At 37.2% G+C, this 61,864-nt stretch overlaps 1 protein-coding gene across 1 annotated transcript; it reads left to right on the forward strand.

The window, feature by feature from the left end:
• The first annotated feature begins 8,822 nt into the window (after positions 1-8,822).
• LOC127499807 (rho guanine nucleotide exchange factor 17-like) lies at positions 8,823-56,880 on the forward strand. Its single transcript, XM_051870411.1, has 20 exons — positions 8,823-9,055; positions 24,951-25,028; positions 28,496-28,678; positions 34,233-34,349; positions 35,178-35,270; positions 35,810-35,986; positions 36,760-36,810; positions 36,902-37,011; positions 39,606-39,691; positions 39,998-40,116; positions 40,303-40,510; positions 41,884-42,145; positions 43,490-43,731; positions 44,182-44,422; positions 47,308-47,394; positions 47,480-47,547; positions 47,631-47,779; positions 51,354-51,528; positions 51,881-52,153; positions 54,262-56,880. The coding sequence occupies exons 1-20, from the start codon at positions 8,867-8,869 to the stop codon at positions 54,471-54,473; spliced, it is 3,120 nt and encodes a 1,039-aa protein (XP_051726371.1). The 5' UTR covers positions 8,823-8,866; the 3' UTR covers positions 54,474-56,880.
• The last annotated feature ends 4,984 nt before the right edge of the window (positions 56,881-61,864 follow it).

Consider the following 61,864-nt stretch of genomic DNA (forward strand, 5'->3'; position numbering starts at 1 on the left):
ATTTGTTTCAAGTGTCCAGAGAGATTATATGAACCTCCCTAAAACATGTAATCCATGTTTTTTTTTAAATCAACCTTTGCTTTTAAAATCTAATTTGGATGTTGTAAGAACACTACTGATGATCATTATTTCAGTACATGAATTTCAGTGTCATGTATTGCGACTGATACTATTTTTTGTACTGTAGATGATTATACCATGGTACTTTGATGTTAACCACTGACATTTTTGATGTTTTTTGAAATATTCTCATGCTTATGCTCACCAAGCCTGCATTTATTTGATCAAACGTACAGTAAAAACAGTAATATTATTACAATTTAAAATAAACTGTTGTCTATTTGAATATATTTTAAAATGTAATTTATTCCTGTGATGGCAAAGCTGAATAAAAGTATTAATTTCATTCAAAAGACAATCTTACTTACCCCAGACTTAATTTGTATACTCTCATATTTATTTTTCAAAGATACCATAGTATTTTGTTCATAAAACATAGTTTTACAATGGTAAGAGAACATTTACAAAAAGTACTGTGGTATTCCATGGATTTTTAGACTGTACTGCTGTGGTATTTTGGACATGTAGCATGGCAGTACCATGGTATTCTTGGAAGTGATTTTCAGTAACCTGGTATAGTACCACAGTAATACCATCTGATACCATCACTATAACATCTTACCACCACACCCTGTTCTACATGGCCATTAAGTGATGATATCAGACTGAAATACGATAGTACTTTTTTAAAACACCATAGTACTAAATAATTACCACATTCATGGTACTAAGTACTTCAAATAATATCAGTGTATTATGATGGTGTCTAAAAACCATGATAGTCCCACGGTACCATGTCCAAAATACTATACTAAACTCTTTATCAGCTTCTACTATGAAAACATGAACACGTTATCCGTCCATGACCCAAAAATATCAAGTAGCATGAAGTTGTTTCCCATGATATCATGTGGCTCATCTCTGTGATTCCTCAACACACATTTCCCCAGCAGTGTCTGACCTGCCACGCTGCTTTTCTCCCTCACAGACACAAACAATAGCTCCTTTCAGCCGCGTGATACAGTAACTCTCACAGTTTCTCTGCCTGCGTCCAGATTCGTGTTTAGAAATGGAGTTACAGAGCTGGTCACTTCTCACTGCAAACAGTTGTCATCCAGATGTTGTTAGAATGGATCTTTTGCTGGCATGATCTTTTATTATGTTGGTTTCAATGGGCATCAAAGCACAACTGTTTGCACTTGAGCTCACTGGCACCCCCTGCTGGTGGGATAGTCTGTTATTCAATGCTCTATAGCCTTTCATTGCCTGAATTACACTCTTTCTTTATTGCCTATAGTAATGTTGTAGTAAAATACAGTGATTTAAAAAAAAACAAAAACAGATGCTTTTTCATGCAACAAATTACTTTCAAATTTAAGATCTACATGGTTTTGTCATATAATGGTCCCACTTAGACCACAATACCCCCCAATTTTTTATTTTATTTTTTTTAATGGTGTCACTATTACCATTGCTCATACTTATTATTAAACTAAATTCTCATCTGGTGTTCATTCTTGTGTCTTGTTATGGTGAGGTTTTCTTCAAAACATGTAAAAGTCTTGTCTATTCCTGCAGTCATCACTCATTTGTAATCTGCTACAGGTTATGTGCGATACATCTTCAGGTGTGTCTCTTAGCCACCATTTTCTGTGTGTGTGTGTGTGTGTGTGTGTGTGTGTGTGTTGATGGACGTTCTGAAAAACAGCAGGTGGGCCGGCAAAGTGCAGTTAATAGCTGTTATGCTTGAGTGTGTCTTCATTATGAGCGTGTTGTGTGTCATTGTGCACTCACCCACATTATACCCATCTCTCTCTCTTACACACACACACACACACACACACACACACACTTACACTTGTATATGTGGTTTATGGGGACTCTCCACTGGCGTAATGGTTTTATACTGTACAAATTGTATGTTCTATCCCCTTACAGTAACTCTACCCCTAAACCTACCCATCACAGAAAACTTAAATTTTCAAATTTAAAAAAATAAAAAAGAAAAGTTTAGTATGTTTTTATACCGTTTGGTTTACGAGGACACAGGAAGTGTTTACGTTGTAATACCCATGTCATTATAAACATTTGTGTCCTCATAAACCATATATAGAAGACACATGTAGAGTTTTCATGTTCTATGGGGACATTTCATAGACATAATGATATTTATACTGTACAAACTGTGTATTCTACCCCCCTACACTAACCTTACCCCAATACCCTTCACAGAAAACATTCATAATTTTCAAAAAATGTTATTCTGAATGATTTTTAAGTGACATTTTGTTTCCATAACGTAGGGTATATCTGAAACACACACACACACACACACACACTCTCAAGTTGTCCTTTGGTCTGCCCTTATCTGTCATCTGGTCATATATTATTTTCTTTCCCTTCAGTAGGCTGCAAAGTTTTCAAAAAATCCAATCAGAACTCTCTTTAGGAGTCTGTAATATTAACATTTAGTTTTGCTGCAAGTTTGATTTATTTAATCAAAAACATTGTATCAAAACTCTTCTTAGGAGTCTGTAATCAGTTGTAGTCTGAAGGATCATGTGACACTGAAGACTAGTGTAATGATGATAAATTCAGCTTTAACATCACTAGAATAAATTACAATTTTAAAATATATTAAAATAGAAAATTATTGAAATTGTAATATTTTACAATATTATTTTAATATAATAAATATTAAAATATAAAATATTTAACAAATTATTTTTATATCAGTTTTTTTTTTTAATCAAATAAATGCAGCCTTGGTGAATATGAGACTTTTTTCAAAAACATAAAAAAAATCTTAATTTTCACTTTAAAGATGTTGTACATTTAATTTTATTATTTTATTTGTTTAGTTTTTTTTTTTTGTTTTACCAAGCATCAACTGAACAGGAAAATTGCCAATTTTGTAACAACAAACACTGCCTCAAATATTGTTATAGTATAAACCATATTACCATGATTTGTGCCATCAACAAAAAACATGGAAAGTGTTTTCCCCCCTCATGTATAAAAGCTAATAAACCTAGAAACTCATTTTATGTCTTCAGGATTTCTGACATTGTTTACTGATTTGTAATTTTCACAATAAGGGTGCTTTATTTTATTTTATTTTTTTTTATTTTTTTGGAGGGCAGGTTTTGGAGACAACAGTTCCAGCAGAATGATGTGTCTAAAATAGAACAAGTTAGTGTCTAAAACAGTTCGCAGCACTTTTTAAGAGTATCTTGCTGTTCTCATGTGCTGTAGTCCTACACTTGCCCTGTTTGAGTTTGTCTTTTGAAAGTGTTGCTGCTGTAAAGCTCCACACAGCACAGGAAAAACTATCTGAGAGCACAGTTATAGTGATTTATTTGAGTTTTTGTTTAGTTTAATAGGTGAGAATGAGACTTAAATGCAGTCAGGGAATTTTATTGCTGTATTATTTTTGGTTTAAGAGCACAAAATGTAGGTCACAGCTGGCCGAGCTGATTGCTAACAGCATTTCTCTATTGCGTTTGAATTTATTGCCTGCTATTTAGTAAAGCTAATCTGTCCTTACTGTCTTCTTTCATTAATACATGCATTTTCTTGTCCACGGTGCATGTGGAAAAGCAATGAACAGCTTCCGAAAGGATTTTATAAAGCGGCCTCATTCAGAGATGACTGCAGGAAATGAGTAATTAATTAAATCAATGGGTTATATTGATGAAAGTGAGCGATTAATAAATGAGGTGTGTGCGTCAAATTGATATCTGGGTCAGGGATTGTCAGACGCAAATTCAAGATACCTTACTGGTTTAGATCGAGATCCCGAGTGCTGCCAGGCAACCCTGTCAGGAAGAAGCTTTTACAAAAAGTGCATCATGTTTCAGAACAGTGGCAGCTTGGTTTCCATGGAGATGTGTGTTTTATATAAGGCATTGATTAGAGTGATGCTAAAATTGTCAATGAATGTGTAAGACTAGGGTAATAGTATACACTACAGATCAAAATTTTAGGGTTAAAGGTGCAATGTGTACATTTTAGGAGGATCTGTTGACAGAAATGCAATATAATATACATAACTATATTTTCAGTGGTGTATAAAGACTTACGTAATGAACGGTTATGTTTTTATTACCTTGAATGAGCCATCTCTATCTACATACATAGTGGGTCCCCTTACATGGAAGTCGCCATTTTGCGCCGCCATGTTTCTACAGTAGCCCTAAATGGACAAACTGCTCTACAGAGGGCGTTTGCTTGACTGGCTACTCTCTGCTGTCTCAGATGACTGTCTTTGTCCTGTGACGGCCACCGTAGCTTCTCTATATTGCAATTCGCAACCTCACCGCTAGATACCGCTGAAATTTACACACTGCACCTTTAAGAAATGAATACTTTTATTCTGAAAAATTTCATTCTCTAGATGTGCAAAGATAGTAGAGACATACCCCAAAAGACTTGCAGATGTAATTGTAAAGGTGGTTCTACAAAGTATTCGCTCAGGGGGCTGAATACAAATACACGCCACACTTTTCAGATATTTATTTGTAAAAAAATGTGGACACTATTTATCATTTTCCTTCCATTTCACAATTATGTGCCACTTTATGTTGGTCTATCACATAAAATCCCAATAAAATACATTTTTGTTTGTGGTTGTAACCTGTCAAAATGTGGAAATGTTCAATGGGTATGAATACTTTTGCAAGGCACTGTAGATATAGTATACTGTTGCTAGGGTGTTCCTACTGGTTTCTAAGGGTTTTTCATGTCCATCGTACAAACTGTTAAAGATAAGTTAAAAGTCAAACATAATACTTTAGGGTTAGATGTTTGTTCAAATCACTGTGTATGAGAATAGTGATGCTTGGACAAACACTACTAATAAATCTAAACAGCTCGATCACACAAACACACACATTCATCATTGTACCTCTCTTGGCCTTATGAGGTTTGATGGCATTCATCCCAGCATTTATGTTTTAAGTTCTATTTTTATTCTAGCACTGAATGTTTTCCAACAGAATTACGGGCTGGATGTGGGTACGCTCGTCCGTTTGAGGAGAGTTCTCTAACTGAGCAGTTCAACTCAAGAAAATGTTTTTCATCTGCCTCAAGGTAGATATGCAGGTTTCATGCTTTTTCCAGAGCGACAGCCTTAGAATTGCATTTTTCTTTCTTTTGATGTTGTGGTTTATGGTCAAAATGGCTCTTCCTTTGTTCATTTCATTTTGTTTTATTCCCTCTTTCTGACTCATGTTTCACTCTCTCTAACATTTCAGTTGTCTGACTGCTTTGCATTCTCTGAAGTACTTTTTCCAGGTTGTGATCTGTCTGATTTACTGTCCCCGGCAGACTCCGAGCGCAGCACATTGTTTCATTCTGGTGAGAGAGATAGAAAGAGAAAAACGGAAGGATAAATATCTGTCATGCTTCTAGATGTACCATGAAAATCAGTACAGTCATGAATTGTGCTCATATGTCAGACAGGTCAAAGAGTTCATTACTAACGAGGAACCACAATAGGTTAAAGGTGCAATTTGTAAGAATTTTGCAGTAAAATATTCAAAAACCTCTAGACCAGTGTTATATATTTCAGAGAACACCATTTTGTGAAGCAGCTTTATTTTTAGTAATAGTAATACAGAATTTTCTCTGTCATACAATACGTTTTAAAATTAATTGCATGCCATTTATCAACAAAGCCATCCTGCATTTAATATGATATTCTAAAATCGATCTTACTGCAGTGTGCAGCAAGTGTCTCACATCAGCCACCAAGCGAACGCTAGTAACTTTATAACATAATTTTCAACACATTCAAATTTATCTAATATGATAAACAGAGCTGTGTTACCTCATACGCTTGACCAGAAAAGCGGAAGCGGCGCCGGCGACTGTGGCATAGTAAAATTTCCGCTGCTCGTGAGGCGCGTGTTGCGCAATCACTCCAGCGGCCTCGTTCAGCTCCCACAACATTTGGTCGTGCTCTGCTTCATACTACAGTAACATTAATAATCGCATCCATGAACATGATTTCTTCCCGTGTCCTATCCCAATTGTTTTCCACCGGCTGTGAGGTGAAGAACACATGTCCCAAGATTCCGCGCTCAAACTTGTCGACATCAAGTTACGCCTTTGTTTTGAATAGACCTCTAGCGACCTCTAGCGGACAGAACATATTACATATTGCACCTTTAAGTTTTATTTAACCATAATAACACTGTTTTTCAGGTTTGGTCTTAAAGGGATAGTTCACGCAAAATGATAATGGCGCTTTTTCACTTCCTGGTACGGTTCAGTATGGCTTGGTATGGCTCACTTTTTGCCGCTTTTCCACTGCATGGGACGGCTCGGTACGGAACGGTACAGCTCGCTTAAATAGTACCACCTCGGTGGAGGTTCCAAGCACGCCGTACCGATACTAAATGCGACGTGTAAACACTGCAGATCACTGATTGGTCAGAGAGAATCGTCACTACCAGCGTCACTGGATTTGAAACACAAGACACCAAACCCCCTAGATTAAAATAGTCAGTAAAAAAAAAACAGCCACCGCTGTATCATTTGTTTGCGCAACTTTTTATACAACTTGCTTTAAACACCCGTCGCACGCAACTTGTAAAAAGAAATGGCTGTATCGTGGTCAGTAGACGAGGTGCATCGTTGGTAGCCGAGGAGAGTTTGTAGTAGAGTTGGCGCAACTATTTGATCAGTCTATAATCCCACCCAATTTGAAGCGGTACTAAACTGCAGTGGAAAAGCAAACCGAAAGTAAAGCGAGACGAGCCGAGCCAAGCCGAGTCCTACCACACAGTGGAAAAGTGCCATAAGACAATCAGGTCCAACTGTACACCAGATCAGAAAATATCAACCTGTTCCTCAATAGATATGCCCTGTTACAACGGCAGCATTCAGGAGAGGCTCAGACATGTTGTCTGTGAAGGGCGTCTGGACCAGACAGAAATATCTACAAACTAAAGTAACAGATACAAACACGCAGATTGACCTTCTGATTGGAATAAAATGAAAACAAGCATTCCAGTGCCAGTAAGACTTGTTAAATGCAAATTAGCAGGCACTTCAGCCAATAGAGAAATGTGTTAGCGCCTTTTAGCGTTTGGGTGGGTGACACACAACAGATTGTCTTGTTTTTCATTCAAGTCTCAGTTTCATTATATCTCACACAGTCTGTAGTGACACAGCCTGTCAAGTCGAGGACCTTTCATATATAAGGATTTAAAACCAAGAAAGCTGACTGCCCAAACTGTATTGTTTGAGTATCATAGATACATTCTAAATAATAAATGCTGTCTAGGCAGGCAGCTTAATAGCTTTTGAAACACATCCTGTGTGATAATCCTTAAAAAGTACTGTGGAGTTACAGCGGTTCAGTGAATTTAGATGGTAATACAGAGGTACTGAATGGATACCATGTTCATGTACAATTTTTACATGGTGATGGAAAAATATACCATGGTAGATATAGTTTCGTTATATGAAAATGCCTCATAAAAGATGATATTGCACTATGTAGATCTCTTTCGGTTGATGGAGCATCAGTCAGCGACTAGTTTGTAACATCCCTGTAAATGTCCGTTGAAAGAAACAGCTTACAGAGAACTTGCATAATTCTTAGGTAATTGGTCGAGCATGGGCGTATGTGCACCACAAAAGCTTCGGCTCTTTCACAGTGAAGATGTGGAGGTGTTTCAGGTGAACGCTGTTGTTGCTCTGATGAAAGCGTCTCTCTCCACGTCAATAATGCATCGGCACAAATGTACTTGCTGCTAATGGCTTCCACCATCCCAAAACTGTGCTGAAAAACCTCTCAGCTAAAAATAACCCTGCAGGGATAAAGCACAGATTTAAATGTGAAGAACTGAGGAAGAAAGAGGTAGAGAGAAAGTGAGAATCTGGTATTGATTAGAAAGAGAAATGTTGTGTATGTTTGGGAAATGTTGTTTTCTAAAAGTTGTAGAAAGTATATCTTGTTCAGTTGTTGTTTGTTCAGTTGTTCATTAATCTTCACTAAAATGCTGTAGTAATTGTGTAATACATGGTTTTTTTGGATATTTACCATGGTAATATCATGTTTTTTGGACCTTTACCATGGTAATACCATGTTTTTTAGACATTAACCATAGTAATACCATGTCTTTCAGACAATCATCATGGTAATACCATGTTTTTTGGATATTTACCATGGTAAAATGATTAATTTGCATTTTTGCCATCATATTAATATATATTTCAGTCGTCTTTGAGTGTAATCATAGTGCTGTAAGCTGATTGGAGAGTCTGTCTGTCAGTCACTGAAGTCCCCGCCTCCTTGTTGCCGTGGAGACACAGCCACACCTCTGTGTTTCCATCTTTACCAGGCTGAGCCAATCCAATTATCCAGTGTGAGATCGGTCATGGATTGGCCAGGTCTGTGAGCAGTGCTCTGAGATCAGCTGCTCAGTGCTGTTGGTGAGCTGCGTTCAGCTGGTGCCCGTCTGCTGCCTCTCATTACACACTGATCTCTTTCTGCAGTCTCTCTGTTTACTGTCTCTCTCTGTCATCAGCTATACCTGCCTCAGAAAGCGAACAAACAACACTGCGCAAGGTTTTAAATGGGGATGAAACGCATTCCCCCTCCAGCTTTGGATTTTTACAGTTTTGGATTTAAACTTGAGTTGTTTTTTTGCAAATTATTCCTCATGGGAGGGTTCTGACTTTCTACCGCCTGTTGCTGCATACCTCCTGGTGGGGGTGATTGAGCTGTTGGGTGGGGGGGCTTGGGGTGGGGGTGTCGATCGCAGTCACCTGCGGGGCGAGGGACGGTTGTCGCATGCTGCAGATGGTACGGACCCTCGCCCAGTTCACCATCGCCTTGGAGGAGATGCAGGAGAGTGGAGAGAGCCCCAGTGATGATGGAGGAGGAGGAGGGGTGGGTGAAGAGGTGGACAGGTCTGTCGCTGTCGAGCCCAATGGAAACAGGGTTGCGAGAGGCGTGGGCGCTCCTCAGACCAATACAGAGGTACGACTCTTATAGAAGAGAACACTGATCATTGTTGTAGTCTGAACCTGTCATCGTGTTTGTTTGGGTTTGTTGTTTTCGATGTGAGAGAGCATCTACATTTCTGACACTTCATCGTCAAGGTCTTTTAATCCTTTAGACCCCCTGTTTACTCATCTTTTCCTTCTCTTTTATTGCCTTTTTCAGTTTGTTGTGTTTTTCTTAAGACTGTCAGTATATAGATGGATGGATGGATGGATGGACAGGTCACTGATGGATGGATGGATGGATGGATGGATGGATAGGTCGGTGGATGGACGGGATAGGTCGATGGATGGACAGGTCATAGAAGGATGGAAGGATGGATGGATGGATGGATGGATGATGGATAGGTCGGTGGATGGATGGATGGATAGGTCGATGGATAGACAGGTCATAGAAGGATGGATGGATGGATGGATGGATGGATAGGTTGATGGATGGACGGACAGGTCTGGATGGATGATGGATGGATGGTTGGATGGATGGGTCGGTGGATGGATGGGATAGGTCGATGGATGGATGGATGGGTCGATGGATGGATGGATGGATGGACGGACGGGTCGATGGATGGATGGATGGATGGACGGATAGGTCGGTGGATGGATGGATGGATGGATGGATAGGTCGGTGGATGGATGGATGGATGGATGGATAGGTTGATGGATGGATGGATGGACGGACAGGTCTGGATGGATGATGGATGGATGGTTGGACGGATGGGTCGGTGGATGGATGGGTCGATGGATGGATGGATGGACAGACGGACGGGTCGATGGATGGCTGGATGGATGGATAGACAGACATGATGGATGGATGGATGGACGGACAGACATGTGGATGGATGGATGGATGGACGGTGTATGGATGGACAGACAGGTCAGTGAGTAGATAGATCTATCTATCTATCTAAGGACCTAGGGCGATAGACAGTTTCAGTTTTTTTCTTCCACTCTAATGTGCTCAGTGTTGTGTCAACTGTAGGTTCATGTCTCTCTCTGTCTTTCTCTGTCTCTCTCTCTTTTTCTCTCTGTCCTGCATCAGGTTGTTCTCCTCTCACCCTTAATAGAATTAGAGCGACTAAAAAGGCTGGTTGTATCATGAGATTAGGCAGTGCCATTGCCTTCAGAGAGACCACCATCTTTTTCTGCTCTGTACCTGCTTGCATGTATGTGTGTTAAACCCTCCTCCCTCCCTCACTCCATTGACTCAACAGAGCTGAGAGGAGCATCTTTGGATTATGTCCAGACACTGAGGGGATTTATCTGTCTGCAGTGACCCTGTGGGCGTCTGTCTTAAGACTGTCTTACACCTCAAAAATAGCACATGTAAACAGGTTCATCGCTGACCGGTGTGTTTGCGAGATGATTGATTCATTTTTGATTCCACTGCAGCCAGTAACATTTATTTTTCCAGACTTGTGGCACTCTGCAATTACAAACAACCCCATGTTCTTGTATATTAATGCTGTTTTTACTTTCCGTCTCCTCTTCTTTTCTTTTTGCTCATTTTTGGCTTTGTTTTAGTCTGCAATGCTCTTTCTTACTGTGTTTATTGCTCGTGAATGTTCTACTCCAGGCAGAAATAGCCAACTGGCTGTGATCCCATGACCTGTTTTTGTAAAGGCCAGGCAGAGCTGGCATTGAGCGTGTGGTACCGACTGAAGTACAAACGGTGCATGAGTTTTTCATTCAGACAACATTTTGAATGTGAGCTTCACTTTTACACTGCATCCATATTCTTTTTAATAAGATATCCTAATATAGAGACATTTAAGAAGATATCTGTGCAAAATTATGACAAATAGAAATATAAGAAAATGGGGGGTGTGCTTGTCACAATGCTTGTGCATGACTATGTGATTGCTAGGTGGTTATTAGTATGTTGCTAGATGATTTCTATCTGCTTGCTAGGGTGTTCTTGATGGTCAGATGTAAGTTTAGGGGAATTTTTTTCACCCAGTTATCTTTTGCCAGATGAAAAGCAAACGTCTTAAATGCAGTGACACAATTATTTGTGTCTGTTTGCAGAGACACTGTGTGAATCATTGGGCTTTGTTGCATGTATTGCTTGAGATTTGCCCCACTCTGTCTTATGAGTACAGATACAATATTGTGAAATTTTCTTTGTTTTGGTCTCTTGAAAAAAGCCATGGCCTGAGGAAATGCAGACAAAGCCCAGCAATCTAAAATGAGATACAAGGAACTATTTATTCATTCAGTCAGTCAGTCACTCAGTCATTCAGTCACTCACTCACCCACTCACTCACTCACTCATTCAGTCACTCACTCACTCACTCAGTCACTCACTCATTCAGTCACTCACTCACTCACTCAGTCATTTAGTCACTCACTCATTCAATCAGTCACTCACTCAGTCATTCAGTCACTCACTCAGTCATTCAGTCACTCACTCACTCAGTCATTCAGTCACTCATTCAATCAGTCACTCAGTCATTCAGTCACTTGCTCACTCAGTCACTCACTCAGTCATTCAGTCAGTCACTCACTCAGTCATTCACTCACTCAGTCATTCAGTCACTCACTCAGTCATTCGGTCACTCATTCAGTCACTCACTCATTCAGTCACTCACTCACTCAGTCATTCACTCAGTCACTCACTCAGTCATTCAGTCACTTATTCAATCAGTCACTCAGTCATTCAGTCACTCAGTCATTCAGTCACTCAGTCATTCAGTCACTCACTCAGTCATTCGGTCACTCATTCAGTCACTCACTCACTCAGTCATTCACTCAGTAACTCACTCAGTCTTTCAGTCACTCACTCACTCAGTCATTCACTCAGTCACTCACTCATTCAGTCAGTCAGTCACTCAGTCATTAAGTCACTCACTCATTCAGTCAGTCAGTCACTCACTCACTCACTCAGTCATTCAGTCACTCACTCGGTCACTCACTTGCTCGCTCACTCATTCTCTCACTCACTCAGTCATTCAGTCACTCAGTCACTCAGTCACTCAGTCATTCAGTCAGTCACTCAGTCATTCAGTCACTCATTCAGTCACTCACAGTCACTCACTCAGTCATTCAGTCGCTCACTCAGTCATTCAGTCAGTCAGTCACTCAGTCATTCAGTCACTCATTCACTCAGTCATTTAGTCACTCAGTCATTCAGTCAGTCACTCACTCAGTCATTCAGTCACTCATTCAGTCACTTACTCAGTCACTCACTCAGTAATTCAGTCGCTCACTCAGTCATTCAGTCAGTCACTCACTCAGTTAGTCATTCAGTCAGTCACTCACTCTGTCATTCAGTCACTCAGTCATTTAGTCACTCATTCACTCAGTCACTCAGTCATTAATTTTTCAGTGGGATCTGATTCTCTTATTTCATTTGTTAGTTTATTTAATTCATGTACTGTAGTACTCTCTTAGATGTTTTTCCTTTTTTGCTGGTTTAGACAAATGGGTCTTGTTTTGATCAATATTGCAAATGGACAGTGACCAGACTACGTCATCCTGACAGACACATGCACTGCTCCATGTGCTTTTGCTGGAATCATTGTCATAGTTGCATAACCTTGTTGAAGAAGCTCTGCAGGACAGCATTTTTTTTTTTCCTGAAGGCCAGTCGATGAAGACCTTTTGCTGGGGAAGAACTAAAGAAGAACTGGGGGAAGGATCGAGAGGAGAGAGGGAAGAGCTGGCTTTATAAAAGTGTTGAAAGGCTGTGTGATTTCAGCTCTTGTGATCTAGTTAAGGACACTCATCGCGGGGAATGACGACAGTAGAGATCATCTGTGGTGTGGAGGGGGAACTGATGTCTGGTGCTAGGCAACTAGCTTTGCACATTTTCAAAGCATTCTGTTTGCTCTCTCTCCTGCATTTCTGCTAGGGATGTGCAAGACTGCATATATTTTTAAAAATTGTTGGACAAGTTGGTGGATTTTCTGAATGACTAGTTGAGATGCATATGTACAGTCAAACCAAAAATTATTCAGACAGTAGATGTAATTTTTTTTTATTTTTTTTTACTAGTGGGTGCAGGACACTATAGTTCATTTATGTGAGTGAGGATAGTAAAATAAAGTAAACTGTGACATATTATACCCAAAAATTCTTCATACAGTGGACTACCAGTAAAATTGATAACAATTTGGAACCAAAAATTATTCAGACACTTTGACCTGACCATGTTTTGCTTAAGTGTTATCTGACATAATTAAGATTATTTTTTCTGACACAGTTTAACTCTGAGATCTTGTCATATTTTATTACCATTTTTTTTTAAATTATAGTGAATAAACTGTATTAATGATTGAAATGTTCAAGGTATCTGAATAAATTTTGGTTTGACTGTATATACATGCATATATATAAAAAAATATATATATTATTATAAATTATATATATAAATTACTTATTATATAATTAAAATACCATTTATTTTTACACAACATTTTATATCTTTACCTTTTTTTAAGTAAAATATATAATTTTAGGGGGATATTAATTTAGGTATTTATTATAACTTTGTTTTATATCAATTTCATTTATTTGCCATCTTATTTTTTTCTGCTGTGGTACATTCAGGGATTGCAAGAAAACTAGTATATCAACATATTTCTGCTTTGATTCTAATATACGTGCAAATAAGTAGTTATTGAACAGATGCTTTAACCCCATCCTAAAGTGCACAATGATTATAGCTCATGTACCAATTAAACCAGCAAGCCTTGATTACTAGCTAAATCCTTTAACCAGTACGCCACACCACCTGTACCTGTAGCGAGCTGACCATAACACCTACACCACCTGTTTGAACTGCATCCAGCAGACAAATTCCCATGTAACGCTTGAACGTTCTCCGCCCTTCTTTCATGATTGACCGTGCAGAATTTTCTCGTTGTGATTAGCGACCGGTGCGCGTTTTTGATCAGATCAAAGGGAGGTTGATTTGATTGGCGACGGCGGATCAAATTGCGGATTCCACCTGCTCTACTCGGTATGCTGTAAAAGTGCTCTGGCGTGTGCGTTTTATCGAAGCCGCAGTGGTTGGCAGAAATAGCACGTTTGGCTAAAGTGCATGGTGTACATCAGGCCTCTAGCAGAGCGTGCTTTAGAAGGAAATGAGATCTTCTCATAACTTAAACTCACTCTTACTTCACTCTGCTAATAAAAACCAATCAAACGCCACAGCCAGAACCTCAAACAGCGGTTTGCCTCTGCACAATGACCTCATTACCTGATAAATGTAAATCAAGGTCACACACAGGTATTTAGACAAAATATGAATGTTTTCAGATCTGTAGAGCATTTTTGGAAGGTTTAAAGTGCATACTGAAGCAGTAGCCTAATGTTTAGCACGGTTATTCCAGCACAGCTGTGGTGCTCGTGGGCAAAGCATGTTTGAATATCTCGCACTGCCTTGCTTTTTTAATTCATGTTAAATTAAATACTCTGTCAAATCTGACTGCTGTCCGTGAATAAATTATGAAAAAAATGCCCTAAATCGATTCTGGTGTACTAGATTACCATTCTACTTGGAACTCAAGTTTAAGGTTTTTGTGTGGTTTAGGTTACTTCCATAAACATATTTGCTGTAGCGAGCTATCATACAGTAAACAGGAAATTCTTATTTTGATTAGATGTGTGTGTTTGTAGGTGCGTGTGCAAGTGTTTTAGTTTTAGTTTAGTTTAGGTTGTGTTTTATTTGTATGTAGAGTCAAAATCTGCTAAGGGGTAAATAAATATAATAAATCATGTAAAAGATTATGAAAAAAGAACAGGCAAGAAAAGAAAATTATTGAAAATATTCAAATCATAAACGTCAGAATCAGAAAATGAGTTTGTGTGTAAAAAAATGTCCGTCAAAACCAACACTTGCTGAACGATTTTCACTAACCTGGTGAAGTTTTTAAGTTGGATTGGCGTTTATTCTCTTTACCATGCAGTGTGAAGTATTTCAATCAGTTCCCTAATCATTCCATTTCAATTTCAGTGTATGAAGAACAAATTTATACTCTTTATATTTATACCTGCATTGTGTATTTTGCATGTTATCGTCTCTGACAGACAGTATGTTGAAGCTGCTCAGGCCGCCATTTAAAACATCCGCTAGTATGGATTCTCCAGGAAATGCGTGACCTCTGCTTCTCTTAATGGGTTAGATCACCCAAAAATGAAAATAATGTCATTTATTACTCACCCTCATGTCGTTCTACACCCGTAAGACCTTCCTTCATCTTCCGAACACAAATTAAGATATTGTTGATGAAATCCGATGGCTCGGTGAGGTCTCTATTGCCAGCAATGCCACCGAACTTCTCAAGATCCAGAAAGGTACTCAAAACATATTTTAAACAGTTCATGTGAGTACAGTGGTTCAACCTTAATATTATAAAGCAACGAGAATACTTTTTGTGTGCCAAAAAAACAAAATAACGACTTTTCAACAATATCTAGTGATGGTCGATTTCAAAACACTGTTTCTTTTTTCGAATCAGTGATTTAGATCGCGTATCAAACTGCCATACTGCTGAAATCGCTCCGAACAACTGATTTGAATCAAATGATTCGTAAAGCTTCGAAGCAGTGTTTTGAAATCGCCCATCACTAGATATTGTTGAAAAATCGTTATTTTGTTTTTTTTGGCGCACAAAAAGTATTCTCGTCGCTTTATAATATTAAGGTTGAACCACTGTACTCACATGAACTGTTTTAAATATGTTTTGAGTACCTTTCTGGATCTTGAGAAGTTTGGTGACATTGCTGGCTATGCAGGCCTCACTGAGCCATCAGATTTCATCAAAAATATCTTAATTTGTGTTCTGAAGATGAACGAAGGTCTTATGGGTGTAGAACGGCATGAGGGTGAGTAATAAATTACATTATTTTTATTTTTGGGTGATCTAACCCTTTAAAATACTTCAGTGTTTTGTGCACGTTATTTTTTTTGACAGACATTGATGTTGTGATATTCAAATTATGTGGATTTGAAAACCGATGGATCGTAAAGTAATAATTATTTATTTCTTAGCCGGCAAGTATTCAGTAAAGTGATTGATGCCCATATTATGTTGATGTTATTTTTTTGACAGACGTGATAACGTGCATAAGGGATGTTTAATTTTTGGGTAATTATAAAACAAACTAGACCCATCTGAAACTCTTTATGTAGTTCATTATACTTATTTTTACAAATGAAGTTTTGAAGCTTTTTTTTTTTATGAAGTTTATTTCGTGGCTTACATGTTACTGAGAGACTGACATGTTTGGCTTGTCAAAAATTTTACATTCAGCTGTTGCAAATTTGTTGACTTTTGAAAATCATGTTTTTTACCAGGAAATGAGTGGTTTTGATGCACAAAGTTGTTTTTATTTTTTGTTTTTATTGTTTTAAATTTTTTTTTTATTTAAACCTATGAAAATGCAGGTGCTGTTGTAAATAAAACTGAAAAATTACTTTTGAAAAACACAGTTAAAACTTTAAAAAAAATTACTTTTTTTTCTCGCATTAATCTAGACTCCATACACCATAATGACAAAGCAAAAAACAGATTTGTGATAACTTTGCAAATTTATTAAAAATAAAACACTGAAATAATAAAATTGCATAAGTATTCACACCCTTTCCTAGGACGCTTGAAATTTAGCTCAAGGGCATTCCAATTTCGCTTGTACATGTTACTACACTTCGAGTGGAGTTAACCTGTGGCAAATTCAATTGAATGGGTATGATGTGGAAAGGCACACACCTCTCAATAAAAGGTCTAACAGCTGAAAATGCATATCAGAACAAAAAATAAGCCAAGGGGTCAAAGGAACTGCCTGTAGAGCTCAGAGACAGGATTGTATCAAGACAGATCTGGGGAAGATTACCAAAAAATTCTGCTGTATTGAAGGTTCACAGAAACATGTAGCCTCCATAATCCTTAATGGAAGACGTTTGGAACAACCAGGACTCTACCTAGAGCTAGTCTTCTGGCCAAACTGAGCAATTGATGGAGAAGGGCTTTGGTTAGAGTGGTGGCCAAGAAGCTGATTGTCACTCTAGTTAAGCTCAATGTTCATATATTGAGAGGGGAAAAATTTACAGAAAGACAAACATCAACACATACAACACTACACTGATCTGGGCTTTATGGCAGAGTGGCCAGACTCAAGCCTCTCCTCAGTGAAGACACATGAATACCCACTTAGAATTCACAAAAAAGCACCTAAAGGACCCTGAGAAACAATATTCTCTGGTCTGATGAACCTCAGTATCAGGGTAAAAGGAAAGTTCACGCAGCAAAATATAGAGATAAGGCCCATTCACACCAAGAACAATAACTATAAAGATAACGATAAAGATAACAATAAAGATATAGTTCTAAAAATCATTCTAAAATATAAAAGAATAGCAGTGTCCACACCACAGCTGTAATGACTTTAAAGAAAATGGATATATGGAAAACAATCAGTCAAACTCTCTGAATAAATGGTGAGAAGTAATAACGAGTAATGTCAGGCTAGCAAACAGTGCAAAATAAAATTACCTCAGGTATCCAGCGCTAGTTTCGACAACATTGTCTAACGTTAGCTTCCTTTGAAGTTGCAGTGAAAAGACAAGGCGTTGTTTTTATTCCACTATATTGACTTTGTCATCTAAATTCACTGTAGATTGATTACACTAGCTATTCACTCGAAACATAGCATGCTGAGGACATTTGCTGGTTAAAGCCTTATAAATGCAACAAGAACAGCAAAATCATATTGTACACACTTTAAAACCGCAGCGCGTGAGCTTAGAATAAACAGACCATTATCGTCCATTGGTGTAGATGCAAATATAGTTATCGTTATAGTTATATTTATAGTTATCCTTCTTGGTGTGAACGGGCCTTTAGCCTTAATGAAAACCTAGTCCAGAGCATTCAGTACCTTGGACTGGGCAGAAGATTCACCTTCTATCAGGACAATGACCCTAAGCACACAGCTAAGACAATGCAAGAGTGGCTTATGGACAACTCTGTGAATGTCCTTGAGTGGCCCAGTCAGAGCCTGTGCTTGAACCTAATCCAACATCTCTGGAGAAACCTGACAATGTCTGTCCACGATGGTCCCAATCCAATCTGACAGAGCTTGAGAGGACCTGAGGAGAAGATTGGCAGAAAATCGCCAAATGCAGATGTGCAGAACTTGTCACATCTTACCAAAAAAGACTTGAGGCTGTAAAGGTGCTTGTCACAGATCTGTTTTTTTTTTTCCTCATTAGGGTGTATGGGGTGAAGATTGATGTGAAAAGAAAGATATTTCATGGTTATGCTGAAATTACAAACTTTACATTTTAAGTTTAGTTTGTATAGTTTGTAAACAGTAGAGCATGTCGTTTGCAACTTCAAGGTCATGAGTTCGATTCCCTGGGAATGCATTCGTTTGTAAAATGTAAGACTCTAAAAAATGCTGTGTTAAAAACAGCAAAATTTGTGTTAAATATGGACAAATCCAGCGTTTGGGTTGTTTTGACCCAGCGGTTGGGTTAAATGTTTGACCAACGTGCTGGGCAGTTTTATTTAACTCAACTATTGTTTAAAAATTACTATATGGCTGGCTTAAAATGAACACAAAATAGGTTTTTTGTCCATTTTTAACCCAACTTGGATTATTTTTAACCCAGCATTTTTAGAGTGTATATCATGAATGCAGAGTAAGTTGCTTTTGTCAGTTTTATTTCCATAATGTCTCAAATTTTGAATTGTGAGGGCATTCTATAATGGAAAGTTATCTCTCATTGGGGATTTGATTTCTGATCTTTTCACTCTTTGTTTAGATTAGAAAAGATGAACATTTTTGTAATGATTTGATGGTTTATCAATGCATAAATGCATATGAATAGTAGCAAAACAAAAAACAAAAACAAAAAATGAAGCCGTAGTAAAGTTTCACTAAGTTTCAATAATGTGAATGTGACCTTCATATAATTAAATAATCTTGAAATCTGTTCATTTTGATCAAAATAAACCCCTGGGATATAAACGTGTCTGTAGTTTAAGAAACACCTCTCTTTTTTCTTGGCTTTAGAAATGTGGTCATTGCTTTTGTGTTTTCTTAGTCTATCTCATGTTTATGCAGCCCAACATGTCCAACGCATGAGCTGCCATAAACATTTGCTTATTAAAGAAAAATATTTGCCCCAGTCCGCTTCATGTTCTCCTGCTCTCTATGACCTCGTCTTTCCAAGAAATGCATTTGGAGGTTCCTGCATTCATTATATGATTTTATTATAATAATGCTGCCCCATAATGCATCAGGAGAACAGCTATGGGACGGGTGCACAAGGCACCTTTTGACATTATGTAAGCCAAATGGCAAGAATGTTTATGGCCTTTGTTGATGTTTAAATGAATTAGATTCATGCCGTTATAAGGCTGTGCTTTGACTTTGAGATCTGAACCGTGTGTGTGTGACTGTTGTGACCAATGTAATCACATTAGGATTTTTTGAGGCATAAATAAAAAATTGTTTAATAGTCTTTGTGTGTTCATGAGATTATACTGCTGACATGCATGTAGTTCTACTGAAGGAAGATTTCATAAAATTTCAAACTCTGATTTGCCAAAACTTTCACTAAAACTTCACTGCTTTTTATTTCTATCTTGTTTTGTATTTTGGTTTTCAATTTTGGGTCATGGGTTCGATTGTAAATGTTTTCATTCATATTTTAGTGCTCATTTATAGTGTCTGTTTAGCTCTGCTAGTTTTTTTTTTTTTCTTTTTTCTCAATAATAGTTTTAATAGAGTAACCTTTCCAAATCCACTGCACATTCCTGTGACTGAATGTCATGCCGTGTCTGTCTCCTCAGGGCATTTTAGAAATACTCTTTTGGGATGTTTTTTACGGCTGCCACACATGCTGTTGGAGCTGCTGGGCACATTTCTGGCCCCCTGATGAGACTCCAGAGAACGTTTTGGTCGAAATGCATTTTTATTACCAATTTATATTAAGGACCAAGTTCAGGCAAAGGCTCAATAATATCTTAAAATGCCTTGCAGCATATGCAGATCTGCCCGTCCCTGTGCTCGTCCTGCGTGTGGCAGTTTGATTTGTCTTGGGTGGGGAGTAACAAGATTTTGTGGCGGCCTGCTTGGAAACCACTTGAAACCGTTTCAGAATGAGTCGGTTTAGAGCAACTCAGCAGCAGGTCAGCAGGTTTGTTTAGCGCAGTTAAGAGCCGGACATGTTGGCCAAGACAGCATGCTGGTTAGTACAGTCTGTCAAACCGCCTGCTCTTTATGGGAGAAAAATGAACTGGATGGCATAAGCATAAATCTGTGATACAACCTTATGTATTAAATTGCAAGGTTACATGAGTCAGAAACAACAAAAACAATAATTTTTACTTATTTTAGAAAAATGTGAGATTCTATCTATCTATCTGTCTGTCTGTCTGTCTGTATATGTATGATCAAAAACACATCATAAAACGGTTAGTTACTGTCCTTGATTCTGACTGGACAATAGCTGTGTTTTATTCATGATAAAACACGGCTATGACCACTTCACCCAACGGCTCTGTGCATCACTACACAACACCCTTAGCAACCACTCTTAGCAACGTAAACTGTATGTTCTCAATTGATATTGTTCATTCAAGCTTACTGTATTATGTAGAAGAGTATTGTGAGAAAAAGATAGAGTGAGCGAGTTTATTACCTGCATTCAGATTTAGCATTTTCCTTCAGGTCAGTCCTATGTTCATAATAAAAAATCTGTTTAAATGTCCGATGTATTATCTTGTCCTTTTAACAGTTAAGGGGTTTTCCCATGACTGACAGCGCTAGTCAAAGCATTTGTCAGTTGTGTCTTGTTCCATGTTCACAACAATTCAGTCTTTTCAATGTAAAAGTCTTCGCTACTGACTGACACACTCATAAAGACAGTCTTTGCCGCCATCTAATGGCGTAATAATGTAACTTCTGTTGCTGTTCACGGTCAGGGACTATTTTTTCCGGTGGAAGCTTTATTAAAAGCGTACTTCATGAAAGTTGTATTGATACAAATATTAAATTAAAAAATATGTATTGTGTGGTAACTAATGTAGACTAATGTATAAAATTTCCTGCACATTCTTTGGTTTTTCAGCATTTTCTGCATGTTTGAACCCTTTCCAGCAGTGACTGTATGATTTTGAGATCCATCTTTTTGCACTAAATTATTTTGTCTTGTGGACTATATGTAGACATCTATTATGTGAAACGGCTTATTCAGGACACTTATTCTCTTGCATGTTATTTCATTCAGACTGAACAAGATGACCTCTATGAACTGATTTTTGGAATTGATTTTGTAATAATCTTTGTGTGGGATGTTACTGGCATTCTTTCAGAAATAAACTCTTCTGAACCCGTACAAGTGTTTCTGTAAACAGATGGAGTCTCTGCTCCCAGGAAGCAGTTTTAAACATGAAGTTTGGAGGAATCCTAAAATATTCACTCTCCCTCAGCCCGGTTCATGGCATACGTGACTTTGGGTGGCATTCACTGGACGTGACTTCCTTTTCCAATTACATCCATGTCACACTGCATGTTTGAGTTAGGCATATCAGAGGAGAGCTGTAACACAGGACTCCGGATGCTGGCTAACAAACTTAACCATGAAAGAACACCACATATCCTGTTCATTATCAGTTTTTCTCTTTAAACTTCTCTCTCTCACTCAGATGTGTTTGTTGTGTGGTGTTCAGGGCTGATTCACAGCGGTTAGTGAAGGTTATCTTCTCTTAGACAGAAACATACACATATTTGGTTCAGTGGCTGACACAGACTAGTAAACAGGAAACTCTTATTTTGATTAGTGCTTCATTATAAATTGTGTGTTTCCTTTACAAAAACTTACTATAGCAACCAAAATACCATAATGCCATTCTTGACTGCTGTGAAATCATAATGAGTATTAGATTTTTATGTTCCTTAAGAAAGTGTGAGCAAATACTGACTAAAACCACCATTGTAGTGCTGTGATTGGTTGCCAGGGTGTTTCTAAGAGGTTGCTAAAGTGTTCTGAGTGTCTTTTTTTTTTGTTTGTTTGTTTGTTTTTTACCATATTGCTATGTGGTTGCTAGGTGGTTTTGCTCTACCCCAAGTGAAAAGAGTATTTTGTTCTCTATAGCTATGTTCACACTGTCAGTCCAAATACAATTATTTGTGTATCCGATTGGAATCTAATCTAAATCCACATTGTGTATCACAACTATTCAGATCTGATTTGTGTGTCCTGTGGTGCTCTTATGTTTTCCAGCCAGTCTCAAAATTCAACATATCTCCATTATATTGTAAATTTCTGCTCAACCAATTTGCAACAACACAGCCTTGTTTCTGCAGCGACTTTCAGCATGTTTCTTATAACAACGTCTAACATATTTACATTTTACGTGGCGTGAGAAAGTTACATAAACCAGGCGAAATCCTGTCGTCAGACTGAAACAGATTTCCAGAATTGCGAAATGAATAGGATTTCAAACCACATATGAACGTAGCTCGAAACGGATTTGTAAAAATAGCATTTCATGTGATTTATTTATTTTTTTTGCTAAATCTGATCAGATTTCAATCTGATATGCACAAAAATCGGATTTGGACTGACAGTCTGAATGAGGCTTAAAGGATTATTTCTGAATGAAAATTTCCTGATAATTTACTCACCCCCATGTCATCCAAGATGTTCATGTCTTTCTTTCTTCAGTCAAAAAAAAAATTACATTTTTTGAGGAAAACATTCCAGGATTCTTCTCCATATAGTGGACTTCAGTGGGGTTCACCAGGTGGAAGGTCCAAATTGCAGTTTCAGTGCAGCTTCAAAGGGCTCTACACGATCCCAGATGAGGAAAAATGGTCTTGTCTAGCGAAACGATAGGTCATTTTTAAAAAAACAAATAAAATAAAATAAAAGTGTTTATACTTTTTAACCACAAATGCTCGACTTGCGCTGCTCTGTGATGCGCCACGCATTACGTTGAAAGGTCACGTGTGACGTAGGCGGAAGTACTGCAGTAGGGCGAATAACTCAATCTAATTTCTTGTGACCTTTGTAACGTGATTACGTTATGCGTGCGGATCGCAGAGTTAATGCAAGACAAATATTTGTGGTTAAAAAGTGTGTACATTTTTATTTTTTTTTAGAAAAGACTATCGTTTCCCTGGATAAGACCCTTATTCCTCATCTGGGATTGTGTAGAGCCTTTCGAAGCTGCACTGAAACGGCAATTTGGACTTTACACCCAGTGAACCCCACTGAAGTCCACTATATGGAGAAGAATCCTGGAATGTTTTTTTCTCAAAAACACTTAATTTCTTTTTGACTGATAAAATAAAGATATGAACATCTTTGATGACATGGGGGTGAGTAGATTATCAGGAAATTTTCATTCAGAAGTGAACTAATCCTTTAAGTAGCTCAGAAAGCTTCTTCAGTGTGTGTCTGTGGAATTTTTTTTCAACTTATTTATGGTCCAGCAGGTGAAAATGATCACTAGAGCAGCCTCGTTCAGACTGTCAGTCCAAATATGATTTTTGTGCATATCCGATTGAAATCTGATCAGATTTAGCAAGTGCGAACGGCAAAAAATCACATGAAATGCATTTTTTACAAATCCAGTTCGAGCTACATTCATAAGTGGTTTGAAATATCATATTTCTGAAAACACATTTTTGGAAATCCGTTTCAGTCTGACCGCTTTGATCGGATTTCTCCTGGTTTAAGTGACTTTCTAACGCCACGTAAAATGTAAACTTGTCAGATGTTGTTATAGGAAACATGCTGAAAGTCGCTGCAGAAACAAGGTTGTGTTGTTGCAAAGTGCTGAATGAGCAGAATAAAGCCGCTCATACCAGCCTCCTACGTTTCTGCAGCTGCCTCAGAAGACTCAGCGGCTACACATTGTCATGTTGTAAATAAGACAACATCTGTATTGTAAACCCTTTCCATGTTGCTGTGGTTTTTGATATATACCTACCAATGCAATGTCATTGCATTAAAACCAATGCAGATATTCAGGAAAACGAAAGAGCGGCACAGGACACACAAATCAGATCCGAACAGTTGCGACACACAATGTGGACAGTCAATAATTTTAGATCAGATTCCAGTCAGATACACAAATAATCAGATTTGGACTGACAGTGTGAATGTAGGCTTAGTAGAGTAACAGCAGATCTCTCCTTAACAAGACACATGATTTAAGGAATTGTTCATGCAACGCAAAGTTTTTGATAGGCTACTTTTAGAGGTTTTAAAAAAAAGTAACTTTGAAAAGTGGCAAGCACATCTAATATCTGTACTAACTATTGTATTTTGGTCAAAACTGTGGTTGCTATTGTTAATGATTGTAAGGGTGTTGAAGTTTTGTGTATATTGAGTCTCCAGGATTGTCTACATGTATTTGTCATAGATATTAAACATTTTAAACATATCTTAAAGCTGCTGTCCGTAACTTTTTTTGTGTTCAAAATGTACTAAATTTATATACTGAGTACATCATGAATCCATTTTCCAAACCGTGTTTTTGTCTTATCCTGAATCACTACGGTACATGTATAATAAGTGCTTATATTCGGACTATTTTAGACCGCTTGGGTCAGCACCGCTGCGGAGTAGCACAGTACCTGCGTGACTCGTCATAGACATAAACAGAGAGAAGTAGCTCCGGCTACAATATTCTTCCGCAAGACGCATGCAGTTCTGTTTATTAACCGCTAGAGCACCAAAAGTTACGGACTGCAGCTTTAATTTTTTTTTTTTTTTTCAGCTTTGATGTTTATTTTATTTGTTTGTTTATAGTTATTTGATTTTAAATTTGATTTAATTATTTTTTTTGTAAAATGTATATGTTTTATATGATGTGCAGTATGTTTAATTGACATATTTCTCTCTACAGGACATGAGAAGACATGTGATGATGACTTTACTGGACACTGAACAATCTTACGTTGATGCTCTGCGCACGCTCGTTCAGGTATGAAACGCACATATAATCATGTAGCTATCTATATAAACACCATATTCTCCTATTTGTTTTATTTAAGGCTAATAATAATGACTACAGGCTGATTTTTTGTTGGACCATAAATGCACATACTCAAACTTGCAAACAATTCTGTAATATCGACGATCACATCAAACATAATGTCCAAACAAAGTATGTTGCATAACATTTATCATTAAAATGAAAAAAAAAAAACACTTCATGTATGATAAAGTGTTTGTCATTTTGTGTGTTTTTTTTTTTAATATTATTCTTAATACCATAAATCATTTGCTGATCTTGAATAAATCTTATGGTTTAGCATTAATAGAGAACGGAACATGATGTTACTGTAAGAGCGAGAGCGGAAGCTGCACACGGAGTTTAATAAGCAAAAGAGAGAAACAAATCATCATCTTTTCCAATCTCTCCTGACTCATAACAACCTATTCCAGCAGCTGCATCCGTTGCCCTGGCAACAAGGTGAGCGAGCAGCGGGCAGCGCACCTCCAAAATGGCCCCCATTACCGAGCAATTCTCACCAGTGTTTATACTCTCATTCTGTGTTAAAGGAAGCGGTTATCTTTGGGGGTAAATGATTGCGTTCTAGTCAACATCATTACTTGTAAATGGCGTGCAGAGGGCAAACCGAGGTTGGCTGAGCCAACAATGAGAGAGACGCACAGGTTTATCACCTTAAAGGTGTCAATGGAGAGATCTAGAGAAGGGTGTGGAGAGGTGCATGATGGACGAATGACAGACGAGAGCGGTTTATCACGGCAGCAGCGTGGCTCCAGGCACGTTTTAGGGCTGTAGAGGTGCTGGAAGCGCATTGGCCAGATGTGCGCTAGTCAAAACATGTGACCTGAGACAAACACACTATTTTTTTTGGATGTGCTATGGTATTAACATGCTTTTTTTGGCATATGTTGGTAATTCCAAGGTATTTTTGAAGTATGATGTGAATTCCATAGTATATGTTACCATCTTATACATCACTTTACCATGGTAACACAACAGTATTTTATTTGTATGTTTATGTAAGGGATGTTTTGTATGTTGGTAAGTAGGGTTGGGTATTGTTCGAATTTTAGTGATTCTTATCGATTCCCAGTTTCAATTCCAGTAAGGTAAAAAAACATGTAGTCAAACATTTATATCAAACATATTTATTTTGTGCCTTTTGGCAAAATGTTTTGTTGCAGCTGATTTCCATGAACAAAAATCAGCAGCCTTCAAAAAATCAGCAGCCTAAAGAACATTAACATTTTCCTATGGTTTTAACAAAAACAACTGGACAAACTTATATAAATTTTATCTTTAATAACATTATTAAAGATAAATATACAGTAATAAAATAAGAACAAATAAACAAATCAGCAATAGCACAAATAAATACAACTGAAAAAATTTCAGGTATAGAAATTGTAATCAAAAATAGCACTGCATAGTTTTCTTTTTATAAATAAAGTATAGATTAATCCTTATTAAAGTCACAAAAGTTATACAGTCAAGATCAGTGAGTGATTTTCTTTTTCTTTTGTTCTTTGATTAACGTTAATTACACTGCTGTCACTTTAAGAGCTCATGCAGGATCCAGTATACACATGCGTTTTCTTTCTCAACTGTTTACGTTCACTTAAGACAAAACCGACTGTTTAACATAATTGTGTGTGTATGTGCTTTAAAGCCCAAGAAAACTCATACAAGGACTCAATTCAGTGTTACGCACTATATGAAAGGCGGCTCTCTGTGCGCACTATGGGTGTGTGCACAAAGAAAAAGTGCCGACCTGAGTTCTCTTTTGTGTTTTTGTGCTTGAAAATGGTTTGAAATCACATTAAAATGCACACACAGGAATCAATAAGCAGAATCAAAATTTTAATTTTATTAGAAGTATCCGACTCCTGACCTTAAATGTGCAGTGTGTAAATTTTAGTGCCATCTAGCGGTGAGGTTGCGAATTGCAACCGACGGCGCTCACCCCTTTCTTTCGAAGCACATAGAGAAGCTACGGTGGACGTCTGGCCGACACAAGACAGATGTCGTCGTCTGAGACAGCAGAGAGTAGCCAGTCAAGCAATGAGGTTTCTTCTTACTTCTGACAAAGAACGGTCTCTGCTTCTAATAAACCAGACGACTACTACTACTACTACTACTTCTTCTTCTTCATGCGTATTCAACGTAGTGACTGAGCTGCTTCTGAAAACACAAACAATTTAGAAGAAGAACAACACAGTGATGAAACGCACTTTGTAGAGTGTTTGTCCGTTTAGGGCTGCTGTAGAAACAGGCCGGTGCAAAATGGCGACTTGACGTAAGGGGACTAAGCGGTGTATGTAGATATAAATGGCTCATTCTAAGTTAATAAAAACATTACGGTTCATTATGTAAGGTCTTTGTACACCACTGAAAACATAGTTATGTATATTATATTGCATTTCTGTCAATAGATCCTCACAAATTTTACACATTGCACCTTTAATTGCACCTCCGTATAATTTTCTATCCCCAACCCTCAAATTGGACCCTATTCAAACATTTCTGGTATTATTTCATTTTCATTTAGGTTATAGTTATGTAATGTCTTTCTAGTCTGCAATTTAAATTTTTTTTATTTATGATTTATATTTTTTATGATAAATATAGCATAAGAAAACAAAAACAATAAATAATAAAAAAAACAAATAGCAATTCAGACAAAGCGGGGCAATGATGTAAATAAACAAATGATACATGAAGATTAGGTGCACTAGTTATGACCAAATCTATACATATTTCTATCTTGTTTAATGTTCTGTTACCCATTAATAGATTGTTTTATGGAAGTAATATGGGCTGCAAATGACATTTGATGTTGACTTTAATTTAATGAGCTTGAATTTTAAAAAAAACGAGATACAATTTTGGTTTTAAAAACACATTTTGTGACAGTAAAGACAGAGGAGCAGAATAATTATCTGCATTTGATGTGACACTGTTTATGTCCCAAGGTAAGAGTCAAGCATTTCTTTTAATCAAAGTCTGTCCCAGACCACCACATTCAAACACAAAAACATGCAAACATTCTGTCATTTATTAATGCATATTCATTATATTTTATATTCCTTTATCATTTTTGATGCATACTCATTATTGTTGCATATTCCTTTATATGTATTAATACATATTATTATTGAATATTCTTTTATATTTTAAATGCATTATTATTGCATATTCAGTTCATGGTCCATGTATGTCAAGCACACTCAAATGGTAAAGGTTTCTGACAAACTTACAGTCTAGTGGTTTTACCCTGACATCAGGGTAAAACTGATTTTTTAATTTCAGCAATTAATGCCATAATGCACTGTGATGGAAATGTTGATTATAATTTATTCAGTACTAAAAAAAAAAAATTGTTCCATGTAGATAAAACTGTACATTACCTCTGTCTCTCTGTGTTGTTCTGCTCTCAGGGTTACATGAAGCCCCTCAAGCACCCGGAGAACTCCCCTCTCTGTGACCCGTCCCTGGTAGACGAGATGTTTTACCAGATCCCTGAGATTCTAGAACATCACGAGCAGTTCCTGGAGCAGGTGCTGGACTGTGTCAACCAGTGGCATGACAAACAGACTATCGGACACGTGCTCATTCAGTCGGTGAGATCCTAATCCCAGTTTGAATACTATTTGCAACGTATTGCGAGAATAGCATCCCAAATCAAAGGAGATTATGTTAAAAATACTATACCAGAAATTCTTTGATGGTAAACATTTTCAGGTGGATTTTTGTAGTATGGATCTGGATAAGGAAAACTAATGCTGTGTCCTCATTTTCTTACTATCTGTTGTATGCAATATTAGAATGAGTGTTGCCTGAATGAAATATTGATAAAGGAATGCTAATATAGGGCCCTATGGTATCTGCGATGAATTCGGCAAAATTTGGATGAAAAATAAATAATAATAAATCAAACGGCGAGATGGCCTATTGTCTGTGAATATTAAAGTGCAAAAAGACTGCTATTGAAATGCTATTGCTATTGACCAGTCAAACACCCAGTGAAATACATACTTTAAAGGATTAGTTCACATTAAAATGAAAGCTTTACTCACCCTCAAGCCAGGTGTATATGACTTTCTTCTTTCTGATGAACACAATCGGAGTTATATTAATAAATATCCTGACGCATCCAAGCTTTATAATGGCAGTGAACGGGAAACAACGAGTATGAAGCTCAAGAAAGTGCATCCATCCATCATAAACGTACTCCACACGGCCAAAGACTATAGAATAACACAAGACGCGTCACGTTTTGAATGGGACAAAGTGGAACACGCAATATGGCGGAATAAGTCCCTCCTTCAAAAATAAGAGCCAATCGCAGATTGGTAAAGTCATCGCGTCACTGCAGCGGCCGTTAGAAGCTCCGGTTCCTATAGAAACAGTCAGACGCACGCCTCCGAAATGATACACAAGAGACGCCATTTAGGACTGCGCATTCACATTAGCTTGATCCATCCTGAAAAATACAGTTCTTTGTCATGATTCGAGCATTTAAAAACAAAATTTATGAGACAGTTGTTGTCAGATTTCATTGGTGATTACAAATATGAAATTGAATCGAAAGCTTGGCAAACAGCTTTGGAGAATTTGATGTTTCCCTATTCAAAGAGATAGGAGCTGCACTTGAATGCCAGAAAGGCGTTTCAAAGATGGCCGGCGAGTGAAATGACTTGTCTTAAAGGGACTTTGACATGGCTCTGGGGGGTTAATAAAGGCCTTCTGAAGTGAAGCAATGCGTTTGTGTAAGAAAAATATCCATATTTAATAAGTTATAAAGTAAAATATCTAGCTTCCATATTCAACTTACGAAGAAAGCGTAAAGCCTCTCGCAGTTCAAAGTGCTTTCACTACGTCCTACACCTTCCTTACGAAGTTGTAAGTTGAATACAGAAGACGGTCTGGCGGAAGTTTGATATTTTACTTTATAACTTGCTAAATAAGGATATTTTTCTTACCCAAACACATCGCTTCACTTCAGAAGGCCTTTATTAACACCCTGGGCCGTGTGGAGTACGTTTTATGATGGATGGATGCACTTTCTTGAGCTTCAAACTCATTGGCCCTGTTCACTGCTATTATAAAGCTTGGACACATCAGAATATTTATTAATATAACTCCGATCATCAGAAAGAAGAAAGTCATATACACCTAGGATGGCTTGAGGGTGAGTAAAGCTTAGGGTAATTTTCATTTTAAAGTGAACAAATCCTTTAAGTGCATAGTAGAAGTGTGCAGCCAAAAATGTTTTTTTTTTTTTTTTTTTTTTCCTTGGTTCAGAAATAGCTTATGAACAAATTGTTCAATTTTGTTGTAATCAAAAGAAATTTTAAGTCTACCCTAGTCTACTATTTTCACATTAACAGCGTGTCTCATTTCAATGGTTTCCTTCATTATCTGTGATTGGCCTCTAACTTGAGCGTTACTAACACATGGGTGGTTTAGTTAGCCAGCGATCTGCTCAGAAGGTGTGACCGCTAGGCTGGAGCCACTCAGCCCCGGTCGTCTGCTCTCAGAAGATACTGACAGAAGTGTTGACGTCTAGCAGGTGTTTTTTTTTCCATTCTAAAGGGATGACGTGCAGGTTGTAGGCTTATTAGTTGACATGGACGCCATACTGTCTCAACCCACCAGTCTTACATTGTTAGGGTCCATACTGTCGTGATGCTGGTGCCGTTCTGTCTTTCAGAATCACACACACAAACACACACACACACACACACACACACACACACACCATTTCTCCTGCTGCTAGGTCCTCGTCTCATCCATCTCTGAAAGTTTTTTTTTTTTTTTTTTTTCATGTTATTCTGAAAGAAATTAATACCTTTATTCAACAAGGATGCATTAAATTGATCAAAAGTGACCGTAAAGAACTTTCTATTCATCAAAGAATCCTGAAAAATGAATCACAGTTTCCACAATATAAAACAGCACAACTGTTTTCAACATTGATAATAATAATAAATGTTTCTTGAGCAGCAAATTAGCATATTAAAATTATTTCTGAAGGATCATGCGACACTGAAAACTGGAGTAATGATAGTTTTTACATCATAAGGAATAAATTACATTTTAAAATATTCAAATAAAAAGCAATTATTTGAAATTGTAATAATATTTCACAATATTACTGTTTTACTGTATTTTTTTGATCAAACAAATGCAGCCTTGGTGATCATAACAGACTAATTTCAAAAACAGTTACAAAAAAACAGTTACTTTAAAGTAGGGCTGTGGGATATGACGATATATATCGTTACCACGAAATAAAATGTCTGTCATTGGAGATTTTGCTATATCGTATATATCATAGTATGTAAATATATTGCACTATTGACACTTCAGAGTGATGAAATGCATGACTGAGAATATAAAGAGCGGGACGTGCTTGATGTTAAAAGAGTTATGAGCGGAATATATCCTGACAAGGAACTCGGTGCAGCTCTCGTGCTGACTGGCACACTGCCAAAGTGCGCGCATGTACCCCGCCTCTCTCAGAAGGCGATCGCGAATTAGAGTGCTCGATGTTAAAGTGTATTAAGCACAATAAATAGGGGTGGGCGATATACTGGTAGACACGATTAGCCGGTAGAAATTTGTCTGGTAGAGATTTTGGACGATCGTCTCTGTCGCGTGAGGTTGCTATGCTGCGCAGTCACGAAAGTTTATAATTTGCATGAGTTTTTAAGCATTGTGGTTTAGCAATTAGCAGCGAAAGACAACTCAATTCAGCATATGCACGCGCTCTCGCCGTGAGAGACGCGCAACATGACGTCGCTGCTCACAGAGCGCGTGAGGACGGAACTGAGTGCTTTTTGACGCCTAATTGCGCTTGAACGGTTAAATACACATTAAATACACCTATGTGCCAAAGTGACCACGTATTTGCTAGTAAACAGTGAAGGTACAGTTGAGAAAGACAAGGCTCGAGTTAATGGATCGGTGCAGTCAGTCTTAAAGGGACAGCATCCAAATTTACCTGCTGTCATTATTAATGCTAATCAAACAACAACAACAAAAAAAAGAGAGAAAATCTCTCACTGCTTGCTTTTGTAACTTTAATAAGAATAAATGTATATTTAATTTACACAGTAAAGACTATGCATTGTTTTTTATACCTTTGATTACTTTATACATGTTCTAGTGCTATTTCATCTTTGTTCTATTGTAGTTTATTTTCTTTGCTCTTTCTTTATCAGTTTATTTGTCTTCAGTAAGCTTGAAGTCGAACGTGTCGAACGCGTACGTGTAAACAGGCGTTCGACACATGGGTAGTTTTGAGCAGCCTCTCACCACGAGTTACAACCATGGTTACTCACAACCCATGTAAATATCTTTGTATTCTTTCATGCTAGAGTTGTACAATTGAGGGTAATTTCTAACCTCTTCGCACAATCTCTCGTCTATGTAAGCCTCCATTGTCGCTGTAGCTTGCATGAGCTCCGGTAGGTTCTGTTTATGCAGTTTTTCATTGACTACCTTGTGAATCGACGCCCCCAGGGCATGGTTGCCACCTTGTGGATAAACTAATTATTGAGAAAAAAAAAAAAATGTGCGTCCTGCGCATACAAATTGCTTGCGGAAAAATCCAGCGGTGTGTACAGTATGCGCATACTCTTCTGATGACGAAATTCGAGTCACGCACACTGTACGCGTAAAAACTGAAGTATACTTTGGGATTTAGTGCATTATGCTAAAAGGGATGCAGCCTAACTTTGTTCAGAATAAGACGAAGGTCTGTTCTCTCTGTAGGAATGCTGAGTGTCTCAGTGTGGGGCTTTAATCTGTCTGACCCTCTGACCCGGTATGGAGAAATACCGCCTCACGACTGCTAGTTCCATGTTGTTTAGACATTCCTGTCAGATTCACGTTCACACATCAGATGTAGGGATTTTATGGGCTCTGACTAAATGAGTTGCAAACTGACAAACTCAGATAGTTAGCAGTCAGATCCACTGCTCGTTTAGACACCACAATTCTGTTTTATGGGATTTTAGGGCTTTAAGGCTGTACAGAACCCTGTGTATGTAAGTCTCAGGCCTGGTCTCACAGACAGGGCTGAGATGAAGCCAGGAGTAGGCCTTAGATAAATTAGGACTTTTAAGTAGCTTTTATAAACATGAAAACATTACTGATGTATGTCTTGAGACAAGTTGCTTTCAGTTAAGATAGCTCAAACATGCATTTTAGTTTGGAACTAGGTTTAAGCCTTGTCTGTGAAAACGGGCATCGGTGAAACAGTCTCTTATGCTCATGCCTGCACTTGTGTTGAAATTTGAGTGTGATTTTGTTTCGTATTTTTATTGTTTTGTAATGATTCTGATGTTTTTAAGGTTCTAGAACTAAGATTCTCTTTCATTTTCTTCATAGGAACTTCATCCTTTGCAACCATATAGCAACATGCTATAAGTCACCCACAACAAACTAGCATTGTGGCCATAACTATTTGCACTACAAGAAAGGACCATTATCTTGTTTTATTAGTTTTATTAAATAACATACAACCCAAGTCACATGCGAATGTTGACAAAAACAAAACATGAAAACCAAGGGTCATTCACCTTATTTGACAAACAAAAATATCAAATTATTTAATTATGTTATTATATTCATGTGTACTTTAATGTTCAGTACAACTGCTAACTGGACTCAAGGAAACCTGAGCATCAGATGGCTGTACATAAAGTTTCAACTAGTTTTTATTTTTTATTTTAAGTGTAAAAATGAAAGCCTCTGTGGAATAGACATCGTGCAGATCTGTCAGCGTGTTCTTCAGGGCTCGTAAAACAGGACCTCTGTTTCTGGTGGGTGTAAATTGTCCCCCTGTGGCTTTACAGTTAAACATTACAGAACAGCCTGAGTCACACGCTGGCGGTGAGCCGTCTGTCCTCACGACAAGCTAAGGAGATTTATTTGAGGACTTTCTGTCCACACACACCATCCATCCACAAAGATAATTACTCCTCGCTATCACATAGGAAGCCATTTTAGTAACAAAAATATCAAAAAAGCACTATGGTACTGTTTTTTTAACTCAGTATTTCGCCTTAAAATTTGTCTAGCAATGATTAGCAGGTTAGGAATGAGGTTTTTAAAGGTGCACAGCTGTTCTGTACAGTGATGATAATGTTTCCACTTTCTCCTCAGTTTTCCAAAGAGATCCTCGCCGATATTTATTCAGCATACATCGACAACTTCATGAACGCCAAAGACGCAGTGAGAATTGCAAAGGAAGCCAAGCCTGCTTTCCTAAAGTTTTTAGAGGTACATTATGACGTGTGTATGTGTGTGTGTGTGTGTGTGTGTGTGTGTGTGTGTACACTTTTATACTACAATTATCCCCTCGAGAGGCTGTTTGGCAGCTCTGGAGACATTATATGGCCATTTGGCACAGCTAAACTTTAAATATATGGATTTGTTCATTGTGCAAACTATGACCTGTTAAAACAGAGCTAGACTGGGTTCATTTTCTGTATTTACATTGGACTGTTAATGTCTTTAGCTGGAGATGAGGTTAAACCGGTGTTTATTTTAGTATTATTTCTATATTATTATAGTATTTATTAATGTTTTTAAATAGCTTTTTATTTTTTTATTTCCTTTTTTTTTTTTTTTTTTTTTCTGTTTTAGTTTTAATAATTTTAGTACTTTAACATATTTATTTCAGTTAGTTGCCAAGACATTTCTAATTTTTGTTTAAGTTTGTTTTTCTATCTAATATTTGTATTTCAGCCTTATTTCAATTAATAACAATTATTTTTAATAGTTTTAGTTAACAATAATACATTTGACTGGGTTAAACAAATGACATAAATCCCCTCATTTTATATGCATTTTAACACTTTTGATTTATCCTCATATGTTCTCAGCTGAATCATAAAATGTTTGAGGTGTACTTGAACTCAGCTGTTCAAAGATTACTGCCCTCTAATGGTAACTCTGAAAACTGAACCTAAACCAAGTTATCTAGTAAAGCATGGTTGGATAAACTGTACATTTAAAGTTAAAATCAAGATAAAGTATAGTTGAACTTCTAAACTTTTGTTTTGTTTGTGTTCTCTTTCTCTGTTATTCTTTCTCTTTCCTCCTCAGCAAAGCATGCGTGAGAATAAGGAGAAACAAGCTCTGGGTGATCTGATGATAAAGCCAGTGCAGCGGATCCCACGATACGAGTTGCTAGTTAAGGTGACACTAACCTTCCCCCTTTTTTTTACCTTTTTGTGTCCATTCGTTTTCATTTATAAGATTTATTTTCACGTATTTTTGCTTGTTTAGAACACGTTAGGTAGGGCTGAACGATTAGTTGAAGTAATATCGAAATTGCGATGTGGCTTAGTACATTATCAAATCGCAAAGACTGCAATTTAATTAAACAAACAAATGCGTAGCACGTTTCAGAACCACTATCGCAATTTTAATCAGAAACTTTGATTTTTCCCAAATCATTCAGCCCTGACATCAGGTATGTTTTACGTGGTCACAGCTCAGCTACTAGTTAAAATCCTTCATATTTACTCCTCTTGTCTGTTGATCTTAATCTCAAAAATGCTTAAATTCAATGCCATTCTTCTGTAAGATATAGTCATTGACATGTAAACTAAAGTTATCAACATCTAAGGACTGAAACTGTCCATTTATTATTTTATGTGTATTTTATTTTTAGTTACTTCCTGTGGTTTTGGTAGTTTAGGTTTTAAATGACACATTCTGTTTGTGGGCATCAGGATCTTCTGAAACACACTTCTGAGGATCACCCAGACTACCTGTTTCTGCTGGACGCCCAGAAGAACATCAAGCGATTGGCCGAGAGGATCAACAAGGGCAGACGAAGCGCAGAGGAGCTGGAGAAGGAGACGCGCGTCATGCAGGAGATCGAAGCGCACATTGAGGGAGTGGAGCATGTGAGAGACGCATAAATCACTCACAATTTTTATTTCTTTTTATTGTTATTTTTATTTATGCATCTTTTATGATAATTTTTTAAAACCCTTTTATGAACACTTTACCATAGTGTATGAAATGTGCATGAAATATGCTAAAAAAAAAAAAAACTTGCCTCGTCTTACCTAATCCACTAGTTAATTGTTGCACAAACTAGTCAAACCTTTGTATTACACCCTAATTGCTTCTTTTTTTATATTTTTGCTTGCAAACGCTATTTCACTTTGACTAAAGATGTGCGATTGATTTCAGTAGTATGACGGCTATTTTGTATGGAAGATTATTTCGCCACAGAAAACAAAAATAAAGGTAATTGTGACTTTTTTTAATATATCTCACAATTCTAAGAAAAAAGGTCAGAATTGCAAGGTTTATATATCGCAATTGTGACATTTTTTTTCTAAGAATTTTGATATATAAACTCGCATTTCAATTCTGAGCTGACTTTATTTCTCAGAATTGCGACTTTATACCTCATAATTTAGATTGAAATCACAATTGGTGTATTATATCTTACAATTCTTAGAATAAAAGTCAGAATTGCGAGTTTTTATCTCAATATTCTGAGAAATAATTTTTTATTGTGAGATATAATCTTGCAATTGCGAGGAAAAACATGTCAGAATTGTTAGAAGTCACAATTGGCTTTTTAATTTTTTTATTCTGTGGCAGAAACAAGCTTTCATAAGTATGTTTGCCCTTTGGCGATAGCTAATAATGTTTTTCCTTTCAGATCCTGAATCCGCAGAGGAAGTTCCTGAGACAAGAGATGGTGGTGGAAGCGGTGAGCACAAATAAGCTCTTCATGCAAGAAATAAGATCAGTTTTACTAAAATGATGAGCTTCCTAAGCTTCTGTATTTCTCTTTACTTTAGAAAACGGTGGGCGGTAAGAAGGACCGATCTCTCTTTCTGTTCAGCGATCTGCTCATCTGCACCACGCTGAAGAGGAAGTCTGGATCTCTTCGCAGGAGCTCAATGAGTTTGTGAGTGCTGCTGCGCATTTGCCTCTTTCTTTTAATAGTCCAGAGATGTGAGGAGGGCCTGGGAAAACTGATGTTTGGTTTACAAATCCCAGAGTCCCCTGAGCTCTTCTGCTTTGCAGCCCAAAGCCAATGCAGTTTACTTCTGAATAACACTGCACCCTAGTGGACGGTCAGGAAAACATCACTGATATAGACTGTACCATGTCTCATTTATCAGACACTTTAAAGAGGACCTATTATGCCCTTTTTTTTTTTTTTTTTTTTTAAAGTCTTTATTTTGTTATTGGGGTTTACTAGAATGGCTTTTCATGCTTCAGTGTTCAAAAAACATCTTATATTTACACACATTTTACATTGTTGCAGTTCCTCACTTCCCAGTCTTTCCAAGTATGTATAACTGCAGACCGGAGATCTCCAAAATGGGGCATGAACACCAAAAGTGGGCAGAACATCCAAAATGGGGCGGAGTTTCCACATGCAAAGACTTTCACCATTGGCTCTGGCTTCAGCCAATTGTCACAGAGCTCGTGGCCAGGGGTGTTCGGACTGGAGTCAAAGAATATACACTGACAAGAAGCGAAACTCAATAGAACGTTCCATTGCAACACCGGCGCCCAGCAGCAGCCCTGCGTTTCCGCCATTTTGGGGTGAAAGCGACTCGGCCGTCCACTAGTTTCTATGGCAATATCAGCTGCTTTGTTAAAAAAAATAAAAAGTACATTAAAGCTGAAATTAGATAATAAATAATTTAGTTAATAAACATGAATAATGACAACACAGAATAACGTACAAACACTAGACTAGTGATCATCAAATCCCTTTAACGGTTTATTATACAGACTTTGTTTAAGTCTTCCACTTTTTTTTTTCTCCACAAAACCTTTGCTCTCTAGAAACAAAAAAACACAGCCACTGTGTCCACAAGTGGGAATTATGGGATAACAGACACAGCAATGCATCATGTTCTATAAGATCATGTTTGTAGCTTAATCCAGGGGATTAAAACGTATATATTTCAGATCTAGTGGAGTTATTTACTCCACTTTAATCCCCTGGATCATGCTACAAATATGATGATCTTAACTTTATTAATTTATTAATTTACTATTAATAGTAAATATGTAAAGTTGCATAAAATGGAAATACTCAATAAAGTAGGTATGTTACCTCAGATGTGTAATGGTTGGATTCCACAACTGATAATAATAAAACATATATAGGCTAAGACAATACAACATTTACTGTAGGTGTCATAAAATGTACTGAATTTGAGAATTTTTTTATTGCGTTCCTGATTTGGCTGTGAGATTCGCCGATTTTGAGTGCGTAAGATGTGATGGATTCTATTGTCCACTTGACATTTTCACCCCAAAATGGCTGCCGTGCTACCAAAGCGACACCTAGTGGCTGTTACCCAAAAAGCATCAGAGCTTCGCCTCTTGGGTTCTATGCTCTTAGAATAAGCATGAATCCCCCGCAAGCACTCCCATGATCCATCCCAGCACAGCACGTGGAAAAGATTTTACTCTATCGCTTTATTCTAAGCAACGGGGGTAGTGACTCTAAGTGCAACTAAAAAGGTCCCATTGTCCGGTGAATCCAGTTGGGGAGTTACGGACAGCCCGGCTTCGACGATCTCATGTCGCATAATCTTATTAACTAACTGCTTATTCCTGAACTGCAACTTTCTTTATCACGCAAATCACACCATGCAGTCAGTTTCACTGGTTAAGGTTAGGATCAGGTGTAGGGTAGGTTTAGGGGTTAGCATTTGTTGTAGCATAGCTTTGTGTAGGAAATCAGCACTGTAGATTCGGCTGTGGGGCGGAGTTTGCGCTGAACTGGATTGGGGGAAAAAATCTCGCCACGCCCTGTTTTGGAGTTTTGGAGATTGCCAGGCTGCAGTTATTCCCTTCTCAGTCTGTCAGTAAAGCTCTGTTTAATTCATGTTTGTATAAAGCCCCTCCTTCCAAAAAGCACAATGTTCTCTGATTGGTCGGCTGGATCAGTGTGTTGTGATTGGTCAACCACTTTGAGCATGATTGGGAAATATCATGGCCCTTACCATAACGGCGAGTTTCAACACACTAATAATGCAACTCAACCAGGTCTGTGGAATTAAATGAGGAATCAGACCAAAACTCACGACTACAGTCAATGAGTTTCTGGCAGTTCCGAAACAGTGTGCACTGATATAGAGAATAACTCACTTTGGAGTGTATTTGTGCTTTTTAACTTTGCAGACCTTTTCATGCTCAAACAGCAACATTACACACTAAAGAAAATTGAAAATGTAAAAAAGCATAATAGGGACCCCTTTAATATGAAGTGACTTGAAGGACACTTATTTCCGGAATGGCATGAAATCAAAATATGGAAATGCATTACATTACAGTAGTAAAATGCACTGTGAATGCTCTTTTAGAAATGCTCTTTTTTTTCTTGTAAATGGTTCAGTGGTGATCTTTCATGATTAACGCTTGTGGCGTTTAAATCCCCAACCTTTCAGATGCCAAACTAGATCTTGAACTATCAAGCTCATGTTGGAAATATTCTCGACTGATGATTAAAATCTTTCTTCGCTACTCTTGCAGATATTCCGCTGCTAGTGTCATTGACACCTCGAGTAAATATAAGTTCCTGTGGAAACTGCCCTTAGAAGACGTGGAGGTGGTTAAAGGTAGCGTTATTATCACACACAATCAGTATAACATGTTGTTTACCATGTTTTTTTTTATTTTTATTTTTTTTATACATGTTCTTAAAATAGAAAAGATGAGATTCAGACAGAAACCTGTGCTCATCTTTCAAATTTGCGGCCTTTGCTGGATTACTTTAAAGAGATAAATATGTTCTAGTGTTATCTTTATTTCTTTTCTTTTCTATTCATTCATTCATTCATTATTTTTTTGCCCATTTTGTTACTTGTAACAAAATACTTAGTTTGACTTTATTTTACTGACTCAATGTCATTTTATCATCACAGGTTCTAATCAAGCCACTAACAGAGAAAACATCCAGAAAACCATCAGCCGTCTGGATGAAGATCTCAGCACTCTTGGACAAATAAGCAAGCTGTCAGAAACACTCAGTTTCCCCCATCAGGTATGTCAGTCTTAATGATTTAACATAAAATACTTCATATAAATTTGTTGTTGTATTGTTGTTGCTATAAAATGTTGGTCACTTGGTAGAAACTACTCAAATTAGACTCAATAGCATACTGTAGCATTTTTATATGCAGTATTTTCCTCTTTACTTCTCTGAACTGCTTTTTTCTGTGTGTGTCAGAGTTTGGATGATGTGATAAAGGATCTGATGGCATCAGTGCACCGGGAGCTGGCGGAGAAACAGTCTCTGGCTTTCAGCATGACGTTACTACCCACTAAACTAGAGCTGACCACCGCTTCAGCCGAAACCACCTTCATCTTTGAGTTCAGCAGCCCTGATGCCCGTAGTAACTTTGAGCAGGCGTTTGAGGAGGCCAAGAAGAAGCTCGGTAAATAGTCTACCACCAGAGCTCCAGACGCTGAATGTACAGCGATCTGAGAGCAATTCACATCAAATTATTACTTTCCTTAAAAAAAAAAGTTATAATTTTCTGTTATGAACTTGGTGCAAACATTTAGCACAAGACTGAGTAGTAAATATAACAATATATATTTTGTTTATGTGTTAGTAATTGTGATTTTGACCATTTTTACTAAGCTTTTACAAGCTTTACTAACTGAAATAAATAAGTCTAAGTTAAAATACCAAAATTACTAATTTAGTCATTTTTATTATTTTAACTTTGACTTATTTCAGTTAGCTGCCAAGGCAACATTTCTAATTTTTGTTGTGTTAAATGTTTTTAAGTTTAGATATTTCATCTAGTACTTATATTTGATTTTATTTCAGCTTCATTTCAATTACTGAAAACAATTTTTAATAGTTTTAGCTTTTACCAAGAGCAACACTGGCAGAAACTCCCATAAGCATGAAGTAACTATTGGTTGGGTTTTCCATGGATATGTAGTATTTTTGTGGATTTTCATGGGATGTATGATATATATGATATATAATATATATTTATGCAAAGCTCAAGAAATAGTGTATATTCATGCAAAATCCAAAACACACTACATATATTAATGAACTATACTGCACTATATTCATTACAAAGCCCAAGAAATACTAGTAGGGTGCAAAATTGATGTCTAGAAGGGATATTTGTTTTTATGACATTACAAGTTTTGATTAAAAAATCAAAATAAGAGAAAAAATATTTTATATTTTTAACAAAACAAAACACTAAACTTGATAAATGGTATAACAATAATAAAAAATATATATATATAATAATGAAAAATAATAATAAAAGGTATTTATCTGTCAAAATTATTTGGCCAAAAAATGCATTTGAGTGGAAAAAGCATACATTTTACTACAACATAATCAGTTATTTATATTTCGTTGATTCCCTATTGTTTTTGCATGAGTTCATATTTTCTTTGTATGACATCCTGGCCAAAAATATGTCCGCACAATTTTCATTGCATTATCACAAATAAAACAATTGACTCCAAGCACAACTATGCAATATGCTTACAAAATCTTTCACAAATTTTTAATAACATTTAAATAAAGGGTGAAGATGTCAATTTTCTTATGCCGGACACCACTTTTGGCCACTACTGCTTATTCAGGACAAAAAACAAATACTGCATATATTCATGAGAAAACCAATAAATACTTAATTTATTTATTATATATTTCATATAGCAAATATGGTGTATATATTAATGGAAAAGAGCGTGCTATATATTCATGACAAGCCCTACATATTGTACGTATTCATCAAAAGCACCCTATTTTCTATCTTCTGTCCAGCCATGAACAAAGATCAGTGGGACCCAGAGTTCCTGAAGGCCATTCCCATTATGAAGACCCGCAGCGGGATGCAGTTCTCCTGCGCCTCCCCCAGCCACAGCTGTCCAGAGAACACATATGAGGTGTGGGTGTGTAACAGCGACGGGTATGTTGGTCAGGTGTGTCTGCTGAACATTCGAGACGAGCCCACGGTGGAGGCCTGCATCGCCGTCTGCTCTGCTCGGATCATCTGCATCGCCGCCGTGCCTGGCCTGAAGAACAGGTGAGACAGACTCGTCTGAGACCCGACGGCCCTAAACGCATCTGTTTGTGTGGCAGAGTCAGGACAGATTGTCCTGTTAAATACTAATAATAGATGAACTGTGTGTTGATTAGCACCATGAGACTGTATGTGAGAATCCCCATACAGATATGACATGCTCACACTGCTAATGAGAACATTCTAGGTTATTTTCCACCTAATGTGTATGTTCTGCTTGTGTGGCATGATCATTTCAGCATCCTTCAATGTATATAAATGAACAGTACAGTTCTCCACTAGTCCTACCTATTAAAGGTGCTGTATGTAATTTTTTGGGCTGTACTAAATAGGGGTGTAATGGTACACAGAAGTTATGGTTCGGTACATACCTCAGTTTTGGGTCACGGTTCTTCTTTTTGTAGGGCTGATAAAAAACAAAAGGTATTTGGTCACAATCAGCTACAAAACTGAAAAGCATCTCATGTTACAAAAGTACAAAATAAATAGAATAATGAAAAATGAAACTTTTGCAAAAACTGCACATGCACATTGGCTCGTCTAGCCTGAAAAGTACACTTTTTTTAATGCTATTTGAGCATAAGAAACAACATTTATGGGACAGTTCATGTCAGATTTTATTGCTGATTTGAAATATGTTATTTAATTGTGAGTTCTCCAAGCAGTTTTTGAGATTTCAGGATTCCCCCATTCAAATAGATAGGACTTGCTCTTGAATGCCCGAAATAGCTGCCCGGTGGCGTTGCAAATATGACCGCCGAGTGGACAGACTTTCCTTGAAAGAGACTTTGTCAAAACTCAACGTATAGGCTACTAGCAAGCTCTTGCTACAATCTAAACTCTTGTTTTTGGGTTGGTGGGTAGATCGTCTCTTCTTCTGTTCTTTTTCCTGTTGTGGCGGTTAGCAAACAGCATTGCATTACCGCTCGTGCCCCTTGCAAAACACGAATACATTAACAAACATTAGCTGATCAGCTTACAGTGTAAGGCTCGTCGTTTTCCATTGTCAATTGCATGCGTTCCTGTTGCGTGTTCTTAATCAGATAACTCACATGAGTTACCTGAAGGCAGTCCTAGGCTTTATTAACACACCTGCCTGGAAGTTTCTAGTATGCCTAGTAAGATCTTGATTAGCTGGTTCAGGTGTTTAATTGGGGTTGAAGCTAAACTTTTCAGGACAGTGGCCTTCCAGTTTTGTAGCTCAAATAACAAACATTTTACTAAAATATTCATTATATACAATATGCCTTTTTATAGCAGGTTTGCCTCTATAGCTGTATAACATCTAATGAATTTTTTACACATGTATGTGGTTTGAATGTGCAAAAACGTCCCTTCTGTCTGCAGAGAACGTGTCGGTCATTCCACGCCCTCCGCCCCATCTGAGTCAAATCCTACGGCGTCTACACAACCCCAGCTCCATATCTGTATCTCTGGCTCATCTCTGGAGCTCAGCGAGCCCCCCACGGTGCCCGCCGCAGAGCTTGTTCCTTTTGACAGCGATGACACCGATGATGAAGACTCTCCCAGCCCTTCATCGACACTGCAGAGTCAAGCCTCCCATTCCACCATCTCATCCAGCTTCGGCAGTGAGTTAAAGCACATTTACAGTCTCTAAAATCAAATAAAGTACACTACCTGTCAAAAGTTTGGAATAATTAACTTTTTTTTTTTTTTTTTTTCAAATAAGTCTCTTATGCTTACCAAGGCTGCATTTATTTGATCAAAAATACAGTAATAACAGTAATATTTGTGAAATATTATTACAGTTTAAAAGAACTATTATTTTATTTGAATATATATTATAAAATGTATTTTATTCCTTTTGACAAAGCTGAATTTTTTAGGCATCATTACTCCAGTCTTCAGTGTGTTGATTTGCTTATTAGCTTTGATGAGCATAAGAGACTTCTTTCAAAAACATGAATAAATCTTAATTATTCTAATCTTATACTCACCCTCATGTCACTCAAAACACATTTGTTTTGCAATTTGTGTCTTATTAATGATGTTTTTGTTTTATTATTTGTTTCTATCAGATGATGAGGCAACTGTTTCAAAGGACATGGCCACAGAGACCACCAGCTCCGAGGAGGAACAAGAGTTTCCCGTCCCCAACTCATTCGGGCCCCCTCGGCTCAGTGCGGACAGTCCCATGGATGGCCGTGCCATGCGGCGGTCCAGTCGAGGGTCCTTCACCCGTGCCAGCCTGGAAGACCTGCTGAGCATCGACCCGGAGGCGTACCAGAGCTCTGTCTGGCTTGGGACAGAGGACGGCTGGTGGGTCAAAGCATGACTGCGGATTTACGAGAATAATACACTTAACTTCTGTAATGTGATACAGGGCGGTACTTGATTTGGCCATTTTAGCATTATGTATATACTGTTACAGTATTTATTTATTTTTTTAAATTAGCTTTTGTTTTTATATTTTTCAGAATTAGTCATTTCATTTTTTAAATATTTCTATTTAGCTTTAATTTATATTTATTTCAGTATTCAGGTTTTTTTTTTACTTCAACTTATTCATTTCAAAGCAACATTTAAAATTTAAGTTTTTTTTTTTTTTTTTTTTTTTTTTTTTTAAGTTTAGGTTTTATGAGAATAAATGACACATTTAACTTCTGTAGTGTGATGTAGGGCAGTACTTCATTTGGTCCAACGGGATTTGAATGGATTTTGAAAAATAGGTTGCAGTCCTATTGCTGGTTATTATTATTTTCACCGCCGACTTTGCAATGATTATATCAGCATAAATAAAAGCAATATTATTTTTGATAAAGACTTTTTTCTTTAAAGCTGCAGTCCGTAACTTTTTTTGGTTAGAAATTATCCAAAATCAATTTTTGAGCAAGTACATAGCCATCCAGTGTTCAAAACTATCTCCTTACCTTAGCCCGATTCACAACGGTAAGCTTATAATAATGTTTTATAATAAATCGATACTGGTGGATTTCCGCGGGAAATTCGAGCATGTCGCTGTTCGTCTTTGCGTCATTACGTCACATCTATAAACAGAAAGGAAGGAGTCCCAGCTAGACTGTGAATATATGATACTGCTGGTAGCGGATCATTTATAGCCTTTTCTCACAGCAGCTGCAATAATTAAACTTATCATTTTGATGGTGGATTGTAATCCAGAAAGGTCCAAATGACAATTATCAGTGACAACTGGAGATTCAGCCGTGGTCAAAAAGCAAAAGACTTCGAACTGCGGAGTGGCTACAGAAATTGAAATCTACAGGTAACGCTAATACACACTAATTACATGTAGTGACGCAATGCTGCTGTTGTTAACATTAACAATTTGAAAACAAAGTATAACAACAATAATAATTTGCACGGTTTAATGCGATATGAGCTAAGCGATCGTTAGATTTATTCACCATTGGCAGCGCGATTTATTGTAGGCCTAATGTATTTTCCTTCAGTTGGTCAGAACAAAAGTGGCATACATGTTACTTACTTGTTCAGATTACATTTTCCAGTGAAAATTCCTACTTTGGTCATACTTCCAAGACATAGAATCTGTGATTCTGAAGTACAGTATCCACACTGATGTGGTGACTGACAGCAAACATTAGATTAATCCGCGCTGAGGAGCCGTGCCGATGCACAATCCACGTAAAGATGATAATTCCGCATATAACTGCAATTGCAGGTTTCAAACAGAGATGGCGACAAAGAGGCAAAACTTACAGACTGCTGCTTTAAAAATTACATGCTGTAGAAACAGGCCTAAAAATTAACACCTAAAACTTAAAGGGTTAGTTCACCCAAAAATGAAAATTCTGTCATTAATTACTCACCCTCATGTCGTTCCACATCCGGAAGACCTTCATCTTCGGAACACAAATTAAGATATTTTTGATAAAATCCACTGGCTCAGTGACGCCTCTATTGACAGCAAGATTGACAATTTTAATTCCATGTTAACTTTTAAGTATGATTTTGGTAAAACAAATATTATAATAATTTTCATTAAGTCATTAACAAACCCTATATAATGCTCAGCTTATCATTCAGTTAAATGTATATCAGTCAATTTCATCATGGTTCTGATTATTTTAATGTAAAATTAATAGTCTGTTATATAATGTGACAATGTTTGTTAATGTAATATTATAAGCGTTCAAACTTGTGTTTAAACAGCATTTAAAACCCACGGGCCTAATTAAATGTTGAACGGGAGTAGCATGCAATGATGCAATCACATTTTACTGCACAAAGCATCCCCTTGCTGTTCCTTCTGTTTGGGGTTTAATTCTCACCTCAGGTGACCCTGATCTGACGACAGTACCACCCCTTTACCGCGTTCCCAGAGAGATGCACATTATCTCATGCTCAGACCTGCCCATGTCCTCAGTGCATCCTGTCACTTTCCATACAAGCATTTACTCTCTCTCTCTCCTTCACACAAGCAGGTGTGAAGTGTTTGTTCATGCCTCACTGCTGGTCGGCAGTCAAAACAAACAAAACACAATAAGATGTCTTAGGGAGTATTTTACTTGATGCCTGTCTATATAATGCATTTTTAGTAAGGAAAACTTGTGTGGTAATGTCACACCTCAGGTGTGCATTATTTTCTAATAATTCAATGGCCTGGAGTTACATATCTATAGCTCAACATTTCTTTATGAGAACATGCAAATGATTTGTTTCTTTAACTACATATTGTAAATAATTACACTGATTAAAGTCTCATGAGCCTTAAGTACACATAACACAGGTCCATTGTGAGTAAGGTGAAAGTATGAACATCTGAATGGGCCAGTTAATGTTTTCAAAACTGATAATAATGTTTCTTGAGCAGCAAATCAGCATAATAGAATGATTTCTGAAGGATCATGTGACACTGAAGACTGGAGTAATGATGCTGAAAATTCAGCTTTGCATTATAAATTACATTTTAAAATATATTCAAATAAAAAAACTGTTAAATTTGTAATAATACTTCGCATTATTATTGTTTTTACAATATGTTTTTATCAAATAAATGTAGCCTTGGTGAGCATAAGAGACTTTTTTTCAAAAACATTAAAAAATCGTACCGACCCCAAACTTTTGAATAATAGTGTAACTTAAATTTGTGATACCAGTTAAAAAAAGTAATGTCATAAGCATAATAATGTTGTAATTATGAATATTACACTGTTTTCTTTCAGCATCCATGTGTACCAGTCATCAGACAACATCAGAAACAGGAAGAACAGTATGAAGATGCAACATTCTGCTTCTATCCTCTGTATCCTGTAAGCAGCCGCTTGCCTCATTGCCGTATTAACTTATCCAGCATCAGCATGGAACCTGAACATCTTTTCTTTTTTTTATTCCCAGGTATCTTGACAACAAAGTGTTTGTGTCGCTGGCAAACGGGGAGGTGATTGTTTATCAGAGGGAAGCAGGTGAGCACAGATTCATTCAAAATGATTCATTTAGAACCAGTATGAGTGATTTACAGAAAGTCTGTCCTTTTTCTGCATAACAGGAAGTTTCTGGGATCCTCAGAGTTCTCAAACGCTGTGTTTGGGCTCTCCAAGCGGACCTGTGACCAAAATGGTACCTGTGGCGGGAAAACTGTGGTGTGGCTGTCAGAACCGGGTCCTTATCATCAACACCAGCACTTTAATACAAGAGGTCAGACGCAAATTAAATGCAGAGGACATCTGGAAGATGACTTGACACTGAATAATCAGTAATATCATTGATTCAGCTGCATTGACACAATCAGATGAGCAAAGTTTGAATTTAATTGAGCTGGATAATGACACTAACTTTTGGTGCTTGGTACTCGGCTCGGTACAGCAAAACAAATAATACTGCGGTGGCTGTTACTGACTATTTAAATCTAGCGGGTTTGGTGTCTCGTGTTTCAAATCCAATGACACTGGTTGTGATGATTCTTTCTGTCTGACCAATCAATGATCTGCAGTGTTTACGTCACATTTAGTATCGGTACGGCACGCTTGGAACTAGGGCTGTGCAATTAATCGCAAAACAGTCGCGATTTGAGCACATGCGATTTCTAATCCGCATAAGGCTGCGATTTTATTTATTAATTTATTTATATTTTAATTTAGAATACTGCAACGTTCTTGTGCACATGTTTAAGATGTTAACCAATCAGAGCTCACTCAGCGCACCGCGCAAATTACGACAAAGCTGAGCGAGGGAACAGAATAGGCGAGCGGGAGGAAAGAACATAAAATATGGATGCAGGTCAGAATAAAATGATTTGGTGCCAAAGAGGAATTCAACATCAGTCGTTTGGGAGTATTTTGGATACAAGAGAGGATGTGTCAGAGAGCAAGGTAATTTGCAAAGACCTGTAAAATGATTATTGCAACAAAACGGGGCAATACAACAAACTTGTTCCAACACTTAAAACAGCGCCATAAAAAATTGTATGATTAATGCATGTCGACAAAGTCCATCAACACTAACAAAAGCACACCTCAAAGCCAGCCTGAACCGACTGAACAAGTATTCATCGTTCAAGCATTTGCAAGACTCACGCCTTATGAGAAAAGATCAAAACGGCACAATGAAATTAATTTTATTTATTGTTATGACTGGAGTTTAGGTTAGTTGATCTTAATTTATTTTTATATTTATAATTTATATATATATATATATATATATATATATATATAAGATAATATATATATATATATATATATATATATATATATTAAGACAATTTATTACAGTTTTGTTTATCAAGCAGTTAATACTACTGTACAGTATTTTATTTCATTTTGAAATGTGTGCACTGAAAAACAATTCTGAAGTTTATTTATTGTTATGACTGGAATTTAGGTTAACCTTAATTTATTTTATGTTGTCTGTTTTAAAGTTTTGTTTATCAAGCTGTTAATACTATGTTATTTCATTTTGAAATGTTTTGTTATGCACTTGTGCACTGAATACATTTAGAATGTAGCATGTTTGAAAAAGTTTGAACAATAGTTTCAAAAACTATTGCCAAAATCGCAAATAAAATCGCAATTGCAATATTCATTAAAAAAATCTAAATATGATTATTTTGTCCATATTGCACAGCCCTACTTGGAACCTCCACTGAAGTGATACTATTTAAGCGAGCCATACCGTTCCATACAGAGCCGTCCCATGCATTGGAAAAGCGCCAAAAAATGAGCCGTACCGTGTCGTACTGAACCGTACCATGCAGTGGAAAAGTGCCAAAAAGAGAGCCGTATCGAGCCATCCCATGCAGTGGAAAAGCGCCAAAAAGTGAGCCGTACCGAGCCGTGTCATGCAGTGGAAAAGTGCCAAAAAAGTGAGCCTTACCGAGCCGTCCCATGCAGCGGAAATGCACCAAAAAGTGAGCCGTACCGAGACGTACCATGCCGAACCGTACCATGCAGTGGAAAAGTGCCATAAACTGAGCCGTACCGAGCCGTACCATGCCGTACTGAGCCATCCCATGCAGTGGAAAAGCGCCAAAATGTGAGCCGTACCATGCCATACCGAACCGTACCGTGCAGTGGAAAAGCGCCAAAAAGTGAGCCGTACCGAGCCATCCCATGCAGTGGAAAAGCGCCAAAAAGTGAGCCATACCGAGCCGTACCATGCAGTGGAAAAGCGCCAAAAAATGAGCCGTACCATGCCGTACCGAACCGTACCGTGAAGTGGAAAAGTGCCAAAAAAGTGAGCCTTACCAAGCCGTCCCATGCAGCGGAAATGCGCCAAAAAGTGAGCCGTACCGAGACGTACCATTCCGTACCGAACCGTCCCATGCAGTGGAAAAGCGCCAAAAAGTGAGCCGTACCGAGCCGTCCCATGCAGTGGAAAAGCGCCAAAATGTGAGCCGTACCATGCCATACCGAACCGTACCGTGCAGTGGAAAAGCGCCAAAAAGTGAGCCGTACCGAGCCATCCCATGCAGTGGAAAAGCGCCAAAAAGTGAGCCATACCGAGCCGTACCATGCAGTGGAAAAGCGCCAAAAAATGAGCCGTACCATGCCGTACCGAACCGTACCGTGCAGTGGAAAAGTGCCAAAAAGTGAGCTGTACCGAGCCGTCCCATGCAGTGGAAAAGCGCCAAAAAGTAAGCCGTACCGTGCCGTACCGAACCGCACCGTGCAGTGGAAAAGTGCCAAAAAGTGAGCCATACCGAGCTGTACAGAACCATACCGTGCAGTGGAAAAGTGCCATTTGTAACATCAGCTATGTTTCCACCCATCTAATTTTGGCACAATAAAAACCTTGTATGGAAATTTCAAGATGCACATAAAAATGTGCATAAAAACGTATGCAATTAAGAAGGCATGTGCATAAACTAAAATGGAAACACGTTTACCAAAACATTTATGATGTACAAAAAAAAGAGCTACAGTGGCTTCCCTATTGAAGCTTGTTTCCACCATGAAATAAAAAATAAAGGTAATTGCGATTTTTATCTCACATTTCTGACTTTTTCTGGCAATTGCGAGATATAAAATCAGAATTGCGTGATATAAAATCAGAATTGTGAGATATAAACTTGCAATTGCATATTATAATGTCCAAATGTGAGGTGAGAAAAAAAGTCAGAATTGCAACTATATCTCACAATTCTGACTTTATAACTTACAATGCAAGTTTAAATCTCGCAATTCTGAGAAAAAAAGTCTTTTTTAATTTTTTTTATTTAGTGGCGGAAACAAGCTTCCACACTTTCCCGATTGCAGCAACTTCCATTTTTATTACAGATATTTTGGGCCAATTTTTTAGGAAGCGATGATTTTGTTTTCTTGAACACAGGGGATGGAACTGTTTTATGCGATATTCCAATTTTGGAATTAAATATGTTAAATTCAAACTATAGATGGAAATTGAACTGAATAATGACACTATTATTTTCTGTAGAGCTGCTTTACAGCTTAAATTGAATTTGTTTCATTAGTAATGAATTTTACTACAATATTTTTTTTTCTGTTTTCACATTTTTTCTGCATTAATGTGAAGCAACTTTGGGACAATTTGTATTGCAAAAGGTGCTATATACTGTAAATAAATGTGACTTGACTATTGGAATCAGCAGATTAAACATTTAAAATATGATGATTATAACTAAACAATATCTACTTGACATCACATTCATGCACAAGTATAGACATACATCACCTTTAATCATTTTTAGCAATTTTCAGTTTATGTCTCATTATATATATTTATTTATTTATTTATTTATTGTATTTTTCCTCAGCACTCATTCCAAGTGGGTCAGGACAGCGGGCGCTGTGTGACCAGTATGGTGAGTTATGGCAAAGGCGTGTGGATCGCTCTACAGGGCAGTGCTCACGTGCGGCTGTACCACGCCTCCACCTACGAGAGCCTCACAGAGGTTGACGTGGCACCAGCCGTGCACAAGATGCTTGCAGGTATTGTTTATTGTGCATTCAGTCATAATTTTCACCTGCTGCCTGCTAAAACAAGGGGGGAAAAAAGCATCAACACTTTATTGCGATAGTCTACTATAGACATTCTACTAACTCTTAGTAACTTTGCAACTACACGTCAACTACCAGCCATTAGAGTATTAGTAGACTTTCTGCTTAATATCTGCTAACACTTGCATGTCAACTTAATCCTAACAATCTGCTAATGCTCTAATGAGAGTTAGTTAACATGTAGTTGCAAAGTTACTTATAGTTAGTAGAATGTTAAAGCTGATTCTATAAAAACATTTGCAGATACAATAAATCCCTTTCTCATTTTTCTTTTTTCTTTTAGGCTCTGATGCCATTATCCGGCAGCACAAAGCAGCCTGTTTGCGGATCACCGCTCTTCTGGCATGTAAGGACCTGCTGTGGATTGGCACCAGTGCAGGGGTGGTCCTGACTCTGGCCATCCCACCAGTGTCCTCCAGCACTGGGCCGGGAACTGTGCGTGCTCCCCTCCTCCCCATGGGCTCCGCCCACGGCCACACCGGACACGTCCGCTTTCTCACGTGCATTGAGCTGCCCGAGGGCTTTGACGTCAACTTCCCACCGACGTCAGAATCAGGTTTGTTTCTCACAACCTATTGCAGTGTGCATAATATTAACAGAGGATTTGGCAACAAAACTGCATATTAATCATTTATAAATGCATTACAGAAATACAGAAAACCTGAATGAGACATTGTTCTGTGTTTCTGTATGTTATTAAAGGGATAGTTCACCCAAAAATGAATATTCTGTCATTAATATGGGTAACCAAACAGTTGATGGGCCCCACTGACTTCCATAGTATGGGAAAAAAAAAAAATACTGTGGAAGTCAGTGGGGCCCATCAACTGTTTGGTTACCCATTGGTTACTGACATTCTTCAAAATAGCTTTCATAGATCAAGAAAGAAATTCATACAGGTTTGGAACAACTTGAGGGTGAGCAAATGATGAAAGAATTTTCATTTTTGGGTGTAGCTATCATTTTTGTAGGTTAACTATCCCTTTAAGCTACAACCTGAAATCCAGAGTATTAAGATTTCAGTGACTTAAAGGATTAGTTCGCTTTAAAATGAAAATTACCCCAAGCTTTACTCACCCTCAAGCCATCTTAGGGTATATATGACTTTCTTCTTTCTGATGAACACAATCAGAGTTATATTAATAAATATCCTGACGCATCCAAGCTTTATAATGGCAGTGAACGGGAAACAACGAGTATGAAGCTCAAGAAAGTGCATCCATCCATCATAAACGTACTCCACACGACTCCGGGGGGTTAATAAAGGCCTTCTGAAGCGAAGCGATGCGTTTGTGTAAGAAAAATATCCATATTTAACAAATTATAAAGTAAAATATCTAGCTTCCACCAGACTGCCTTCAGTGTTCAACTTATGAAGAAAGTGTAACGCCTCTTGCAGTTCGAAACGCTTACGCTATGTCCTGACCTACACCTTCTGCATTCAACTTACGAAAAAAGCGTAACTGACGTCGCATTGAATACAGAAGCCAGTCTGGCGGAAGCTAGATATTTTACTTTGTAACTTGTTAAATATGGATATTTTTCTTACACAAACACATCGCTTCACTTCAGAAGGCCTTTATTAACCCCCCGGAGCCGTGTGGAGTGCGTTTATGATGGATGGATGCACTTCCTTGAGCTTCATACTCATTGGTCCCATTCACTGCCATTATAAAGCTTGTATGCGTCAGGATATTTATTAATATAACTCCTTGTGATATGGTATTCATAAAACATGCAATTACAGCCCTGCAAAAGAAATTATGCAGTTTTAAATATTTAATTTAATTTCATTTTATTTAGCTCAAATCAGGCTTAAAAAAACAAAACAAGGTAAACCAGCTAGAACACACACATATTACTGTTGTTGTTAGACAATTTGCTGGATTATTTGAAACGCAGAACTACTTTTCTACAGTTGCAGTGCTGTTGACCGTTGTGATTTCCCACATTTATTTTTCAACAAGCAGACTGTGATTATTATGAACCCAATTACACCTGCTATTCACATCCATCTCAACTGGTCAGAAATAAAACAGGGTGTAAACTGGTCCAAATCGTTTTGCGATCACATCACTCAAACATTTGTAGTATAAACACTAATGCGTCTTGATGCATCCCACACAACAGAAAAGGACCGCCTACTTACCTGTCAATCAACCATTGAGTTTTGAGTGTTTTAAACTTGCCTGCTTTGACTAGTACTTGTCAACAGATGCATCCAAGATGGATGTTAAAGGGACAGTTCACCCAAAAATGAAAATTCTGTCATCATTTACTCCCCCTCAAGTTGTTCGAAACCTGTATGAATTTCTTTGTTCTGCTGAACACAAAGGAAGATATTTGGAAGAATGTTTGTAACCAAGCAGATCTCGCCCCCCCATTGACTACCACAGTATTTTTTTTTTCCTACTATGATAGTCAATGGGGGGGACGAGATCTGCTTGGTTACAAACATTCTTCCAAATATCTTCCTTTGTGTACAGCAGAACAAAGAAATTCATACAGGTTTGGAACAACTTGAGGGGGAGTAAATGATGACAGAATTTTCATTTTTGGGTGAACTATCCCTTTAACACAAGACTTTAAATATAGGCTATCAATAAAAAGTGACAAAATGGCATCAAATGATGAATATGTGTGTTTTATTAATTTTTATAACAGTGAACTCGGCACAGAACAACTCTGAGAGCAGCAGCGGAGGCCTGCAGAGACGAGACTCAGCCCGACGGCGCGCCTCCACCCTCCTGCCCGTCAAATCCAACCTGCTGGTCATCAGCGGCGGCGACGGCTATGAAGACTTTAGACTGACCAATAGCAGCGAGACGGTGGGACGGGACGACAGCACCAACCACTTACTGCTGTGGCGCGTGTAACGGAAGCCCCGCCCCCCCACGACAAAAGCTGGACAAGCCCACGCACTTCCCCCCCAAAACCCCGCCCCTTCCTGTTCTCTAATGCGTTGTGTACAAGCGTGTAACACGTCAACAAATGGGGTGTTTGTTTTTCGTTACGTTGTGTTATGTCATTTTGTTTCTTGGTGTGAAATATAGATCTCGCTTGCCATGTGGTGTTTCCTGTGGGCGCTTTTGAATATTGTGTTGAAACTTTAGAAGCAGCTTTAAAAGCGGACAGAGAAGAAAAAATGATTGTAAAAACCCTCACGGGAAGAAGAGAAGATCATTGGAGAGAGAAAAAAAACAGGAACAGGTTAAGTAAAAAAGGAAGAAAGAATTGTTCGGTTGTTGTTGGATAGAGAGAAGGTTTGAACGCATCGCACGAGACAGGAAGGATATTGTGGGTAATTGTGGATGGACGTACAGAGGGGAAAGACAAGTTTTTTTCATCCTTCACTTTGTCCGCACACTTTTATGGTCAACTACTGGTCTCGACAGACTGTGATTTGATTCGAGAATGAAGATGTTTTTGTTAAACCTCTCACCTGTGCCGAGATGAGAGTTAATCTTACGTAACCAATGTGCAATATAAGGCTAGAGTACCTACAAACCGCTATACAACACACACACACACACACACACACACACACACTTTACTACTCAAATAATCAACAAACTCACAGTCAAGAGTTATTACACATTATCACTTTATTCTTTTGGTTATAAAATCAATTTTATGTATAAAAAAAATAAGACATTCACTATATTATGTAAAAGAACAGCAATGACATTCCATATATAGGTATTCTGACAAAAAAAATCCTTTTGTACAGTATTTATGTTTTTTCATTTTTAGTTAAGTCTTTTTTATAGCACTTAATTTATAAATAAGGTAGTCTGGCGTTTTTCTCTACTGAAATATTTTGACGCTCAACTCAAGTTGGGTGAGGTCGCGTTTGTGAGATTGATTACATTTTTTTTTGAAACCTTATTTGAGTGACGAAACATCCAGGTCATATTTTACCCTAAAATCAAAAGATAAAAAATAATAATTTTGCATAAAGAAAATAAAGCCTATCTTCAGGAGCATTTAAGATGTTTGCATTGTGTTATTTTAATCACAATTAAGCACATTTCTCCCTCATTTTTAAAAATTGTAATGCAAAAATATAATTCACATTACTGTAAAACCTTCTTTTCAGGCAATTTTTTAAATTAAATTTAGTACAACAAATACTATAGTATGTATTTTAAAGATGTACTGTATTTTTTCACATTACAATAATGAGACCTTTGGGGGAAATGTGATTAATTGTCATAAAAATAATGTAAAAAATATATAGTGTATTTGAATATAGTATTTTTGAATAGTTTGAATTATAACCTGGACATGTTTTTGACAGGTTTCTTGAGATTCACCCATGGACAGCTTTGTAATTTCAGTCGTCGTTTTCATCACCTTGGTAATTTAGGAAAAGGGAATTGCTCAGATGTTGTTTCTAAAGACTGCCTCGATTTGACATATAGAGTTTGGAGTTAAAAGATGAACTCTGTGCTCTTTTGTGAGTAGATTATGACACGTAGAATGAAGTCAGACGGGTTACAGCCCTTCAGCTACATGTGGCTGCTTATGAGAGACAATTATCTGCTAAATCGCTCTGCCTGCGCCGCCCGCCATCAGGTGGGTCGACTACCTGTTAAATGAGCAATTTCAGCTGCCTTAGTTTGTCTGGAAAGAACAGAGTCAGTCAGAAACACACCCAAACACTCGCTCACCTGCATCTAAAACATGCTGAATGACCTGAAGGATGAGAAGTCAGACTTTTCCCAGACTGCATCATGCATGGATATTCATGGGAATATATCACGAGTTTGTTTTATTGATTGGCCTGGGTAGATATGAACGCTCGCAGGTGGAAATCATCAAAGCATTTCAGAAAATAACTTCTTATCACGAACAAGATCCTATTTTCATAAACTGAGTCTGCATTTTCAAGTTTTAAGCAAATATCTAAATCAATCAGTGATGATAGTCGAGTCTTACTGTTGTAAATGACCCTCACAGCCCTTTCTAGTGAAAGACGTCATCAATGTTTATTGTAAATATTGGTATATATTGCCTTTCTCTGTACATAGTGCTCTCACGGCCCACGATTGTTCATATGAATCTAATGGCATATTTTTATAAGTATTTTTGTCTATTTTTTTCCTCGTTTGGCATGTGCCGTCTCATTTAAATTAAAACTATTACAGTATTTTAAAAGAAGAGAAGATAATCCGCTCTGCATCTGCGGGTTCTGTAACAGTCCTCATGCTTTTTTCACACCGTTGTACTATTTTGTCACTGTGGGTTTCTTTGTAATTAAACATTTCACTGATGCCAGAATCTCGAGGCTTTGGTTAACTCATTTACAAACACGCTTACACATGATCTCACCCACCAGACTGATCACAGTCAAATGAGTCAGTCAGTGTGAGGAAGTTTAGGACTTTTGTTTTCAAAGATTGTAAACTGGCACCTTCGGAGGAGAGGAAAGGAAACACAAGACTCTTTTGAAAAGGTCAGTTTTTTAACAAATGCCAAAAGTTGAGATGTGTCTGAACAGTGTATATATATATATATATATATATATATATATATATATATATATATATATATATATATATATATATATATTATATATATATATATATATATATATATATATATATATAAATAATAATATACTAAAATGTTAGATGTATCTATCTCACATTTGTTTTTTTCATCTAATATTTTTCTTACAATGTTTTGTTTCCTGGGTGTCACAATTTTATGAAACATCAGATTTTTATATGGGTTAAAATTATGCAGTAACAGGGTTGCTCACAAAATGTAGGACAAATATGCTAAATATTACATGTGTGGTGATTAAAATAACAAGATAGTTTTAATTTTTGTCTTTTGTGTTGTGTTATATTGGTGCTTAAATCCATTTACCATTTCCCATAAACTAGGTGATGATTCACATACAATTCTTTTACTAATCATTTCCTTATGTGATTAATGAAAGCAGTGAGTAGTAAGTGTAAAATATGAATCAAGTGTGAATCAACACTTGGATTTGAATTAAAATAACTTTACTTTAATATTTTTCTGTTGTCAGTTTTACAGATTTTGGCGAAATTGACATTGTATGATTTTTAATTGTCGGATAAGCCTAGAAGGTCATGACCTCTGAGGAGATACAGGCCCAAATCACTATTTTAAAGAGGGAAAGGACATTCAATGCTTGTAATATTTTGTGTGTGTATAAAAAACAGTAATATTGTGAAATATTATTACAATATGTGACACTGGACCACAAAACCAGTCGTAAGTCACACGGGTATATTTGTAGCAATAGCCACATTGTATGAGTCAAAATTATCGATTTTTCTTTTATGCCAAAAATCATTAGGATATTAAGTAAAGATCATGTTCCATGAAGATATTTTGTAAATTTCTTACCGTAAATATATCAAAAATGTATTTTTGTGAGTTGATATGCATTGCTAAGGACTTCATTTGGACAACTTTAAAGGCGATTTTACCCAATATTTTGATTTTTTTTTTTGCACCCTCAGATTCCAGATTTTGGTCTAGGACCACATATATTTTAGAATTATTTAAAAGTTATTCCTGTGATAGCAAAGCATCATTACTCCAGTCTTCAATTAACTAATTTCTTTAAAAAACATAAAAAAAAACATATATAATGCAGTGCTTGTGTTGCTGGTGTGTCGTCAGCAGTGTTCTGAATGACTGTCCAACATTGACCCAAACTGAATGAAATACACAAGACCAATTCACGTCATCTCACAGCGAACTAGTTATGCACGAGCACAAAGGAAGCTTTATAATGTCACGCAATGAACATTCAGCGCCTGATAATGCAGTTCATGGTTTGTGTGAGAGATCTGGTTTTATTCTGACGCACAATTCAGTGCAATTGGCGTATAAGAAACCAAAGAATGATGCAGCCTACAGGAGCTCAGTCTCTCAGGTTACAGAGTAACCATGAAGAAACATTTAATTAAAGATTTAGAGCATTTTTAAGGTTTCTAAAGAAGCATCAATTAAGCTAAATACACACACGCGCACAAAGGTTGAATAAATTATGCACTTTCTGTACCAGCAAGGAGGAACACAGTTAGGGCCATGTAGACAGAATAAAGGGACTGTGTAAGATTATATAAATGCTTTTAGTGTTCAATAATGCTTTTATCCAGTTATATTTTTAGGGTTATTGTGCTAAAAGGATTCACTGTCTTTGCCATCAAATGAGCAGTTTTTCAAAAACCGGAATTGTGTCTTGCATTTGAAGTAGCCTAGTTTCGAATTATGGTTAGGCTACACCTTATTTCGATAGTCCACTTTAGCCATTCTACTAACCATAAGTAACTTTGCAACTACATGTCCGCTAACTGTTATTAGAGCATTAGCCTAGTAGACTGTTAGGGTTAGGGTTAGTAAGTTGACATGTAGTTGCAAAGTTACTTATAGTCAGTAGAATGTCTGTTTGGGGAGCAAAGTTTTAGCAGATACAGTTGCAAGAAAAAGTATGTGAACCACTTGCAGAATTTGTGAAAAATTTTAACAAAATAAGAGAGATCATACAAAATGCATGTTATTCTTCATTTATTACTGTCCTGAGTAAGATATTTTACATAAAAGATGTTTACATATAATCCATAAGACAAAAAAATAGCTGAATTTATTAAAATTACCCCATTCAAAAGTTTGTGAACCATTGATTCTTAATACTGTGTGTGGTTACCTGAATGATCTACGACTGTTTTTTTTTTCTTTTTGTTTTTTTTTTTTTGTTTTTTTTGTGATGGTTGTTCATGAGTCTCTTGTTTGTCCTGAGCAGTTAAACTGAGCTCTGTTCTTCAGAAAAATCCTCCAGGTCCTGCAGATTCTTCAGTTTTCAAGGATTTTTTTGCATATTTGAACCCTTTACAGCAGTGACTGAATGATTTTGAGATCGCATCTTTTCACACTGAGGACAATTGAGGGACTGAAACACAACTATTAAAAAAGGTTCAAACATTCACTGATGCTCCTGAAGGAAACACGATGCATTAAGAGTCAGGGGTGAAAACTTTTGAACAGGATGAAGATGTAGAAATTTTTGTTATTTCGTTTAAATATCTTTTTTTTTTTCATTTAGTACTGCCCTTCGGAAGCAACAGAAGATACTTACATGTTTCCCAGAAGACAAATTAAGTACAATTTACCTTGATCTTCAAATTCAAAAAGTTTTCACCACCGGCTCTTAATGCATTGTGTTTCCTTCTGGAGCATCAGTGAATATTTGAACCTTTTTTATTAGTTTTGTTTGAGTCCCTCAGTGTGAAAAGATGGATCTCAAAATCATTCAGTCACTGCTGGAAAGGGTTCAAATATGCCAGAAAATCCTCGAAAACTGAAGAATCTGCAGGACCTGGAGATTTTTTCTGAAGAACAGAGCTCAGTTTAACTGCTCAGAACAAACAAGGGACTCATGAACAACCATCACAAAACAAAAAAACAGTCGTAGATCATCCAGGTAACCACACACAGTATTAAGAATCAATGGTTCACAAACTTTTGAACTGGGTCATTTTAATAAATTCAGCTATTTTTTTGTCTTGTTGATTATATGTAAACATCTTTTATGTAAAATATAGTTAAAAAATAACATGCATTTTGTATGATCTCTCTTATTTTGTTAAAATGATTCACATTTTCACAGATTCTGCAAGTGGTTCACATACTTTTTCTTGCAACTGTATTAAGCAGACAGTCTACTATACTCTACTATGCTCCAGCAGGGTTGCCAGGTTTTCACAACAAAACCTGCCCAATTGCTGTGCAAAACTAGCCCAATTGCATTTCAGGGGAGGTCCCACAATAAAAATCGTGTTCCGGGGGGTAAAATCCATGTTTTTGGCAGGGTTCCCCTTGTAAAATTCGCATTCCAGGGGCTAAATATCATGTTATTTGGGGTCGCTTCAACCCGCGGACATGAAAACGACCCACGGCAGTGTGAAAATAGCTAATTCTGCGGGAAAACCGCAGGCTTGGCAACACTGATTACCAGTAATGTTTGATTATTATTCAATATAAGCTGAAAAATATCAAATACAGTATATAGGCCTACTTTTGCAGTTTTTTAATTGTTAAGGACGGTGTTTAAACCTGAAAGCTAATTACAAATGTTGTGTTAATATAATCAAATGTGCAGTTACAATTTAGGCAGGTGAGCTTATGTATTTTATGCGTTCATTCCATACATTAGTGTTTAAATCTTTAATATCCACATCACTGGATGGTTACTCACATCTGTAAGCAACATTTGCATGGCATGATTGGTCACTTCTTCTACTTCAGTCATCTGGTTTATTTAGATTTCTTCAGAATATTTTTTTTTTCTTTTTCTTTCTGTAGGGTTCATTCATTGTATAGTCACGTGAATAACCGGAATAACGTGATATTAATGTGAGATTCTGTTAAATCACCCTGCAGCATGAGTGCATTCCATGAGCACAGCGCTGGAGACACAGAAACATGCAAAACCAAAAGAGCAGAGTTTATGTAGACACTAGATGAAATATAAGGTGAGGTGTTTGCTTTTGTAGCCTATTTGTTCCACATGTCATGAAAAAATACTATTACTAATAGTAATACTATTAGTAAAAATACTATAGTAATTTATAGAAAATACTACAGTATAGTGTGTTTGAACCATACTGTAGTAAAGTACTTGATTTCATTTGTTGTGGTAATTCTATAGTTGCTGTGGTAATATAACAGCTATAGTGGCCTAATATAAACAAATTACTTTACCCAATACTGTACTAAGTTTTCTATAGGGTATGTTATAGGCTACTACAATACACTACAGTTTACTGTAGTAAAAACTAAAGTATACTACAGTATTTATTAGTTTATCAGTTCACTATAGTTAATACTACAGTATGCTGTAGCATTCATTACAACACAAAGTGTTGTAAATACTATAATATATACAGTATACTACAATTTACTATAGTATGGTTCAAAAACACTATAGTATTTACTATAAAGTACTATTTTTTTATGTAAGAGAGACATTTTTTTTTCTTCTTAACTGCATTAGCTATTTTACTTGGAAACATGCTAAATGAATGTCATTTCATTATCAACCCAAGTCTTTTCTCTTCACTAACTTCACTTTTCTTCATCATGTTTGAAGTTTCAGGGGTTTTTTAACAGCTAGTTTTTTTGGCGGTTTTTAGTGGCTGTCAGTTCTCAAGTTCACACGTGTAGAGAATCACGGTAACTTTTATTAAAATGATTCACTTTATAATTTTAAAACGTACAC

The sequence above is a fragment of the Ctenopharyngodon idella genome, chromosome 18 (assembly GCF_019924925.1).
Source record: "Ctenopharyngodon idella isolate HZGC_01 chromosome 18, HZGC01, whole genome shotgun sequence".
Taxonomy (NCBI): domain Eukaryota; kingdom Metazoa; phylum Chordata; class Actinopteri; order Cypriniformes; family Xenocyprididae; genus Ctenopharyngodon; species Ctenopharyngodon idella.

Coding starts and splice junctions, on each gene's coding strand:
- LOC127499807 (XM_051870411.1), top strand. CDS start 8,867: ATGCTGCAGATGGTACGGACCCTCGCCCAGTTCACCATCGCCTTGGAG. Junction 28,679..34,232: donor GACACGTGCTCATTCAGTCG/GTGAGATCCTAA, acceptor CTTTCTCCTCAG/TTTTCCAAAGAGATCCTCGC. Junction 37,012..39,605: donor CGCAGGAGCTCAATGAGTTT/GTGAGTGCTGCT, acceptor CTACTCTTGCAG/ATATTCCGCTGCTAGTGTCA.